This window comes from Nicotiana sylvestris, chromosome 3 (genome assembly GCF_000393655.2).
Source record: "Nicotiana sylvestris chromosome 3, ASM39365v2, whole genome shotgun sequence".
Classification (NCBI taxonomy): domain Eukaryota; kingdom Viridiplantae; phylum Streptophyta; class Magnoliopsida; order Solanales; family Solanaceae; genus Nicotiana; species Nicotiana sylvestris.
The window spans coordinates 165,410,560-165,482,648 of NC_091059.1; the positions used below are offsets into that span (position 1 = coordinate 165,410,560).

Consider the following 72,089-nt stretch of genomic DNA (forward strand, 5'->3'; position numbering starts at 1 on the left):
ACCTACTGCTATTGATGTTCCTGCTTCAGTTCCACAAACTTCTAAGTGACCAGCTTTAATCATTTGAATGATTTTGTTTTTGTTTTTATTTTGGAAAATTGTAATCAAACCCTTAGCTTCATTTGAGGGTTGATTTTGGAAACGCATGTCCCCGAATCTTTTATGGGGCAATCTGTATAAACAATTTCATAGTTTTATGACTAAGTTCGAACTTAGTCTTAGATTTTTTTACATATTAAGAGTTTTTTCATGTTATTATCTTAAACTTCAGTTTGCTTTATTCTTGCCTTTATTTTTAAGGACTTACAGAATAATTTGCATTTTTGTTTTTCGAAAATGCTTCTATTAACCTCATGACTAATTAATTTAAACATGAGTTTTATAAAAGAGGACCCTTTTATATTTCGACACTTAATGAAGAAGATGTCTCAACTTCATAATGGTGTTGTCATACGATAAAAGAAATAGGAACACACATGTTTCTTTGAAATAACTTTGACAAGTTTTGAATAATACTTTACATGTATTTGAATTACATCTATAACTTTCTCGTAACTGTTTTTCTTGTAACAGATTTTTTCAAAAGAAGAATAATAGACACAGGGTTTTTCCTTATAACCCATTTTAGTACATAGACTTTACCCTAACTATAGTGAGGTTTTTCTTTGGCCTTAGCTCGTGGCTTCATCTCGTGACTTTGTGACTTTTACTCTGCACTTGACTCTTTTAGGCTTGAGTTTTCTTAATATTCTTTGCCTTCTTTATACACATATCTGTGTATATTATGTAGTCCCCCAAGTGTTTGAGTGTTGAAGTATGAAGCCTCGAGCACTTGATAGTTTCTCTTATTTGGTCCTTTTCTTGAAAAGGAAAAACATACGATACTCGGAGATGCAATTTTAGATGAACTGCTTAACCCATATGAATTTCTATTAGAATAATTGTAACCCTAGGCCTGGAATTTTAGGTTTTTCTGTGTGCCTTACAGGTCGTGACTCATCATTTAGTACAGGTTAAATTTTTGCCTATCATCTAAAATCGTTAGTAAAATTTTAACAATTCAAAAATTAAATTTGAAATAGTGATACCTAACCGTGGGTATTCCTTAGAAATAGTATCTCTTCAAATGAATAACATTCCAATGTGAAGGTAGTATTTTGCCATCCATTGTCTCCAGCTCATATGCTCCCTTGCCTGCAATATCACGAACTCTATAGGGTCCTTCCCATGTTGGACTTAATTTACTCGCGTTAGCTGCATTTGTAGATTGAAAAACCTTTTTATGCACGAAGTCCCCCACTTTGAAGAATCTGAGGCGTACTTTTCGATTGTAATATCGTTCTATGACTTGCTTTTGTGCTGCCATTCTTATCAATGCAGCTTCTCTCCTCCCCTCGAGTAAATCTAGATTGACCCGCATCTCCTCGACATTAGATTCTTGTGTCGCCTGTGTGAACCGCATACTCGGTTCCCCTATCTCAACTGGAATTAAAGCCTCAGCTCCATAAACCAATGAAAACTGTGTTTCTCCTGTACTTATTTTTGTAGTTGTGCGATATGCCCATAAAACTCCAAGTAACACTTCAGGCCAGTTACCTTTTGATTCCTCTAATCGTTTCTTAAATTATTGATAATAACCTTGTTCGTTGATTCTGCTTGCCTATTACCCACCAGATGATAAGGTGCTGACGTAATCCTTTTAATTTGCCAACTTTGAAAGAATTTCGTGATTTGAGCTCCAATAAATTGAGGGCCATTATCACACACGATCTCCTTTGGTACACCGAATCAGCATATGATATTCCGCCAAATAAAATCTTTGGCTTCCTTTTCTCGCACCTGTTTAAATGCTCCTGCCTCCACCCATTTAGTAAAATAATCAGTGAGTACGAGTAGAAACTTTACCTGTCCTTTTGCTTGTGGTAATGGACCCACAATATCGATTCCCCATTTCATAAATGGCCATGGCACAATGACCGGGTGTAATATCTCCGTAGGTCTATGCATATTGTTACCGTACCTTTGACATTTATCACATTTGGCCATGAAACTTCCTGCTTATTCTTCCATTTTAGGCCAGTAATAACCTGCCCTAATTAAGGTTCTTACCAATGACCTTCCTCCTGCGTGATTCCCGCAATGTCCCTCGTATATTTCTTTTATTACATACTTCGTTTGCGAAGGTTCGATGCATCTTGATAAGGGACCACCGAACATTTTATGATATAAATTATCTTGCTTTAAGCAGTACCGAGCAGCCTTCTTTCGAAGCGCATGAGCTTTCTTCTTATCATCAGGGACGGTACCATACTACAAAAAGCAACAATCTCGTTCCTCCAATCCCAAGTTAAATTATTAAAATTTACCTAATTCTTATCAGGATCGAACTGAATGAAACAAATGTATAAATGAGGCGTTTGCATCGCTTGCCACATCAGTTACATATGCGAGATTAGCTAGGGCGTCCGCTTCAACATTTTCATCCCTTGGTATTTGTATAACTTTCCAGGTTTGAAATTGCTTTATCAATTCCCGTACCTTTTCTAAGTATTGTTGCATCCTTGCTTCCCTACTTGTATAAGTCCCCAGCATTTGATTAACCACGAGTTGCGAATCACTCTTAATTATAATCTGATTTATGCCAAGCTCTCGTGACAATTCTAGACATGCAATCATAGCATCATACTCCACTTCATTGTTAGCTATGGAGTGACATTTAATATCTTGTCGAATGGTCTCACCCGTAGGTGGTACTAAGACAATCCCTAAACCTGCACCTTTTACATTAGATGAGCCATCAGTGAATAAAGTCCAAGTTCCCGGGTTAGCCCCATTGAATACCTGCAATTCTTTTTCTGCTTCTAATTGCATCCCTTGGCTAAAATCAGCCACGAAATCAGCTAACACTTGTGATTTTATAGCAGTTCTAGGTTGGTATGTAATTTCGTATTCACTTAACTCTATTGCCCACTTAGCTAACCTACCTGATAACTCATGCTTATGTAATATATTACGTAAAGGGTAGGCAGTTACTACGACGATAGGATGACACTGAAAGTAAGGTCTTAACTTTCTAGATGCCATGATTAATGCAAGTGTAAGTTTTTCTAACTGAGGATACCGCGTCTCCACATCTAACAAAGATTTACTAACATAGTAGATAGGGAATTGTTTACCTTGTTTTTCTCGGACCAAAATAGCACTTACCGCAACTTCCGAAACAACAAGGTAAATGAGTAGTCTTTCCCCAGCCTTTGGTTTTGCCAGCAAAGGTGGATTTAATAAGTATGTTTTCAAATTCCTGAGTGCCTGTTGACATTCCTCATTCCATTCGAAAAGATCCTGCTTCTTAAGGGCTGAGAAGAATTTAAAACACTTCTCTGATGATTTATAAATGAATCTTCCCAAGTCTACAATTCTCCCTGTTAATCTTTGAACTTCTTTCTTGTTTGAAAGTATATCAGGGATTTCCTCAATGGCCTTGATTTGTGTAGGATTCACTTCAATACCACGGTTAGAAACAAGAAAACCCAAAAACTTGCCTGATGCAACGCCAAATGCACATTTTTCGGGATTTAACTTCATATTAAATTGCACAAAATTGAAAATGTGTCAGATAAGTGTGATGTGTGATATTTTGAATACTGAGTTTTAACAAGCATATCATCTATATATACCTCCATAGTCTTTCTTAAATGCTCTTGAAATATTTTGGTAACTAACCTCTGATATGTTGCACCTGCATTCTTTAGAGCAAAGGGCATTACTTTATAACAGTAAGTCCCCCTGTCTGTTATGAATGAAGTTTTTTATTCATCTATCGGATCCATTTTAATCTGATTATAACCTGAATATGTATCTAAAAAACTTAATAGTTCGTGACCTATAGTTGCATCAATCAATTGATCTATGTGTGGTAGTGAAAAAGAATCTTTAGGGCAGGCTTTGTTAAGATCTGTGTAATCTACACAAACCCGCCACTTACCGTTCTTCTTTGGAACTACAACAGTGTTAGCTAACCAGTTAGGATATTTTACCTCATGAATGGAACCAATTTTTGGCAATTTTTGGACTTATTCCTGAATCACCTGATTCTTGAAAGTTCCTTGCTTTCTTTTCTTTTGCTTGACGGGAGGGTATGATGGATCTTCATTTAGTTTATGAGTCATCACCTCCGGTGGTATTCCTGTCATCTCAAAATGGGACCAAGCAAAGCAGTCCACGTTAGTTTTCAAAAATTCAATTAACTTACCTCTCATACCTTGGCTAAGATTGACTCCAACATAGACTTTTTTATCAGTCCATTGAGCAAATAACACGACAGGCTCTAATTCCTCTATTATTGTTTTGATATTTTCATTATCTTCTGGTTTTGAATGGTATCAGGCCTTGAATCTACATCTGTTTGCCCTTGTTCAGTTGAGGTTTGTGTTGTGGTGAACTCAACTGCCTTCTGTGATTGCTATTTACCTTCATTTCTCATACTTGTATCTGCAACGGAGTTGATAGCCCTGACTGTATGTTGATGTCCACGAATTTGACAGATTCCCCATGGCGATGGAAATTTAATAACTTGATGCAAGGTTGAAGGAACAACATCCATTTCGTGGATCCATGGTCTTCCAAGAATCATGTTGTAAGCCATCTCCATATCTACCACCTGGAACTTTGTATCTTTAATGACTCCTTCAATGGATGTGGTGAGTGTTACCTCTCCTTTCGTGAGGATACTAGAATTATCAAATCCAGATAGAGTATGCGCCTTTGGTATCACTTTATCTTTAGCTTGCATCTCACGTAATACTCTTAGTAAAATAATGTTCATAGAACTACCTGGATCAATTAAAACTCGTTTCACATTAGTATCATATATAATTAAAGATATCACCAATGCGTCGTTATGAGGGGTTAATATGCCATCTGCATATGCGTCATTGAATGTAATGTTATCTTCCTCTAAAACATGTCGCACTCGTTTCCCTTGGGTAATTGTTACTTTGCAAATTTTGTTAGCTACAGTATATGATATACCATTGACGTCTTCATCCCCACTTATAACGTTGACAATTCTTTTAGGAGAAGGTGGTTTTGGAGGTTCCTGTCTGTTCTTCATATAAGCTTGCTTGCCTTTCTTACTGAACAACTCAATAAGATATCCTTGTTTTAATAAATGATCAGCTTCACTTTGTAAAAATCTGCAATCTGCTGTTTTATGTCCGTGGTCATTATGAAACTCGCACCAATGGTCAGGGTTGCGCCTGTTTGGATTCGATCTCATTTCCTTTGGCCATCGAACCTTATCTCTTATGCTTCTCAAAACAGCTACGAGCTCAGAGGTGCTAACGTTGAAGTTGTAACCGCCGAATCTCGTTTTTAAATTTCTATCATCATCTCGTGACTCATAGTTGTTTTGCTCGTTCCTAAATCTTGATGAAGAGCCCAATTCTCTATTTCTTGATCTGTGATCGTACCTTTGATTATCCTGCTTTGACCGCGAGTCCTTTCCCGCAGGTCCCATGTAAGGCTCGTACCTGTTTTTACCGGATCGTTTTTCGGTATCCACACGTCTCGAACTTACCTTTTCTTCTTTTTGAAATCGTGGAACAATATCTTCCTCAATCCTCAGCTTCGTGCTATACCTGTTATAAACATCATTCCACGTTGTAGCCGGAAATTCTCGAAGGCTTTCCTTGAGTCTCCTTGTAGTTTCCAAGTTTTTTTCATTCAAATTACTTGTGAAAGCTATAGCTGCCCAATTGTCAGGTACATGTGGCAATGTCATTCTTTCACGTTGAAATCTATCAACGAATTCTCTAAGCAGTTTTGAGTCCCCTTGCTTGATTTTGAAAATATCCTCCATTATTTTCTCTACTTTTTGAGCTCCCGAGTGTGCTTTGATGAAAGAATCTGCAAGCTCAGCAAAAGAATTTATAGAATTTTCGGGTAAAAGAGAATACCATGTTAGTGCTCCTTTGGCGAGCGTTTCACCAAATTTTTTGACTAATACTGATTCAATCTCCTGCTTAGTCAAATCGTTGCCTTTTACACCTGTTGCGAATGTAGTTACATGATCTCGTGGGTCTGTTATTCCATCATATTTTGGAATATCAGGCATTTTGAACTTTTTTGGAATTGGGAGTGGAGTAGAACTTGGCTTCCAGGGTTGTTGCGAATATCTATCCATATCTACCCCTTTGATTATGGGCGGTACCCCAGGTATCTGCTCTATGTGCTCACTTTGTTCCTTGAGCTATTTTTGCAATGTTAGTACTAAATTTTGTAAATCTGAATTAACTAAATTAATTGGTTTTCCATCTTGCGATTCACTGGGGGTTCCACCGTTGCCTGAATTAACAAGCCCGGAATGAGGGTTCTCCAAAGTGTTGTTATTTGGAGTAGGTGTGGGTGGTGCAGCAGGTAACTGGCTAACCAAGGCCTGAACAACTTTATTGACCTGTGCGGTAATAAGTTTTTGCAAAGCCTCATCCATAGCTTCAATATTTTTGAATTGAGCCTGTCCATCTGTATGAGATCCGTCAGGAGTGCCTTCACGAGATCGCTGAGGAGAGCCTTGTGGAGAAATAATCAGTGCGTTATTATCCTGAGGGTCTCTCTAAAGTTGTTGGTTTATTTGGTTTTCTTGGTTTCCTTGAATGTTGTCATTGTTGTTCGACATAGTTGATGCAACAAGGAAAGTTAAGCGAAAAGAAAATAGATTATCAGATTCCCGGTAACGGAACCAATTTGTTTAACAAAAAAAATGAAATTTTAGTCAAAACTAGAATTTAGAAGAACACGAGTTACTGATAATCAAAAGAATGTATAAAAGGAAGTAATTTAGGTAGCAAGAGAGTAATCAAGAGAAAAACAAGTAAACCAAAGTTTATACCAATAGTCTTTCGTGTCCTTACAATTGATTAGATATCTCCCTTTTATAGATATCTTGGAGATATACGTTTTACCCAAATCATAATGAGGCTATTATGAGTAATTAAAGACATTGAATGTTACGTTACATAATCATTACATTCAATACAAATTCTCTAACGTATTACACATTTAATGCCCATTAAATGCTGTATCTGCACTCTTTTCTATTGTCAGATTCATTCCTTTTGATTCTCGGACATAAATGACTTAGATAAGTACGGGTGCTGGGTTATTTGTATTCCTGCCTGTGCCTCTTCCTCTGCCATTTGCTCGTATCTATTGCAACTCGTGCTTCTTGGCTAGTTGTAATTCTTTGATTATTTGACCAGTCTACGTGTTTCGACACGTCACCTTACAATTTTTCCCAATACACTCTTAGCTTAGCTACTAACTAAAATATAGTCCCAACTAATATATATAGCTTATAGAGAAATCTCTTAGCTTAGCTACTAACTAAAATATAGTCCCAACTAATATGCATAGCTTATAGAGATATCTCTTACATTGTGCTAAATTTTTGCTAGGTCTGCATGGATTTTTATTTCTTTAGCTAAGCTTTCATCCAAACAAATCCGCAGAAAGAAAAATAAAGCATACCCTCTTTGCATGGGAAATAATAGACGACATTCACGATACCGTGTGTAGGTAGTATTAAAAGCTTCTGTTATTACTTACTACATTCAGCATAAGAAATTCAAATAGAACGAATATCAATAATGTCTAAGGCCTCACGAATCGAGACTATAAGCCAAGAAACAACATTAATCGACGGTACACGACATAAAATACACATTTGTTTTTTTTTTTTTTTTATAAATACTTTTGAAGCTCATGCTTCTCTTATTAGATGAAATACATATGTGGTTTTCTTGAGTTTGGAAGCTCATGCTTCTCTGATTATACTAGTAGTTCATTTCAGCAAATCAGAAATATTCGATAAATACAAATTATTAAGCGAGTCGTTTGTTAGTTTTTTCATATTTTTTTCTTCAATCCTTAAGCCTTCTTAAACATAACCTTAAATGGGACATCACTTAAAGCCAAACGTCTAATCCCATCCTGAATGAAGATGCCAACATCTTTGCAAATGACCTTGCAGAAATTGCATACCGTAGGACAATAGACAAGCTTATAATCACGTTCAAATTTCTCAATCTTGAACCAGTTGCTTATAGTTTCCCTACCAGGGTTTTCTTCATATCCACCAATTGTAATAAAGTATTTCCCTGTCGTTTCATCAAAGTCATCTAGCTTCCACAGGGTTGTCTGAACACAGATTGAGGTTGCAGAGAACTTGATGTTTAAATCAGTTGATTCGCGAATCACGCCTTTTTCTTGGATTAACGGGTGTAAAGGTCAAAGGAAGGCCATTTTTGATCTCATGATGTTCTTGGACAACAACATCAAGTGGACAAGATTCATTGCCAGTACTATCTAGGGTCAGTCCACCACCTCGACCACGGACCACCGGCAAGATGTAGTAATCGACGCCTGTCCGGAGTTTCTTTCCAGCAATGTCGACTACTGCTGGAGGAGCTTCGGCAGCTGAGGAGAGGAAAGAGTTAAAAGAGATGGTAAAGATGAGGAAGGGGAGGAAAAGTTGATTGGTCTTCATTTTGAGCTGTATTTGGTATGTGGAGTTAATGTTGTTGTTTTTTTTTTTTTTATGTATTTAATTAATATATTAAATACTTAAAAGAGGGTGAATGAGAATGGAGGGAAATGAAATTTTTGAGTGAAATTTTAAGTTTTCCCCCTTGGTAAATGGACATTGTCCCATATTGGAAGAGGAAGAGGTTTTTTATGGGTATATAAGCAATTGCTCTTCTTCTAACTCTTAAAGAGTTGAGAAGAAGGCAAGCCTCGTACCGTTATTGTTGTCGTTGCTTGCTTGGCTCAGCTTCGGCTTCGAATTTGGTCAAATGATTGATTGATTAACTTTTTGGACCAAATTTATTTGTTAATAGTAAAATATTAACAGAAATGTTATTAAATATTTATTTTAATATCAGAATATTAATATTAAATATTAATATTAAATCCAATCCGTTTTTCTGTTTTGGTAACAGAAAATTAATTATCCTCTTCAATTTTCCCTCTTTATTGTTGAGTAAATAGCCATTTATGTAATGACATTTATGCTGTGGCCGTTTTGCAGAAACAACCATTCTGAAGAGTTGCACATCTTTAGATTTCAGCCCAACTTTGGCTATAAATACAACACTATTTTGTTCAGAATTTGACTACGATTTTCTGAGTTTCTCCTCCTTCTGCATACTTTTAGCATCAGACAATGCAATAGTAAGTGTGATTTGCTACTGAATTTTGTGTTCGCTGAAACACTGGGGTTTGAAGTACCACTACACCAGTGTGTAACTCATTCTATCATGGGAGGAAATAACCCATAACCTTGGGTACTAGGGGGATTAAATTCCTTAAGGAAACACTGTGAATTCAGTGGGTTCGAATTGATTTTCTGTTATTTCATTGTTCTCTTATGTTTATGTTTATTTCTGTTTATGTTCATTTATTTTTCCAGAATTATTTTACAAATATAGTTTACTAACAAGCTTAAGGAATTTAACTATTTTTTGTATTTGTACTCATTGTTTCTGGAGAGTAAAACCTTTGTGGTTTTGTACTCTATTAGAGATTAAAATCTACGTGATTTTAACGTTTGTGCCATTCTTTTACAGAAATGACTAATGATAACGGAAACCAAGTTGTTCCGATGGTGACTGCCAATGCCTCAACGAGCCGAACAACACCGACAGCATTGGCACCGGCGGAGAAACCCGAAAAATTTTCTGGGATTGATTTCAAGCGCTGGCAGCAAAAGATGTTCTTCTATTTAATTACTCTAAGTCTCCAGAAGTTCATCAAGGAAGATGTTCCTGTGCTGTCCGATGAAACTCCAGAAACTGAACGCTTTCTCGTGATTGAGGTGTGGAAGTATTCAGATTTTTTGTGCAATAATTATATTCTAAGCGGGCTGGAGGATGCTTTGTATAACGTCTACAGTGGCGTGGAAACATCAAAAGAACTGTGGATTGCGTTTGAAAAGAAATACAAAACCGAAGATGCCGGGTTGAAAAAGTTTGTTGCTGCAAAGTTTTTGGACTACAAAATGGTAGATAGCAAGTCTGTTATTACCCAAGTCCAGGAATTGCAAGTGATTATTCACGATCTCCTTGCTGAAGGTATAAATCAAATTAATATTGATGTTGAAAGTAGTAATCTTAGTATTTTTACTAACAGAAATTTCATTGAAGGTCTTGTCATCAATGAAGCATTCCAAGTAGCAGCAATGGTTGAGAAGTTGCCTCATTTGTGGAAGGACTTCAAAAACTACTTGAAACATAAACGCAAGGAGATGTCCCTTGAAGATATCATTGTTCGGTTGAGAATCAAAGAGGACAACAAAGCTGCTGAAAAGAGAGGCCATGGAAACTCAACAATGATGGGAGCAAATATTGTTGAAGAGAACAAAAAAAGGAAGAAGGCTTCTAAACCGAAATACAATCCAAACAAGAAGCGGTTCAGTAGAAACTACTACAATTGTGGAAAAATCGGACACAAATCTACGGAGTGTCATGCTCCGAAAAACGACAAGAAGAAGGGTCAAGCAAACATGGTTGAAAAGCATGATGATGTTGATGACTTATGTGTCATGCTTTCCGAATGCAACTTGGTGGGCAATCCTAAAGAGTGGTGGATTGATTCTGGAGCCACTCGCCATGTTTGTGCTGTTAAAGAAGCTTTTGCTACTTATGCTCCTGTTGAACCTGATGAGAAGATTTCTATGGGAAATGCTTCAAAGGCCAAAATTGAAGGATGTGGGAAGATATTTCTCAAAATTACTTCCAGTAAAGTGGTGACTTTGAACAACGTCCTTCATGTTCCCGAGATTAGGAAGAATTTAGTCTCTACTGGACTTCTTGTTAAGAATGGTTTTAAATGTATTTTTGTTTCCGATAAGGTTGTAATAAGTAAGAATGAAATGTTTGTAGGAAAAGGTTACCTCATTGAAGCCCTTTTCAAGCTGAATGCAATGGTTGTTGAAAATAATAATAAAATTTCAGCTTCGTCTTACTTACTTGAGTCAAATGAATTATGGCATATACGTTTGGGTCATATTAATTATAAAACCTTGCGGAAAATGATTAATTTGGAAGTATTGCCTAAGTTTGAATGTGACAAATTAAAATGTCAAGTATGTGTGGAATCTAAGTATGTAAGCATCCTTATAAGCCAGTTGAAAGGAATTCAAATCCTTTAGACTTAATTCACACAGATATTTGTGACATGAAGTCAATACCATCTCGCGGTGGAAAGAAATATTTCATAACTTTTATTGACGATAGTACTCGATATTGCTATGTTTACTTACTTAATAGTAAAGATGAAGCAATAGACGCATTCAAGCAATATAAAAATAAAGTTGAAACGCAACTTAACAAGAAAATCAAAATAATAAGAAGTGATAGGGGTGGTGAATATGAATCTCCTTTTGAACAAATATGTTTAGAATATGGAATTATTCATCAAACAATGGCCCCTTACACGCCCCAATCCAATGAGATTGCAGAAAGAAAAAATCATTAATTAAAGGAGATGATGAATGCATTATTGATAAGTTCTGGTTTGCCACAGAACTTGTGGGGTGAAGCCGTTCTTACGGCTAGCCGAATACTAAATCGAGTACCCCATAGCAAAACACAATCCATTCCTTATGAAAAATGGAAAGGAAGGAAGCCTAACTTGAATTATTTTAAAGTGTAGGGGTGTTTGGCAAAAGTGCAAGTTCCTAAACCCAAAAGGGTAAAAATAGGACCGAAAACCGTTGATTGTGTTTTCATAGGAAATGCGACTAATAGTAAAGCATATAGATTTCTGGTTCATAAATCAGAAAATCCCAACATTCATAATAATATGGTTATAGAATCAGATAATGCTGAGTTCTTTGAAAATATATATCCATATAAAAAGGAATATGAGTCGATTGGTGAAGGATCTAAATGACCTCGGGAAGAAACAAAAGAAAGTATACTTAACCAGGAGGATCCAAGACGTAGTAAACGTCAAAGAACGTCTAATTTATTTGGACTAGATTTTGTGACTTTCTTATTGGAAAATGAGCCTCAAACATTTAAAGAAGTTATGTCTTCTTCAGAATCATTGTTATAGAAAGAGGCAGTCAATAATGAAATAGAATCCATATTGAACAACCATACATAGGAATTGGTTGATCTTCCTCCTGGAAATAAACCGTTGGGTTCTAATTGGATCTTTAAGAGGAAAATGAAAGATGATGGCACTATTGACAAATATAAGGAAAGACTTGTGGTCAAAGGGTATAGACAACGAGAAGGTCTTGACTATTTTGATACATACTCTCTAGTTACAAGAATTACGTCCATACGAACATTAGTAGCGTTAGCTACAGTTTATGGTCTTGAAATTCATCAAATGGAGGTAAAGACGGCCTTCTTAAATGGAGAGTTGGAGGAAGAAATCTACATGGAACAACCTGAAGGGTTTGTGGTTCCAGATAAAGAAAAGAAGGTCTGTAGACTTGTTAAGTCCCTTTATGGATTAAAACAAGCATCCAAATAATGGCATGCGAAATTTGACCAAACAATGTTGTCAAATGGATTTAAGATAAATGAATGTGTGTACATTAAAAATGTTCCAAATCACATAGTCATTGTTTGCTTATATGTGGATGATATGCTCATAATGAGTAATGACATTGCCAACATAAATGCTACTAAGCGTATGCTAACTAACAAGTTTGATATGAAAGAGTTGGGAATTGCTGATTTAATTCTAGGAATTAAGATCCATAAGTCTTCTCAAGGTCTGGCATTGTCACAATCTCATTATATTAAGATAGTACTTGAAAAATTCAAGCACTTGGGCTTTAAAGTTGCAAAGACTCCAATTGACGTGAATCTTGTATTAGCAAAGAACAAAGGCCAAAGCATATCACAATTGGATTATGCTCATGTGTTGGGTTGCTTAATGTACATCATGAATTGTACACGACCAGATATAGCTTGTGCTATAAGTAAATTGAGTCGATATACGAGCAATCCATGCCAATCTCATTGGATGTCAATGAAACGAGTTTTGGGATATTTAGAACATACCTAGGGATTTGCTTTGCACTACAGTAAATATCCTGCAGTGATAGAGGGATACTGTGATGCAAATTGGATCATCGGTTCAACTAATTCTAAGTCCACAAGTGGATATGTATTCACTGTTGGTGGAGGAACGGTATCTTGGAAGTCATCCAAACAAACTTGTATTGCCCGCTCTACAATGGAGGCTGAGTTCATAGCCTTGGATAAAGCCGGTGAAGAAGCTGAATGGCTCCAGAATTTCTTGGAAGATATTCCATTTTGTCCCAAACCATTGGCACCAATATGCATACACTACGATAGTCAAACGGCAATTGAAAGGGCTGGGAGCGTTATGTATAACGGTAAATCTCGTCATATACGACGAAGACACCGTTAGACAATTACTCTCTAGAGGAATTATCAAGATTGACTATGTAAAGTCAAGTGATAATGTGTCAGATCCACTTACAAAAGGCCTAACTAGAGAGGTAGTTGAGAAATCATCAAGGAGAATGGGACTGTGGCCGAGAACAAGTCATAGTGGCGGTAACTCTACCTAGAAGACTGGAGATCCCAAGATCTAGGTTCAAGGAGATCAAACAAAGTCATTAATGATGGTTCAACATTGTCAACTAAACTTTTGGTCCATTCTCGTGATGAGGCAATGTTCAGTATCAAGGATAAAACATTAAGGCTTTGTAAGGCCAGTTCTCTACGCGCTTATGAAACCAGGCGATGATCATGGCTGAAATGAACACAAAAATGAGAACCAAAGACAGATAAGGGTTGGTTGTGTGACTTGTGGTTGTCTAGGTATACACCAAAATTAGACGGTTCAAAGATATCAAATCTACCGATTGATCGAGTATATCCGACATAAGTTCACTACGAAAAGTTCAAACAGAACCTACTTATCCAGATACAATTAATCCTTACTTGCGAATCACATAGTTTTTCATGCATACTTCCGTGATGTAGCCATTCCCCATTCATGTTGGGGATTGTTGGGGTTTTTACGTATTTAATTAATATATTAAATACTTAAAAGATGGTAAATGGAAAATGGAGGGAAATAAAAAATTTGAGTGAAATTTTAAGTTTTCCCCCTTGGTAAATGAATATTGTCCCATATTTGAAGAGGAAGAGGTTTTTATGGGTATATAAGCAAATTCTCTTCTTCTAGCTCTTAAAGAGTTGAGAAGAAGGCAAGCTTCGCGCCATTGTTGTCGTCGTCGCTCGGCTCGGCTTCGGCTTTGGTCAAATGATCGATTGATTGATTAACTTTTTGGGCCAAATTTATTTGTTAATAGTAAAATATTAACAGAAATGTTATTAAATATTTGTTTTAATAATAGAATATCAATATTAAATATTAATATTAAATCCAATCCGTTTTTCTATTTTGGTTACAAAAAATTAACTACCCTCTTCAATTTTTCCTCTTTATTGTTGAGTAAATAGCCATTTATGTAATGTCATTTATGTTGTGGCCGTTTTACAGAAACAACCATTTTGAAGAGTTGCACCTCTTTAGATTCAGCCAACTTTGTCTATAAATACAACACTATTCTGCTTAGAATTTGACTACGATTTTCTGAGTTTCTCCTCCTTCTGCTTACTTTTAGCATCAGACAAAGCAGTAGTAAGTGTGATTTGCTATCAAACTTTGTGTTCGCTGAAACACTGGGGTTTGAAGTACCACTACACCAGTGTGTAATTCGTTCTATCATGGGAGAAAATAATCCATAACCTTGGGTACTAGGAGGGGATTAAATTCCTTAAGGAAACACTGTGAATTCAGTGGGTTCGAATTGGTTTTCTGTTATTTTGTTGTTCATTTATGTTTATGTTCATTTCTGTTTATGTTCATTTATATTTCCAGAATTATTTTACAAATACAGTTGACTAACAAATATAATGTTGCAAATGGATTGAAGGCTTTTGTTTTTTTTATAGGTGCGGGAATTCAAGAAATGCACATGGCCATGGGATTAAATAATTGTGAAGGCTGGGAGATCTGATCTCAAAGAAAAATCGTTTTCTTCTTTGTTTGGTGCTTGACTTTAACATAATTCAATTATCTAATTCAAGATCAATCTTTAACTTACTACTTTCTGACAAATTGATAAGATACTGAGAAAATGATGAGCATGTATAACGCATTAAACCATGCGCTTTAGTCGCTTGAACTCCCTCCGGTCCATTTTAATTTATTTTTTGGTTGTTTTTACACATATTAAGGAATTCATCTTTTAACATCAATTAACAATGATATTGACTATATTAACCTTAATTTGTTCATCGAAAAATACAACAAATACTCCTAGGCTCTTTCTTTCAACGAAAACTTTGAAAAAAAATTAATTCATTTTTGATATATGAAAAACTCAAATATTACGGATCACAAAAAAGAGAGACAAAAAATCAATTAAAGTGGAGAAAAAGGGAGTACGTCCTTTGCTTTACGGCATGTTACAAGTTTATGATTGGCAAATCGTTCAAGTACTTTATCCTCTAGCTTCATTTTACTAATAATATGTATATGATATTCTTTTTCCGTCAAAGTTACAACATTCAAAAGATCAAACTTTATATGGTCAACATTATTTATTGGAGTTACATGTTGATCCCTAGTCTGCGCACATGTGTACATATTCTACTTATTGATAATATTTTATTAAGGTTACGTCATACATTAGCTAGACATGAAGATTAAATGTGGTTAGCCTAGACAAGATGATCTGGATGCACCTTACATGATGTGTCAATCAACATCTCTAAACTTGTGATTAGGGGCTGCTGTGGACTCTAATCTTCCTTTTCCAGCTAACCCAAATTTTTTTGAAAACACACAAACACGCACAAAAAAAAAACAATGATCAGAATCTACTCCTGCCAAGATTATAACATAAAAGGAGAACTTACTATTCCAGAGGATACTAATCCAAAAATGCAATGTGCAAAAGAAAATTATAACAACACAAGTGCAATAGATGCATTTGATAGTCAAAGATAATTAACCGAGGGGCACTTCTGGCATTGTGTTTATCTACCACAAATTAATCAGTGTCTTCCATAGTTAAAAGAACTAGGACCGGAACCTTTGCTTTGAACTTTTTGTCCTTGATCCCAATCATCCCACCTAAATCCAGGGCAGAAAATCTAATAGCTGCCAAAAGACTACATTTCTACGGTAATAGTAAAAAGATTCGAATTTGATTGCTTTAAAATTGTATCTAATACCCTGTATATACTGTATACCCTAAAATCGGATAACAATTGAATTTATACGTGATAGTAGGCTATATAGTTGATATTTACACCTTAATATGACCATACTTTGTTGTTGTTTTATAGATAAATTGCTAACAAAATGTTCTAAATAGTGTTCTTTTGTTTAGCAGGGAATATTATGTGAGAGGAAGCAACATGGAGTGTTTTGAAGGCGATAATGTGAAGAAAAACGCTCACTCGAGAAGTACCCAAACACAAAGAAGCATAAATGGCATGGGCAAGAAGGCCACCGCGACCGCGGTGAATCACGGTAGATTAACAACATAAGGCAGAAAGGTCAGCATTCACCGCGGTCGACACGATTGGCCGCGACCGCGGTGCACTGTTCACGCTGATGGAAAGTTTGAGGATCAAAGTGTAAAATCGGGAAAACTTTTGTAAAACCCTTATATGCTTTAGAAACTCGCCCAAGATTAAGAAAAGCTGATTTTAGACCACTTTTGGAGGCAAGAACAAGAGTGAGAAGATCAACCAAAACATTAGAATTTTTCTATCTCATTTTAATTCTCGCAATTTTACATTATGAACAATTTAGTAGTTTTCTCTTATTTTGTTATGAGTAGCTAAATACTTATCTAGGGTTGATGGAACCAATTGTTGGTTGAAGTTTTGACTCAAGTTGTTATAATCGAGCCGGATTTATGATATGATTGTTCAACTACATTTTGTATGGTGATTAATTGAATGGGCCCTTGATTAATCGTGTCTAATTACCTTATATTGCTTGAGAAAGAATATTAGGTTAGATAGCTAATGAACAACACCACTTTTGGGTAATTAAAGAGATTCATTACTTGAACTTAAAAGTGGGTTTAGAGATAACAAAACTTTGGTGGGATAATTTAGAGTTGCATAACTATTGTCAGCTAGAGTAGTTCGAGAGAATCCTCTAGTAAATTATTGTAGTTGATTGATAGATAATTACGATAACTCATAACTCTTAATCCTCATAGAGTATTACGACGAGATTATAGCGGAAGAGTCAAGACCTAAACTAGCAATTGGGGAAATCACTGCCCTAGACCTTCTTACCATTGAATTATCTTTGTTTTAGCTTACTGTTGCTTTTAATAGTAGTTGAAGTAGTTAAACAAAAACCCAATCTTTATCGATCAAAAATCTTGCATCTAAAGATTGATTAAGTTGATAATAACATTGCCGTAGAGTGTAATAGATAGGTTAGTTCCCCGAGGATTCGATTCCGGACTTAAAATCGGATTATATTTGTAGCGACCGCTTTGTCCTTTAAAAGACATAGTTGGGCGTTGTCAAATTTTGGCGCCATTGTCAAGGAACTAACGGTGTTGTTTATTACAACTTAGAAGTAGTGTTAAAATTATTAGTTCAAATCAATTTTCAAAGGTGTTAAACAATTTTCATTGAAATTCTAACGTTTGAACTCTTGTGGAATTCAAGTGTATGATTAGAAATTCTTCGAGGAATGGAGAACTGCTTGAAGGACTTTCAGACTCCGAGAAAACATTCAGGGCACTGAAACGTGCCAATAAGAGGATCCAACAATCACAATAACTACACCAGTTTGAAATTGACATGGGTGACGTAGAGAACGTCAATGGAAACATCAGGGATGAGCCAGCTGACCCAAATGTCAGAGTGGTGGCACCTCTTGTGCCAGAAGCTGCACTTTATGATTGGGCTCAATCCACAGCTGACAACCTGGCAACTGGCATAACTGTGCCCGCAATTCAAGCGGAGACATTCTAGATCACCAACAACATGCTGCATCTGCTATAGAATAAAGGATTGTTCTCCGGGTCACACATTGAAGACCCTCAACAACATTTGAAAAACTTTCTGTCAATTTGTGTGACTCAAAGGTAGCCAAATATGACCCCAGAAGCTATCAAGCTATTATTGTTCCCGTTCTCTTTGATTGGGGAAGCTCGGACTTGGATGAATTCGCTACCAATCAATTCCATTGTCACTTGGGAGGAATTAGTAAAGCAGTTCCTGAATAAGTTCTACCCACCCAACAAGACTGCAAGGCAGGTTGATGAAATATTATAGTACAAGCAGCAACCGACTGAGACCTTGAAAGAAACTTGGGAAAGATTTAAAGGGATGCTGGTGAAATGTCCTCACCATGGCATTCCAGACCAGATGCTTGGCCAGAGATTCTACATGGGGTTAGCTGACAATCTAAAGGCCAATGTGGATGCTTCAACTGGAGGTTTATTTTTGAGTAAGACATTCACCGAGTGCAAAGTCCTTCTTGACAAGATGTCCCAGAATTCGGGGTGGATGACTAGAGGTACAACACTGGCACCCATAGTGAATTCAGTTCCTCTTGACCCAAATAATTCGCATGCAAAGAACATGGCCACACTCATGAATCAGATGTGTATTTTGACAAAGAAGATAGATGAGATGGGTACCAAATAGGTGCATATTATTGACACGACAAATGGAGGACTATGTACACCTTGTGTTAATCAGTCTTATGTGTGTTCATGGAGCGGAGAAGGTGAAAATCAAGGGGCAAGGGAAGATATGAATTATGTTAACAACTTTGGGGGCCAGAGACAAGGAGGACAGCAGTGGAGACCGGCACCAAATCAGCAATACAGACCCAACATGCCTTAGCCTGGGGGCATGCAAGCTCAAGGCCAAATAGTGCCATACCACCAGAGACAACAGGGCTACCCATAGCAGAACCAACAACAGTTGACATATCATCCACCTTCTCAGCAACAAGATAACAACATGGTAGAAATCAGGGGGATGCTCCAGTAACTCATTAGGACAAATGGTAAGATGCAAGAAAAGTTGCCAGTACATGATTCAGCTATAAAGAATATTGACACTCAGTTGGGGCAGTTGTCTATGGGTTTAAACAACCGCCCCCAGGGAACATTGCCAGCGGACACAAATATTAACCCCAAGGAGCAAAACCTGAATTAGCTGATGGCAGTAAGTCTCCAGAATGGGAGAGATTTAGGCAAAGAGCAGGAGGTTGCATAAGCCAGCAAAGAGACTACACCAACCACTCCAATTCCACTAGAGGTAGATGAATCATCAAATCTGACTGAACTGGTGGTTGAACAGGGTCAAGATGAAAAGGGTAAGGCTAAGGTAAAGGAACAAGCTGCAGAACAGGTGGTGCCTCTTGTGCCACAGAACCCCAACAGAGAGAAGCCAGCAAGCAGTGTACAAAGGGTGATACCTGCACCATTCCCTCAGAGACTGGTAAAACAAAGGAAGGAAGATCAATACAAGAAATTCATGGACATGCTGCATCAAATTCAGTTGAATATTCCTTTGATGGATGTCTTAAAGGAGATGCCAGGTTATGCGAAGATGATGAAATACCTAATGTCACGAAATTTTGATTTTCAGGACCTATCCACAGTGACTCTGACGCATACCTGCAGTGCAGTAGTGACCAGACCAATGGCTCAAAAGATGTCCGACCCAGGTAGCTTCACTATTCCATGCATGATTGGGAGTTATGCCTTTGCAAAGGCATTATGTGATTTGGGAGCCAGCATAAATTTGATGCCTCTAGCTGTATACACCAAACTGGGAATTGGCAGAGCTAGACCGACTTCGATGCTGCTGCAGTTGGCTGACTGCACGGTAAGAAGGACTACTGGGATTCTTGATGATGTGTTGGTGCAAGTGGGGAAGTTCGTGTTCCCTGTAGACTTTGTTATTTTGGACTGTCAGGTAGATGAGGAGATACCTATCATTTTAGGTAGGCCATTTTTGGCCACTGGGAGAGCACTGATCGATTGTGAGACTGGGGAATTAAAAATGAGACTGAACGATGAAGAAGATATATTCAATGTTCAACAATCTATGAGGAGACCCATTGAATATGCTAATTGCTCTCTAGTGGAGGTAGTGGATGTGATCCTGCAAGAAGATGATGTGACCCTGACTGCTAAAGATCCATTGGAGACATGTTTGACAAATTTAAAAGATATGGATGGTGAAGGATTAGCTGAGTGGGTCATGGCACTTGAAGGCCACGGATTCTGGAAAAGGGAACCTTAGTTCGAGTCCCTTGAGTTAGAAAAAAAGGCTACACCTCTAGCAAAGCCATCAGTAGAGGAACCACCCAAGCTGGAGCTGAAGTCGCTCCCAGCTCACCTCAGGTACGTTTTCTTAGGCCCTGATTCTATTTTGCCTGTTATTATATCATCTGGTTTGTTAGATGTGTAGGTAGAACAACTCTTACATGTACTGCAGGAAAGTAAGACTGCCATTGGCTGAACCATGGCAAACATAAAGGGTATCAGCCCAGCCTTCTGTATGCACAAGATTCTTTTAGAAGAAGGGCACAAACCTTCCAGAGAATATTAACGAATGCTGAACCCGAACATGAAAGAGGTAGTAAAGAAGGAAGTGATCAAATGGTTACATGCTGGAATCATCTTCCCCATATCTGATAGCAATTGGGTCAGCCTTGTCCAATGTGTGCCGAAAAAGGGGGGAATGACTGTTGTGCAAAATGAGAACAATGAGTTGATCTCAACTCGTACAGTCACAGGATGGCGGATTTGCATGGATTACCGAAAATTGAACACAACCACCCAGAAGGACCACTTCCCCTTGCCTTTCATTGACCAAATATTGGACATGTTGGCCGGGCGATCGCACTTCTGTTTCTTGGATGGATATTCGGGGTACAATCAGATATCAATAGCCCCCGAAGATAGAGATAAAACATCCTTCACTTGTCCGTATGTCATCTTCGCCTTTCGGAGAATGCCTTTTGGGCTTTGCAATGCACCAGCGACATTTCAACGTTGCATGTTAGCCATTTTCATAGACATGGTGGAGGATATTATGGAGGTCTTTATGGATGATTTCTCTGTGGTGGGAGATTCATTCGAGGACTGTCTTTACAACTTAAGAAGTGTTCTCAAAAGATGTGTGGAGACAAATTTAGTGTTGAACTGGGAGAAGTGCTATTTTATGGTACATGAAGGGATAGTCCTAGGGCATCGAGTGTCCAATAAAGGAATTGAGGTCGACCATGGTAAGGTTGACATGATTGAAAAACTACCATCGCCCACTTCAGTCAAGGTGGTGAGAAGTTTCCTTGGGCACGCCGGGTTCTACAGGCGATTCATAAAAGATTTCTCTAAAATTGCTAACCCATTATGCAAACTCCTTGAAAAGTATCACCCCTTTGTGTTTTCTAATGATTTCAGGTTGGCATTTGAGGAGCTGAAAAAGAGATTAGTGACTGCACCCATCATTGTTGCACCCAACTGGGAGCAACCATTTGAGCTCATGTGTGATGCAAGTGACTATGCCATATGAGCAGTCTTGGGGCAACGAAAGGGTAAACTGATGCACCCGATTTATTATGCAAGCAGAACGCTAAGCGGTGCATAACTCAATTACACTGTGACGGAAAAGGAGATGTTGGTTGTTGTTTTTGCATTTCTCGAGACAAATTCAGGTCATACTTGATTGGCTCGAAAGTTATTGTTTACACTGACCATGCAACAGTTAGGTACCTGATAGAAAAGAAGGAGTCAAAGCTAGGCTTGATTCGCTGGGTTCTTCTGTTACAAGAATTCGATCTGGAAATACGTGACCGAAAAGGGACAGAGAACTAAGTAGCTGACCACCTCTCAAGGTTGGAAGGAGCTGAAAAGAAGGTAGAGGTTGAGGATATAACAGAGACATTCCCAGATGAACAATTACTGGCAATGACCATGGAGGAGACACCTTGGTATGCTGATATTGCTAATTATTTAGCAAGTGGTGTTGTACCTTATGAACTCTCCTAAATTCATAAGAAAAAGTTCTTTCGTGATTATCGGTATTATTATTGGGATGAACCTCTATTGTTTAAAATATGTGTAGATAACATGATCCGGTGGTGTATCCCCGAGAAAGATCAACATTCTGTTTTATAGGCTTGCCATGCTTCACCATATGGTGGACACTTTGGAGGAATTCGGACAGCAGCTAAGGTGTTGGAGTCAGGCTTGTACTGGCCTACTCTGTTCAAGGATGCCCATGCTTGGGTTAAAAACTACGATGATTGCCAAAGGACTGGCAACATATCTCATAGACACGAGAAGCCAATGACCACAATTCAAGTGGTGGAGATTTTTGACATGTGGGGGATTGACTTCATGGGGCCATTCGTCATCTCGTATGGTAACAAGTACATATTGGTAGCAGCTGACTATGTCTCCAAGTGGGTCAAAGCAGTGGCTCTTCCGACCAATGATGCTAAAGGGGTACTAGACTTTCTAAAGAAGAACATTTTCACATGTTTTGGTACCCCAAGAACTATATTCAGTGATGGAGGAACCCATTTTTGAAATAGAGCTTTCGCACGGCTGTTGGAAAAATATGGAGTTCGTCATAAAGTGACCACCCCGTACCACCCACAATCGAGGGGGCAAGTTGAAATGCCCAACAGAGAGATTAAAAGTGTCCTCACAAAAACAGTGAATGCAACAAGGACTGACTGGGCAAAGAAATTGGATGATACATTGTGGGCGTACCACACAACCTTGAAAACCCCAATTGGTATGTCACCGTACAAGTTGGTGTTTGGCAAGGCATGCCACCTCCCAGTTGAGCTAGAGCATAAGGCACTTTGGGCATTGCGACAGTTAAACTTAGACATGGAGACAGCAGGTACTAACAGAATCACTGGGTTACATGAACTTGAGGAATTCAGGTTCCAGGCCTTTGAGAGTGCTGGATTATACAAAGAAAGGATGGAATTAATGCATGATAAGCACATCTTGGATCGAAACTTCAAACACACAGATATAGTGTTGTTATACAACTCAAGATTGAGATTGTTCCCAGGTAAGTTAAAGTCACGATGGTTAGGACCCTTCAGAGTGATGCAATTGTTCTTAAGTGGAGCTATAGAGATTGAATCAGAAGATGGGACAAATAAGTTCACAGTAAATGGGCAAAGGTTGAAACATTACCTTGGAATGGCTGAAGAAAAAAGGGATAGAGTAGTAATCACTTTGGAAGAGACCCAGTACGTGAATGAGGAGTGATGATCAAATGCTTATGTCATGTCGCGACGTTAAATCAGGCGCTGTGTGGGAGGCAACCCACGAGTGTTATTGTTAGTGTGTTAAAAAAAAACCAGCACCGCAACCGCGGTAAACCGCGGTGGAAGGCAAACATTCTGCCTCGAATGTTTCATCTCACCGTGACCACGGTGGACCGCGGTAAACTGCGGTGAGGCGTAAACTTTCTGCCTCAAGATTTTAAACCCACCGCGGCCGCGGTGGACCACGGTGGGTACCAGGTATTTTTTTTTTTGCGTTTTTCTTTTCTCTTTTCTTCCTCTTTTAATTTCAAAACCCAAACCCCCCTCTTAAACCCAAAATACCCGATCCCCTCCCCCAGATTTTCAATCTCTCCCTCTCTCTGAACCCTAACCACCCAAATACTCTCTTCTTTTTCTTCTTCTTCTTCTTCTTCTTCCCTCATACTAACATCCCCCACCTCCATTCCTCTCACCCATTCTTCAACTACGGTATGTTCCTCACCTCTTCCCTATTTTTTCTTTGGTATTGTGTTGTAATTTATGTAGTTTTATATTGTGTTGGGATGTAATTGTTGGTATATTCGTTTTCTTCTTGTTTTTGCTTTTAAATTTCGTTTTTGAGTTTGATTGGTGAAGGGGCTGTGCATTGCATATTTGAAAAGGTGTTTATTGGTGGGTGATTGAATGAAGTAAGTGTGGGGTGTGTTGGTGTAGTAGTATACTTGATTGGGGAGGAGCTTTGATGTACCCATGAGGGCTATATGTGTTTGGATAGTGCCCTGCTCACAAGGTGTTTGGGAAATTGCCCCAATGGAGATATAAAGAGCTATTGTGACATGGTTATGGTGAAATCTGAGTAACCATCCATAGTCACATATTTTGCGCACTCACTAATAGGTGTTTTGTTGTATGACAGGTACAATGAGGTCTTCCAGGAAGAGACGAAGCATCGGACCCTCCACTAGCGGACCAAGAGGCTCCTCACGAGCTAAGGGCCAAGCCAGTGCACCTCAGTTCGATAGCACTCGGTTTGTATCCAAATCAGCAGAGGATAGGTACAACCAGAAAGCAGCTAAGAAGTTGCAACCTGAGGTGCACATTGATCGAATGGCTTTGGAGGTGGAATGCCCCAATATGTTTAATGAGCTGAGGTGGTGTCAGCTGGACATCTTCTTCGAGGTACCAGAGGAGGCTAATGTTCAACTAGTAAGAAAGTTCTATGCGAACTTGCCAGAACATGAGAATGGGGTTGTGACGGTCCACAACACCCTGGTAAATGCATCCCTCGACACCATCCACAGGGTATACAGGCTGCCAGTGTTTAGGGGTGAATTTGATCCTTATCGTACTTTTAGCGGTACACGAGCCTTGTGGGGAACTCTTATCGATACTATCTATGTGCCGAATGGAGAACACCTATGTATCAAGCACATGATTACTCTCAACTCCCACTGTCTGAATTAGGAGGCTAAGTGTTGGCTCACTATTATCAACAGTCGATTGTTGCCATCCAGCAACACGACAGATATTAATCTACCACGGGCGTTCGCAATCTACTGTTTCATGTCCCATAGTGATTTTGATGTGGCTCGGCTTATCCATGAAGAGATGTTCATTAGATCACCTAAGCTAACCAAGGGCCACTACTTCCCTTCACTGATCACCTGGCTGTGCCGTATTGCTCGAGTCCCTGAAGACCCTCGGGTTGATGGGAGATTGCCACTAAAAGCCCCGTTCCGGGCGAAAAATTGGAATTGGACGAGAGCCGGTGGTGAATGTTGATGACTCTGATGATGATTCAGCTGATGATGATGATGATGATGATGATGATGATGAGGTAGCTGCGATTCCTCCTTCTCCGAGAGTTGATGTGGCAGGCCCATCACAGCCACGCCGGAGCACCCGTATGACAGCTTTGGAGTAGGATATGGCTGGGTTGCATACCTCGGTCACTAATTTGGGTACCCGTGTTGATGCGGTGGCTGAAAGGCAAGTGAAGTTGGAGAAGAAATTCTTGGGCTGGTTGAGAGCGCTGGGACGTGTGTGCAATGTGAACCCAGACACCGTCTCCGATCAGGAGTGAGCCTTCAGAGAAATTCCTTAACCTCACTGTTCTTTAAATTTTTAAGCCATGGGGACATGTCTTCATTTTAAGTGCGGGGTGGGGCATACTTCATTGTATGTTTGTAATTGTAACAATTGACTGTTTGATTTTGTTTGTTTTGTCTTGCTTTGATTGTTTTGATGTTAGAGTAATAGTTCATTAGGAAAGTTAAAATAGTAAGTGACTTGTCCCGACGACGGATCTCTTTCGGCGGGGTTCTTGAGGGACTAAGTTGAAAAAAAAATTGGAATATGGAGACTCTTCCTGATGATGGATCCTTTAGACAATTTTCTTGAGGGAAGTTAGCCTAGAGAAAAGACGAAAAATATTTTTTATTTTATTTTTAGGTAGTGTAGTAACTCCCCCTTGATTTTTCTTTGGGCCACGGTTCTTTTCCAAGGGTTTAGCTTGAACCGGGTATAAGTAGTTTTTATTTATTTTTGTTCTTTTTAGTTTTTAGAGTAGGACTAATGGGATGCGAGCTAAATTCGAAGGAAAACCCTTAGCGTTGATACACCTGAGCACAATAGACACTAGAATATAACACCTAGCTTCATTGGTTGAATCCTGTTAGAGTGCCTCAAAATTGTACGTTTGTATCTAACTTGAACACTCAAAAGAGAATGTCTTGATAAACTAATCCGGAGTGAGTCATGTGCCATGTGTGTGTGAGTTTTACTGTGTTCCATGTTTCATATTTGATGCCTAGAACTTGCCCTGTGTGTTTGCAAAGCGAAATAGTAGTTTTTTTCAGTTTTAGAATTGATATAGGCATTTCTTTGTTTAGCCAGACATATAAAGTAAACCCACCTGAATGCAATACATCTTAGTTAACCCCGTTGAGCCTATAAGCCTATTTCTTTGGCAACCACATTGCGAACCTTACCCAATTGTTTGAATAGCTTGCCGTTTGAACCCTTTTACCTCCCAATAAGCACTTGAATGATAGTGGAAATATGGAAAAGCAAAAGTGTGGGGTGGTGGTTTGGTTTTTGAGTGGAACGACTGAGATAGAGAAAAGGTGTGGAATTTTGAAGCATAAAAGAAAAAGCACCACGAAAAAAAGTAAACAAATAATGGGTTATAAATAATTATAATGGTTGATAAGTGGTGGCTTGTACAAATTGCACCTAATGGATGAGGATGTTTTAAACAAATGAGGTGGAGTGTTTGGTTGGCACAAATATGATCTTTAAGTTTAATGTAATTGTATTAAAAGTGCTTAGGGAGGTTAGTCACTATATCTAAATATATCCTACCAGTCCCTTAGCCTACATTACAACCAAGTAAATTCCTATTGATCTTACACTGAATGGGCTCAATTAGTAAAGTATTACACTACGGGAAAGCCTATGGTGCATCATTGTGGCATGTGAACGTTCTTTCTGAGAGTGAGCAAATTTTGTCTATCTTAGTTCCTACTTGTTATAATTATCATCATATGTGGAACTACTCTCTTGTGTGATGTGAGAGCATGTGATTCACGAAGGAAAGGTAAGTCTTGACTCTTGTATAGAGTGGTTTGAGTAAGTGCTGATGTTGCATGGCATAAAAGGTTTGACTCTTGAGGTAAAGGTTGTTCACTACTAGGTACAATTTTTGTAAAATGTTCATGGAGTGAGTCGTAAGGGAAAAGCTTAGGGAAGGAATTTTGATGGACTGTGGTGGATTGTTCGAGGACTAGCAATGATTTAAGTGTGTGGTATTGATAGTAGGATATATAATTGATATTTACACCTTAATATGACCATACTTTGTTGTTGTTTTATAGATAAATTGCTAACAAAATGCTCTAAATAGTGTTCTTTTGTTTAGCAGGGAATATTATGTGAGAAGAAGCAACATGGAGTGTTTTGGAAGCGATAATGTGAAGAAAAACGCCCACTCGAGAAGTACCCAAACACAAAGAAGCATAAATGGCCTGGGAAAAAAGGCCACCACGACCCCGGTGAATCACGGTAGATTAACAACATAAGGCATAAAGGTCAGCATTCACCGCGGTCGACACGATTGGCAGCGACCGCGGTGCACTGTTCACGCTGATGGAAAGTTTGAGGACCAAAGTGTAAAATCGGGGAAACTTTTGTAAAACCCTTATATGCTTTAGAAACTCGCCCAAGATTAAGAAAAGCCGATTTTAGACCACTTTTGGAGGCAAGAACAAGAGTGAGAAGATCAACCAAACATTAGAGTTTTTCTATATCCTTTTAGTTCTTGCAATTTTACATTATGAACAATTTAGTAGTTTTCTCTTATTTTGTTATGAGTAGATAAATACTTATCTAGGGTTGATGGAACCAACTGTTGGTTGAAGTTTTGACTCTAGTTGTTATAATCGAGCCGGATTTATGATATGATTGTTCAACTACATTTTGTATAGTGATTAATTGAATGAGCCCTTGATTAATTGTGTCTAATTACCTTATATTGCTTGAGAAAGAATATTAGGTTAGATAGCTGTTGAACAACACCACTTTTGGGTAATTGAAGAGATTCATTACTTTAACTTAAAAGTGGGTTTAGAGATAACAAATTTTTGGTGGGATAATTTAGAGTTGCATAACTATTGTCAGCTAGAGTAGTTCGAGAGAATGCTTTAGTAAATTATTGAAGTTGATCAAAAGATAATTACGATAACCCATAACTCTTAATCCTCATAGAGTATTACAGCGAGATTATAGCAGAAGAGTCAAGACCTAAACTAGCAATTAGGGAAATCACTGCCCTAGACCTTCTTACCATTGAATTATCTTTGTTTTAGCTTACTATTGTTTTTAATAGTAATTGAAGTAGTTAAACAAAAACCCAATCTTTATTGATCAAAAATCTTGCATCTAGAGATTGATTGAGTTGATAATAACATTGCCGTAGAGTGTAATAGATAGGTTAGTTCCCTGAAGATTCGATTCTGGATGTAAAACTGGATTATATTTGCAGCGACCGCTTTGTCCTTTAATAGGCATAGTTGGGTGTTATCAATATGCAGTTTTAAGGATACATGATATAACTTGGTACAAATTAAGAAGAATAAATTAATATTAAAATTGACGATAAAAGAATAAATGCAAACCACACAAATTGAATAGCCTTGGCCCTCGAGTTCAGTCACCTTTGAACCAAAAGATGTTTCAACTGAATTATGAACAGAATAAAAAAATAGTGAAAGCTAGAAAATGATAGTATATTGCTTTGTATTCCGTAGAAATGATGAATTTTACCAGTAATCAGACCCCTTTTATATAGTAGTGGAGTCCTGCTCTTGGTACAGTTCTATATGAGGTAAGAAATCTCATGATTAGCTAATTAATCAACCTCTTCTTGATACGTGCTGGGATTTTCGCCGTGATCCTCGCCCGATTGTGGATATTTCAGCTTTCTATTATTTGGATCGGTAGATTTTTCTCGATCTTGCTCGATCTCGAGCTTGATCGGTATTCGGGTCACGAGCTCGACGATCTATCTTTGCACCATGGTTCGATATAACACAAGGTCGAACCTTGACCTATTATATTTCTATCTCGATTAATCATACAAAAGGTAATCCCGGTTTTGACTGTGTACAGATAGTCCTCTCGTTTCTCGGAGAGAAGATGACGAAAAACGATATAAACTTCTGAGTCCCATCTCGATAGGCCATAACATAGGCGACGAACATCACTGATACACCCGAATATGATGTAAGCAACAAATGGACATCGAAATTTCCCGTCGGTCCAGCTACCAAGGTATTAAATGCTTGTCAGTTGCTGGTCGGCCACCATGGGTTCTTAATCATCACCGACAAGCTATAAGCACTGTAACCTTCCAATATTCAAACTTTACGTTCAAAGCTCCTCCTATTCTTGTTTCTTTTCAAAAAATCCCTTTGTTTTGCAACTCTTGCACCCAAATTTCTTGAACTTTCAGCAAACCGCATACCATCCTAATTCCTTTTTTTTCTACAATGGCGAAAACTTCTAAGACTGTACCACAAAAGGAGGCCACCTTTTCAACACGGCCCGCCAGCGAAGGAGCTGCGACGGAATATCCCCTTGAGGATTTCGTTCTGGGAGGGTGCCCTACTATTGCTGATTTTAAGATTGAAAAGACCTACTCGGTACCGGGTCGATGTGAATCGGTCTCGAGGTACATATGCACAATCACCGATGACCTCCTTGCCAAGGTTAAAGAGGATTGCAACTGGGTCGATAAACATGTGGTAGTACCTTCACCTAAGGAATCGATCACTACACACGTGGAGGGTTTCCTAAGTGTTTACACTTACCCCTTCACGCTAGGTCCCTTAGACCCCGTCATTATCGCCTTCTGCAAGAGGTACGACGTGACCCTTGGCCAGGTCAATCCTTCCTTATGGAGAATAGTGATTCTCCTCCGATTCTTTGTAAGCAAAATCGGGGAATGTTCTTTCACCCTCGATCACCTTATGCACCTTTATAGTCCCCGACTCTATCGAGGAGGGTTGATCAATCTTTCTTAATGGGCCAGCAAGGCTCCATTATTGAGCATAGACGAGGCTCGTGATTGAGGTTGGATGGGCCGATTTGTCCGAATAAGGACTTCGGACCTGATCCCTACTAAAGATGTGTCGTTACCTGAGAAATGGAACACGAATCGTGAGTAGTACTTCACCTTGAATGTTCAATTTTGCTGTTTTACTTTCTTTCTTCTTTCCTCATCTATATTTTTGGTGTTACAGTTGTGGCCCAGGTGACGAACGTAGTTCCCAAACACAAGCAATGGGTCAAGGTCCTGGTGTCACATAGACCATACTCCGAGCAACTTGGATGGAGTTATCGAAGGGTCGATGGGAGGCCCATAACCATGGTAGGTTTTCTCCTCTGATTTAATATTGTTTGATATCCTTCTTGCACTACGGAATTCTTATTTGCTATGTTTCTTTTTGTAGGTATCGCTAAAGACATTGCTATGAGGCCACTATCCAGTAATGAGGATGTGCCTTTCGAGCCCCCCGCTCCAAAGCAGGGTGATGAAAAGAAGAGAAAAAGGGCCCCGAGTTCCCCAAACTCGAAAAAGAAGAAATCAAATAAGAGGTCACACAAGCCCAAGGGGAGTTCGTCGCTCTACCCTCGGACTCATTTCATTGACTAAGGGATGGGTCCGAGGAAGAAGAAGAGGAAGACAAATCTAAATTGGTGGCCCGTGTGTGGGCTGGTGTCACGATACAAGAAGTCCTTGAACCGGCGGGCGCTGAAGTTGAAACATCCCGATATGAGGAGGTTGGTGAGAGAGCTCTGGCTGAAACTTCCGAGCCAGAAAGGATTGATCCCATTCTACCCCAAGCTAGGGGGATTGAGAGAGAGACCGGGGGTGATACTCGAGCTACGAAAAGTGCCCTGATAGACGAACTTGGAGCAATCGACATTAGTGGGTCCCCTCAGATTTTGGATGGTATGATTCTTGAGGCCAATATGTTGAGTCTTCAAGGGGCGACTGATATCCACATCTTTTTGGATGGGGTTGAGTCTACTATTTTGGAAGACGTCACCGGGCTCGGTGACCTGCTAGTGCCAAGGAAAGAGCCGTCGTTGGGTGCCACCGAGTCTTCATTGAGCCTAAAACTTGTGGATCGATTCCTGGCCCCAAGTGTTAATCCTGACCAAAGATAGTCAATAACTTTTTCTATCCCGGAGGACACCCGGGTATTCTCTGCCCCCGTCGGTGTAACGACCCGATTAGTCATTTCGAGATCTAGCATGTCGTTCAACAATTTGAGGCCATGAGTAGCTTCACTTCAGGTATTATAACTTGTACGCATGGTCGAAATTGAATTCCGGGAAGTTCAGAGTTCATTTGGATAGAGAATTCTCATTTCGGAAGCTTTAAGTTGAAAGAATTGACTAAGATTGGATTTTTGAGTAAACGACCTCGGAATCGGAATTCGAAGGTTGTAGCAGGTTTGTATGATGATTTTGAACTTTAGCGTACATCCGGATCGGGTTTTGGAAGACCTGGGAATGTTTCGACACCTATTGTGGAAGTTGTAATTTTGGAAGAATTTCATATGTTTGGGTTGAAGTGCATTTTAGTGTTATTAATGTCCGTTTGGGATTCCGAGTGTGGGAATAACTTCGTATGGTGAGTCTAGAGTTGGGAGCGCGATCAGAAGTGAATTCGGAGGTCCGTGGGTCATTCTGGAGTCATTTGGCTAAAGATAGAAATTTGAAGGTTTTTGAGAAGTTTGATCGAAAGTGGACTTTTTGATACCGGGGTCGGAATCCGATTCCGGAAGTTGGAGAGGTCCGTAATGTCAAATATGACTTGTGCACAAAATTTGGGGCCAATCAGACAAGATTGATAGGTTTCGGCATTGAATGAAGAAGTTTGAATTTCTAAAGTTCATCAAGTTTGAATTGGGGTATGGTCCATGATTTTAGCATTGTTTGATGTGATTTGAGGCCTCAAGCAAGTCTGTGTGATGTTATGGGACTGGTTTGTGTGATTGGACGGGGTCCCGGGGGCCTCGGGTGTGTTTTGGGGTGCTTTTGGATCATTTTGGGTTGTGTTATTGCTGCATATTTCTATTTCTAGTTTCCTTCTTCGCGATCGCGAAGGGAGTTCCGTGATCCCAAAGAGAAAGGTGGGAGACTGCTGGATTTGGCCTTCGCGAACGTGAAGTGGAGGTCGCGAACGCGAAGGGGTTGGCTGAGTTTTCTAGGCAAACGCGAATGTGCGATCGCTAACACGTAGAAGGAAAGAGGGGAGCTGGGCCTGAGGTCGTTGGCCTACGCAAACGCGAGGCCTAGTACGCGAACCCGTAGGGTCTGGGAAGCTGACCTTCGCAAACGTGAGCATCGGGCCGCGAACACGATGAATAAATTTAGGGCTGAAGTAGGTTGTGCTTCGCGACCGTGAGGGCATTTCCGCATTCGCGAAGAAGGGTGGACCTGGGATGGGTAGAATGTTTAAAAATAGGGTTTGAGTTCATTTCACCCATTTTCATTCGGCTTGGGAGATTTTTGGAGCTTTTGAAGAGGGAGGTTTGTCATATATCATGAGTTTTGGAGCATTGTGCATCGATTTGAGTCTTCGGAAGGGAGTGGAATGCCGGTTATGGAACTTCAGAGCGAGGTGAGTCTCCTTTCTAACCTTGTAAGAGGGAATTGTCCCCATAGGTGAATTAATTGGATATGTGCTTCTATTTGTGGGGGCTAACTACGTACGAGGTTATGAGAGTCCGTGCGTAACTACTATTATGCTTAAGTCCGGGTAGTCTAGGACCCAAAAGCATGCTTTACTTGCAATATTTGAAATCTTGTTGTCAATTTAAAATGCTTAAAACATATCGAACATGTAAAAATGAATTTCTAAAAGACTAGACATCGTTTCTTGATTTTTAAAAGAGAAATTGCTTTTCCTTGAATAATTGCTCCCTGATAATTTCTTGATTGACTGTTTGTTGTGTTTATTTATATTCTACCGCATTGCATGTATGATTCACAAGCGGGGTAATAGATGCATCTATGGTTCGCGCCATTCGACCCTCTGGCAGTGCATAGTTTAAATATTTGTTGGATCGCGCCGTACGACCTCGGTATGATTTGTGCATGCTTGTATTGTTTGGTTTGAAAATTTATAAAATAATGATATTGCCTCCCTGACTTGAGATATATACATAAATGATGAAAATGAACTTGGAAATTTCTTATTAAGAAAAGAATTGATTACTTGCTTTATATTGAATTACAATCACATTTATGGAAATCCTCAATTCACTACATTATTGGTATATCATTATTGGACCACTAGTAAGTGTCGAAGTCGACCTCTTATCTCTACTTCTTCGAGATTAGATGGGATACTCACTGAGTACACGTTGTTTTCGTACTTATGCAACATTTGCTGAGCATTTTTGTTGCACAGGCACATGTTGGTCTAGTGGCCTAGTTTGGCGCAGCGGCATGGTTGATACGCAGACTTATGTGAGCTGCATTTCTCGAGACGGCCTGCAGCCAGCAGAGTCTCTTTCAGAGTATTGTATTGTACTTTCATTTTTTGTCCAAATTGTATTTTGGACAGTTGTTGTATTACCTTATTCTCTAAAAACTTCTCATGCACTTATGACACCGGGTTCTGGGATGATTAAGGGGTATTCTGTATTTACTTCTAAACATTCTTTTATTTACTTTGTAAAGATTATCTTTTACTAGTTGTATTGAAGGAAAATCTTAGTTTTCAAAAGGATTAAAACAATAATTAAATTAAGTATTTATGATTGGCTTGCCTGGTAGCAGTGTCCGGTGCCATCACGACCCTTAGTGGATTTGGAGTCGTGACAACATGGTATCAAAGCATTAGGTTCTCTTAGGTCTCCCAAGTCATGAGCAAGTCTAGTAGAGTCTTGCGAATCAGTACGGAGACGTCTGTACTTATTTTCGAGCTACAGGGCTGTTAGGAGCACTTCCCTTCTTGATTCCTTATCGTGCGGTTTGATTCCTTTGAGGCTTATGCCCTTGTTTCGTTCTTACTCAATCTTGTGCGACACGTAGTGCTTATAATAAATCGAGAATTGAGAAAATTATAATGGTACTACAGATGTGGTGCAGGATGTTTATCCCTGCATAGTTGATTGGGCTATTGTTGTCACCTTACGGAAGGATATTCTGTCATTTCAGCTCAGTAGCTGCACTTCTGAGAGATTTGAGGCTATGCGCAGATTGCCCATGATTGGTTATCGCACGGTATTGGCGTGACGATAGGATACTTGCCTATGTGTTGGGGGAGTGAATGACTTGAAAGGAGGTCTACCCAGTCCGTGATTCAAAGGTTTGGTATTTCATTTTCGGTAGAGAAAAGCAATTGGCCTATGAATGTCCAAGTTTGGATCGATGGAGTAACGAGACTTGGTGTTTACAAGTGTGGTGGGGTTTTCATTTGTGACGTGGTATCGTCGTCCTCGATTGGATGTGTTAAGTTCTCCGGTATTATGATCTTCTACGATTCGCCTATGGGGCAGGATATTGTGAAATAGTATTACAGAAGCAACTGTCAGAGATCGCAGAGTGTGGTGGTTCAGGATTGAATTGGTGTTTTAAATGTTGACGGCTCGAGAAAGATGATCTTTGGAAAGGTTTAGAATTAGTAGGTATCTATCGGTTCAAGTGCTACAGATATGGATTTTGATTTAAGGCAACGACTTGGCAACGAAGGATGAGGAAGAACATACCAGAAATGTCATGCGGTGGTTAAATTTCTAAGAAAGCCAGGCGTAAGAAGTGGAGGTCGAATAATTGCTTAAAAGGGGGGGGGGGGGGGTTTGGCCAAAGTGGGAGAGTGGAAGAGCAGCACGTGGATTCAGTGGCAGGATACTACACCCATAGAGGAAAGTTTGGAGGGATTTGGGAAATTTAGTGGACGATGATTGGGTCTACGAGCTTAATTTGAAATATTGGCTAGCATACAACGGGATATCGGATATGATGAAAATAAGTTGCTTGATATGAAGAAGGATACAACATGAATTCGAATAGGGAGAAATTGTCGCACATTTAGTTGATGTCCAAAAGGAGTGAATGGACTTGTGCAGCTGGCAGATGAGCACGGGCTCAAGTGGGTATCTCCTATGAGCAGGTCAGCGGTCGCGTGGTTGGCGAAGCTTCTGCGAAGGATTTTACTGGCCATCCGGTAAGAGGTTGAATATGTGAATGTTGATAGATATTCAGAGTGTTCATGAAATGCTAACGGAAGGATTTCGAGGAATCTGGTGGTTTGATTGTGCAAGGTCATGTTGATAAGAGATAAAGAATCTTGGTGGATTCCAGAGTTGTGTAATAGTGGCTTCAAGCTAAGTGGGAGAGTCCCACCGCCTATGGTTGGATTGCATGGTCGTCTATTTGTGAGATTTTTGGTTATTAGCATATTGATGGGTTATTTCAGCTAAGGGAAAAAAACATAAGAGGTAATTTGACCAAGGGAATTGTTAAGGTGTGCTATAGTTGGCTTTATTGAATCATGTTCAAACTTGGGGAAGGATTCTGGATTTATGCCTTGTATAGGTCCGAGTTTCAAGGAAAGTGATTTGGCCGGGTGCTTCGTCGAGAGGGTGTTCATGTGCTAGAAGATTCATGGAGTTGATTATATTCAGGACTAATTTAGAGTGGGTGGATCTCAACAACGGTCCTAGTGGATTCAAAAGTTAAAGTGTGGTGCCTAATAATTTCGAGCCCATAAGTATGGTTAAGAATTGAGCTTTTGCAGCAGATTATGAAAAGAGGCTTGGAATGTTCTATGATACCTTCGGTTTGCAGTGTAACATTTGGGGGAATGATAGAAAATGACTTTGGATTTGTAGAATAATTATCAGAATGGATGTACCAGCTGAGATGTGAATATGCGCATAAGGAAGGTATGAGGTGGTTCGTGGGATATGAGAGACCATGGTTTCGTGTTACAAGGCCACTCGGGATGAATACGGGTTGAGTGCGTTATGTGTGGAATGAAGTTATTAGTATTCTAAGGCAATTAAGGATAAATTGGAAGAGGTTGGGATTGGTTAGCCATGGTTGAATTGGCATACTAGTGGTATTGATCAGTTCCTTCAGCGTGATTAAGTTATGCAAGTGATTTGTGATGGTACGTGTTAGGCTTGTCGGCCGCAATAATTGATTTTATTCGGAAGTATTCTAGTATTATGGCATGTTATGTGTAAGCGGATCCCGGAAGGGCTATAGTGGCTTAGACCACTACTTGAAGATTTGCATATTCTACGGTTATGAGAGTTCACTTGTGCGTTGCTATAGTTCTCCTAAAATTAGTTAAGTGAAAAGTTTCTATATGATGAAGTATTAATCTATTAGTGGTTCCGGAGTTATGATGAAAATCTTGTACAATCGCATATTGGCATGTTAGGTGCAGTGAGTGGTATGAAATTTGAAAGTGAGGATCAAGGTTGCGGTTCGGTGTTGACAAGGATGTCACGAACTCGAATGAGCAGGAAAGGGATTCGAATATTTAGAGTAAGCTGGCATTGTCTTCAGTGTCACCTGAGATCGGTGTTTTGTGAAAAAGGCTTTGCATCTTGGTTATGGATTCTTGATCACTTTTCAGCATTAGTGCGGCTGGTGGTATGTATGTGCAAACTTATTATCTGTTACGAAAAGTCGTGGGAGCGTGCCCCACAGGAAGATTGTATAAGTGTGGCATGTAGTTACTTGATTGATTGAAGAATTAAACCAAGTATGAAGATTGTGGTGATATCGTTAATTTGAGAATTTATGCCTGAAGGGCACTCGGTTTATTGGGTTGTGGACTGTGGAGGTGTCACGACCCAATTTAGGATCGTGACCGACGCTTAGGAGCAAGTGCTCCTAAGTAAGCCTCATCGGTATTTTACAGAAAATCGGACAGAGTTTCCTCTGTTTTTGGACTATCAAATTTTTTTTCCTGTCTCAAAATTAACAATCAACCATCCTAATATCAAACCAAACAATCGAAAACTTATCAATTAACCAAAATAGTCTTCACCATTACTAATCAACCCACTAACAACCAGAAATATTAATTTATCTCCGACTTTGATAATAAAGAACGATACTCAACATAAGACCAATAGCAAAATAATACTCATGACACTAAAAGAATGAATATGGAGCGACTCTAAGAATTCAAAGAAAAGACCATAACATTTGATAAAAATCTCCCCCCACGCAAACGAGTGTGAGGCTCACCAAGAATTCTCAACCTGTGCGCTCTAACTAATGAAATTCTCGCCTGCGTCAACTGTTGTCTCTGTAAAAAAAATTAGCAGGGAATGAGTCGCTAGCTCAGTGAATAATAATACTTAACCACAACCGTTTTTAATTTGGGGACAAGTCAAAAACATGCTAGTATATCAAACAGAAAACAACATAAAAATGCCCTTTCAGAAACAATAAATAATTTTCAGTCTCATCATACTTTTCTTATAGTATAATACAAATACAATTCAGTAATAAGCTCGGTAACCACTGTATAATATCAATATTCATATTTTGGGAGGTTTCAATGAACGGATCATATAATCGGTATAACTGTGGACTTCTTTGGAAGAAGTCATATATAACGGTAGTCCCTACTCGAGGGAAATCGGTAACGGTATACTAGTTCTACCTTTCCACTAGCGAGGGATATAACTATACTCTATAATCGGTAAATACAAGGTGCACCAGGTCTAACGAACCCGCCGTTAGCTACAGGATCCTTCAAAGTCTACTCCCATTTATACCTGTCTCTGTATCCATATATACTCATAGGAATTTCAAAACAATATAGGGCATTTCAGTTCTTATCAAATCATGTAATTTCATTTCGATAACAATAAATTCAAGTAATGGCAAAACATATCTAGTGACAACAAGAATATTTAAAACTACGGTAATCATCTCAAATAACTATTTCAGCATCATATCAAGTAAAAGACTTGTCCCATATGCAACTCAAAATAATTGGTAACATATTCATATGAAAAATCATGTGCAAATCAACACAAATTGCGGTAAGATTAGTACTCACAGTACTCGTGCCGGAATACCAAACGCGTCACCTCGAACACTTCGTTCAATTTCATCAACTACCTACTTGTAACAAAATTCAATCTATGTATTAATTTCGTGAATTACCAACATAATTGGTCCATGCATGTCACCTTTAATTAATTTTCTGTTTTCATACCTCTGAAATATGATTCTCTGCTAAGCAATTTACTAGTACTTAATTAGATAGAAACTATAGTTCTCCATTTGTTCTTATATTTTTATTTGAATCTTGTTTTTTTTTCCACATAATGTTTACAAATACTTAATATCCTTACACTACAGTTTTTGTTATAATTATGGAATATTTATTCATCTAATAAAAATTCGTAACTGCTATATAGAATAAATTAAGTTCCATTTTCTTGTTTTTGCCCTTAGTTAAAGAAACAATAAATGTTCATAGGCTTGGTATAGAACAAATTCGATTTTTACCTTGTTCTTCTCCAGAGAAAGAAATCCAAGGATGCACAGGAAATCCCTTGAATCAAGAATCACGATATTGGTTTTCAACTTTGAATTAACTGATTCTAAAGTTTCCTTCTCTGGTAGAAAGATTTTCTTTTTCCTTAGCCTCTGCTTCAATCCAATATATGTGTTATGTGTTTCCTTCCCCAAAATCCCTTTAGCTTTTGTGTCATTTCCTCCTACTGCCCTATCACTTGGCAGATGGGTTAAGGCCCATTTACATACTATCTCTTTCTTCTTCTTTTTTCCTTTTTTTTGTTTATTTGTCACGACATGGGCTAAGCCCACTTGTATTCTATCTCCTTTTTATTTTGTTTCATTGTTTTCTTGTTTTATTTGTAGTTATTTTATTATTATTATTATTATTATTATTATTATTATTATTTTGCTAATGACCAATATACCCTTATTAAAATATAGAGTATTACATCCTCCCCTCCTTATGAAATTCGGTCCCCGAATTTAACTCAAGCACGTACCTGTAGACTGAAATAAATGGGGGTACTTGACTCGCATAGTATTCTCTATTTCCCAAGTAGCTTCTTCAACTGTATGATTTTGCCATAAGACTTTTACGAACTCAATTTCTTTTGACCGTAGCTTTCTTACTTGCCTATTAACAATAGCCATCGATTCTTCCTCGTAAGATAACTTCTCATCAAGCAGTATAGCAGGTACTTCAATCACCTGAGATGAGTCTGATATACATTTTCTTAGCATTGAGACATGAAACAGTGGATGAATAAAGGATAACTCAGGAGGAAGAGCCAAACGATAAGCCACCGCTCCCATTCGGTCTACTATCTCATATGGTCCTATAAACCTGGGGCTCAACTTGCCTCTTTTCCTAAACCACATTACACCTTTCCTAGGGGAGACTCATAGGAACACTTTGTCCCCAATTGTGAACACTAAATCTCTTATTCTCTTATCAGCATAATACTTTTGTCTACTTTGAGCTGTGAGCAATCCCTGTCTGATCAACTGGACTTTGTCCATAGCTTCTTGTACTAAGTCAGGTCCCAATAAGTTAGTCTCACCAGCTTCAAACCATCCGATAGGAGAACGACATCTTCTACCATACAATGCTTCATACAGTGCCATTTGAATACTGGACTGGAAGCTATTGTTGTAAGCAAATTCAGCGAAAGGTAGATAAGCATTCCAACTACCTCCAAACTCAATAATGCAAGCTCTCAACATATCCTCCAAGATCTGTAGAGTATGTTCAGACTGCCCGTCTGTCTGTGGATGAAATGCAGTACTAAGATCTACTCGTGTACCCAATGCTTCTTGAAAAGATTTCCAAAAACGTAGGGTAAATTGTGATCCTCTATCAGAGATGATGGATATTGGAACTCCGTGAAGTCGGACAATTTCATTCATAAATATCTGTGCATACCTGACTCCACCATATGTAGTCTTCACCGGTAAAAAGTGTGTTGATTTCGTTAGTCGATCTACAATCATCCATACCGAGTCATAACCTCTAAGGGTTCGTGGTATCCCGGTGACAAAATTCATAGTAATTCTTCCCCATTTCCACTCTGGAATCTCAATTTGTTGTAGTAGTCCTGCGGGTCACTGATGCTCAGCCTTGACCTGCTGACAAGTCAAACAACTAGAAACAAAGTTAGCAACATCTTTCTTCATACCTTCCCACCAATAGAATTGCTTCAGGCCATGGTACATTTTTGTAGATCCAGGATGTATAGTGTATTTCGAGTTGTGAGCTTCTTCAAGAATAGCATGTCTCAACCCATCTACGTCTGCTACACATAGCCTGTCACCCATTCGAAGAACACCATCACTTTCAACAATCATATCCTTGATTTTACCAGCTAAGGCCTCATCTCTGTATTTACATAATCGTTCATCCTCATATTGGGTGGCCTTAATGCGCTCAACTAATGAAGACTTAGCCTGAGCACAAGCCAACAATGCCTCTAAATTTTTGACTATAAATCTGATACCTGCATCTTCTAGTATCTGAATTTCTTTGGCCAAAAGTCTCTTTGCAGGAGCTATATGTGCCAAACTCCCCATAGATTTTCTGCTTAATGCATCAGCCACCACATTGGCTTTTCCAGGATGATACAAAATAGAACAATCATAGTCTCTGAGTAGTTCCATCCAACAACGCTGCCGAAGATTTAGATCTCTTTGCTGAAAGATATACTTCAGACTTTTATGGTCAGTATAAATCTCACAAGTTTCGCCATATAGATAATGTCTCCAAATTTTTAGAGCAAATACCACTGCAGCCATCTCCAAATCATGTGTAGGGTAGTTTTGCTCATGCTTTTTCAATTGTCTCGAAGCATAAGCATTAACGCGGCCATTTTGCATGAGAACACATCCTAATCCCACCCTCGAAGCGTCACAAAATATTGTAAATCCTCCAGAACCTAATGGCAATGCTAATATTGGTGCAGTTGTCAGACACGTTTTGAGTTTCTGAAAACTCTGCTCACATTCCTTTGTCCATTGAAACTTTGTATTTTTCTGTGTTAGCTTGGTCAGTGGCGCTGCTATTTTGAAGAAATCCTGCACAAAACACCTGTAATAGTCTGCTAAGCCTAAAAAGTTGCGGATCTCTGTAGGAGAAGTAGGTCTAGGCCATTTCTGCACATCTTCAGTCTTCTTAGGATCTATCATAATTCCATCTTTGGATACAACATTCCCCAAAAATGCTACCGAGTCTAGCCAGAATTCACACTTTGAGAACTTAGCATAAAGCCGATGTTCTTGCAATTTCTGCAACACAGTCCTGAGATGATTCTTGTGTTCTCTTTGGCTACAAGAATATATTAGGATATCATTAATAAATACTATTACAAATCTATCTAGAAACGGCTTGAACACCCTATTCATTAAATCCATGAATATAGCTGGAGCATTTGTCAATCCGAAAGGCATCACAAGGAACTCATAGTGCCCATATCGAGTTCTGAAGGCAGTCTTAGAAATATCTTCGTCTTTGATTCTAAGTTGATGATAACCAGAACGGAGGTTAATCTTTGAAAAGTGGGCAGCTCCTTGTAACTGATCAAACATGTCATCTATACGAGGCAAAGGATATTTATTGCGTATTGTTATCTTGTTCAACTACATGTAATCAATGGACAATCTCAGAGATCCGTCTTTCTTCTTTACGAACAGTACTGGTGCACTCCATGGTGATACGCTAGGTCTAATAAAACCCTTATCTAACAAATCTTGTAACTATTGCTTTAGCTCCCTTAACTATGATGGTGCCATTCGATATGGGGGTATCGATATGGGTTGTGTTTCAGGTAGCAAATCAATACCAAAGTCTATTTCTTGTATTGGAGGCAATCCTGGTAAATCCTCAGGAAATATATCAGAAAATTCTCTCACTACTGGTACATTTTCTATACTAACTGTTTCCTTTCTTGTATCATTTACAATAGCTAAGAGACCCAAGCAACCTTTCTTCAGAAGTCGTTGAGCCTTCATAAAAGATACAATTTTGCAAGTCTCTAGAACCTGACTCCCTCTTATAATAAAACTGGGTTCATTTGGTATCTCAAACTTAACTATCTTTGCATGACAATCGACTATAGCATAACAAGAAGATAACCAATCCTCCCATCAGCATGTCAAAGTCAATCATATCAAATAGAATAAGGTCAGCTAGAGTATCTCTACCCTCAACCCGAACCTGACAAGCACGATACACGTATTCAACTAATAGAGACTCTCCAACAGGAGTAGCAACTAGAAAAGGATCATTCAATAGCTTGGGTTGTCTACTAAATCTCAAAGCAAAATATGAGGACACATAGGAGTGAGTAGATCCTGGATCAATCAACGCAAGTGCATCAAATGAATAGACATAAAGAATACATGTAACCACTGCATTCGAGGCCTGAGCATCTTGTCTAGTAAATGCAAAAACTCTCGCCTGACCTTTACCAGAATTTCCTTGTCCTTGATTCACAGTAGCACGATTTCCAGCACCTCGACCTCTATCTCCTGTACCTATAGCACCTGAAGTATTACGAGTAGTCTGAGTCGGTGCAACTGACTGAATAGAAGCCTGGTTGAAATTTCTCGGAGGCTGAGGGCAATCCCTCAAGTGATGTCCCAACTGGCCACACCGAAAGCACTCTCTAGTTAGAACATGACATTGGCCCAAATGTGATCTACCACATGTCTGGCAAACTGGAGTAGTGGCATATATCTGCCCAGAATTATGATGTCCAGCAAATGATGGTCCCCTATTACCTTGTCTGTAATGTGGTCTGTATATGGACTGTGAAGACATGTGTGTCCCTATCTGAGAACCCTGTTGTTGTTGTTGTTGTTGTCCCTGATTTCCTGCTCTTCTATTTTCACTAAAACCACCACTAAAATCCCCTCCTATCTTGGCCTTCTTATGTAAATCACTAGCTGCACGCTCCTCACGTCCCTTGTTTTCAATCTTTCTAGCAAGGTCGACTACATCAAAGTAGGATAAAGTCTTCATCAATGGGGCTACTATAGTGTATAGACGGCCAACCAATCCATCAACAAACCTCTGAACTCGAGCTTCTTTGGTAGGCACTAAGTGAGGAGCATATATAGCCAGCTTACAGAACTTAGTGTTATGTGTTGACACATCCATATCTGGAGTCTGAACCAGTCTCTCAAAGTCTCTAGCATATTGTTGCATTAGACTGTTTGGAAGAAAATGATTCTTGAACAACTTAGTGAACTCGTCCCATGTCAGTGGTGGTGCTCCTGCTGGCCTTCCTAGCAATACCGTTTCATACAATGTGTTGGCCATATCCTCTAGTTTGTATGCTGCGAGCTCCACGGTTCTCTCACTAGAACATCTAAGAGCACGTAATGCCTTAAGTGTCCCATCTAAGAAACTTTGAGGATCTGCTGAATTATCGGAACCTGTGAATTTTGGTGACTTTAATTTTAGAAACTCTTTTAGGGATACTTCCTTATTCCCAAAAGTCCGAGTCCGTGCAGGTGCTTGTGTTTGTAAAGTAGCCTGAGAAGCTGAAGTTCCTCCCTGGGTAGGCACCAATGCCTCTAACACATTCAATAACCTTGCCACTGCATATGTAGGTAAGGCAACAGTAGGTACAATAGTTGGCACTGGTGGTAGAGCGTTCTGAACTCCCTGCTCTTTCACTTGATTTGGCATAACAGCTTGGGTTTGACCCATGTTCCCAACTTGAGGTTGAGGAGTAGTATGTCTTCTAGTTTGATGAACCCCAACTTGACCACCACCCCGGGTAGCACCACATCCAGTACCACGTCCAGCAGATGAGGGTGTGCGTGTCCTAGCCATCTGCGAAAGAAATATTCTAAAGTCAATCTCAAATTATCTCAACGCACGATCAAAGAATGAAAGAAGGGAAAACATTCCAAGATATTCAGTAGCCTCAAGATCGTAAGTATGGGCACCAACATACCCATGAACAAGAATCTACTAAACATTGCTCCATGCCTCGGGACTTAAAGCCTAAGCTCTGATACCAACTTTGTCACGGCCCAATTTAGGATCGTGACCGGCGCTTAGGAGCAAGTGCTCCTAAGTAAGCCTCATCGATATTTTACAGAAAATTGGACAGAGTTTTCCCTATTTTTGGACTATCAAATATTTTTTTTTCTATCTCAAAAGCAACAACCAACCATCCTAATATGAAACCAAATAATCGATAACTTATCAATTAACCAAAATAGTCTTCACCATTACTAATCAATCCACTAACAAACAGAAATACTAATTTATCTCCGACTTTGATAATAAAGAACGATACTCGATATAAGACCAATAGCAAAATAATACTCATGAAACTAAAAGAATGACTATGGAGAGACTCTAAGAATTCAAAGAAAAGACCATAACAATTGATAAAAATCTCCGCCCACGCGAACGAGTGCAAGGCTCACCAAGAATTCTCAACCTGTATGCTCTAATTAACGAAATTCTTGCCTGCGTCAACTATTGTCTCTATAAAAACAATTAGCGAGGAATGAGTCGCTAGTTCATTGAGAAATAACACTTACCACAACCATTTTTAATTTGGGGACAAGTCAGAAAACATGCTAGTATATCAAACAGAAAACAACATAAAAATGCCCTTTCAGAAACAATAAATAATTTTCAGTCTCATCATAATTTTCTTGTAGTATAATACAAATACAATTCAGTAATAAGCTCGGTAACCACTGTATAATATCAATATTCATATTTTGGGAGATTTCAATGAACAGATCATGTAATCGGTATAACTGTGGACTTCTTTGCAAGAAGTCATATATAATGATACTCCTTACTCGAGGGAAATCGGTAACGGTATGCTATTTCTACCTTTCCACTAGCGAGGACTATAATTGTACTCTGCAATCAGTAAATACGAGGTGCACCAGGTCTAACGAACCCGTCGTTAGCTACGGGATCCTTCAAAGTCTACTCTCATTTATACTTGTCTCTGTATCCATATATACTCATAGGAATTTCAAAACAATATAGGGCATTTCAGTTCTTATCAAATCATGTAATTTCATTTCGATAACAATAAATTCAAGTAATGGCAGAACATATCTAGTGACAACAAGAATATTTAAAACAACGGTAATCATCTCTAATAACTATTTCATCATCATATCGAGTAAAAAACTTGTCCCACATGCAACTCAAAATAATCGGTAACATATTCATATTAAAAATCATGTGCAAATCATGCAATTTATGAAAACACAAATTGCGGTAAGATTACTACTCACAGTACTCGTGCCGGAATACCAAACGCGTCACCTCGAGCATTTCGTTCAATTTCTTCAACTACCTACTTGTAACAAAATTCAATCTATGTATTAATTTCGTGAATTACCAACATAATTGGTCCATGCCTATCACCTTTAATTAATTTTCTGTTTTCATACCACTGAAATATGATTCTCTGCTAAGCAATTTACTAGTGCTTAATTAGATAGAAACTATAGTTCTACATTTGTTCTTATATTTTTATTTGAATCTTATTTTTTTTCACATAATATTTACAAATACTTAATATCCTTACACTACAGTGTTTGTTATAATCATGGAATATTATTCATCTAATAAGAATTCTTAACTGCTATACAGAATAAATTAAGTTCCCTTTTCTTGTCTTTGCCTTTAGTTAAAGAAACAATAACTGTTCATAGGCTTGGTATAGATCAAATTCGATTTTTACCTTGTTCTTCTCCAGAGAAAGAAATCCAAGGATGCACAGAGAAATCCCTTGAATCAAGAATCACGATATTGGGTTTCAACTTTGAATTAACTGATTCTAAAGTTTCCTTCTCTGGTACAAAGATTTTCTTTTCCCTTAGTTTATGCTTCAATCCAATATATGTGTTGTGTGTTTCCTTCCCCAAAATCCCTTTAGCTTTTGTGTTATTTCCTCCTACTGCCCTATCACTTGGCAGATGGGTTAAGGCCCATTTACATATTATCTCTTTCTTTTTTTTTTCCTTTTTTTTATTTGTCACGACATGGGCTAAGCCCACTTGTATTCTATCTCCTTTTTATTTTGTTTCATTGTTTGCTTGTTTTATTTGCAGTTATTTTATTATTATTATTATTATTATTATTATTATTATTATTATTATTATTATTATTATTATTATTATTATTATTATTATTATTATTATTATTATTATTTTGCTTATGACCAATACACCCTTACTAAAACATAGAGTATTATAGAAGAATTTCTCCAGTTATGATGGTTGTTCTTGTGTATTATGGGAAAAGGGATATTTATGGACCCAAGAAAGATTATTGGCCTAGTTCGGTACTGTCACACCTCCTTTTTGTGCGTCCACCCTGAAGGGTAGATGCGCGAGGGAGTTTTTCCAATTTAAGTGACAATATTCGAAACGGGATTATTTATTTAATTCAGAGTATCTTGAAATGGGATTATATTCGAACTTACTTGTTTGACCAAATACAGACTGGATCTTTACTATAGCACCTCGACCTCTATTTCCTGTACCTATAGCACCTGAAGTATTACGAGTAGTCTGAGTCGGTGCAGCTGACTGAATAGAAGCCTGGTTGAAATTTCTCGGAGGCTGAGGGCAATCCCTCAAGTGATGTCCCAACTGGCCACACCAAAAGCACTCTCTAGTTAGAACATGACATTGGCCCAAATGTGATCTACCACATGTCTGGCAAACTGGAGTAGTGGCATATATCTGCCCAGAATTACGATGTCCAGCAAATGATGGTCCCCTATTACCTTGTCTGTAATGTGGTCTGTATATGGACTGTGAAGACATGTGTGTCCCTATCTGAGAACCCTGTTGTTGTTGTTGTTGTTGTTGTCCCTGATTTCCTGCTCTTCTATTTTCACTAAAACCACCACTAAAATCCCCTCCTATCTTGGCCTTCTTATGTAAATCACTAGCTGCACGCTCCTCACGTCCCTTGTTTTCAATCTTTCTAGCAAGGTCGACTACATCAAAGTAGGATAAAGTCTTCATCAATGGGGCTACTATAGTGTATAGACGGCCAACCAATCCATCAACAAACCTCTGAACTCGAGCTTCTTTGGTAGGCACTAAGTGAGGAGCATATATAGCCAGCTTACAGAACTTAGTGTTATGTGTTGACACATCCATATCTGGAGTCTGAACCAGTCTCTCAAAGTCTCTAGCATATTGTTGCATTAGACTGTTTGGAAGAAAATGATTCTTGAACAACTTAGTGAACTCGTCCCATGTCAGTGGTGGTGCTCCTGCTGGCCTTCCTAGCAATACCGTTTCATACAATGTGTTGGCCATATCCTCTAGTTTATATGCTGCGAGCTCCACGGTTCTCTCACTAGAACATCTAAGAGCACGTAATGCCTTAAGTGTCCCATCTAAGAAACTTTGAGGATCTGCTGAATTATCGGAACCTGTGAATTTTGGTGACTTTAATTTTAGAAACTCTTTTAGGGATACTTCCTTATTCCCAAAAGTCCGAGTCCGTGCAGGTGCTTGTGTTTGTAAAGTAGCCTGAGAAGCTGAAGTTCCTCCCTGGGTAGGCACCAATGCCTCTAACACATTCAATAACCTTGCCACTGCATATGTAGGTAAGGCAACAGTAGGTACAATAGTTGGCACTGGTGGTAGAGCGTTCTGAACTCCCTGCTCTTTCACTTGATTTGGCATAACAGCTTGGGTTTGACCCATGTTCCCAACTTGAGGTTGAGGAGTAGTATGTCTTCTAGTTTGATGAACCCCAACTTGACCACCACCCCGGGTAGCACCACATCCAGCACCACGTCCAGCAGATGAGGGTGTGCGTGTCCTAGCCATCTGCGAAAGAAATATTCTAAAGTCAATCTCAAATTATCTCAACGCACGATCAAAGAATGAAAGAAGGGAAAACATTCCAAGATATTCAGTAGCCTCAAGATCGTAAGTATGGGCACCAACATACCCATGAACAAGAATCTACTAAACATTGCTCCATGCCTCGGGACTTAAAGCCTAAGCTCTGATACCAACTTTGTCACGGCCCAATTTAGGATCGTGACCGGCGCTTAGGAGCAAGTGCTCCTAAGTAAGCCTCATCGATATTTTACAGAAAATTGGACAGAGTTTTCCCTATTTTTGGACTATCAAATATTTTTTTTTCTATCTCAAAAGCAACAACCAACCATCCTAATATGAAACCAAATAATCGATAACTTATCAACTAACCAAAATAGTCTTCACCATTACTAATCAATCCACTAACAAACAGAAATACTAATTTATCTCCGACTTTGATAATAAAGAACGATACTCGATATAAGACCAATAGCAAAATAATACTCATGAAACTAAAAGAATGACTATGGAGAGACTCTAAGAATTCAAAGAAAAGACCATAACAATTGATAAAAATCTCCGCCCACGCGAACGAGTGCAAGGCTCACCAAGAATTCTCAACATGTATGCTCTAATTAACGAAATTTTTGCCTGCGTCAACTATTGTCTCTATAAAAACAATTAGCGAGGAATGAGTCGCTAGTTCATTGAGAAATAACACTTACCACAACCATTTTTAATTTGGGGACAAGTTAGAAAACATGCTAGTATATCAAACAGAAAACAACATAAAAATGCCCTTTCAGAAACAATAAATAATTTTCAGTCTCATCATACTTTTCTTGTAGTATAATACAAATACAATTCAATAATAAGCTCGGTAACCACTGTATAATATCAATATTCATATTTTGGGAGATTTCAATGAACAAATCATGTAATCGGTATAACTGTGGACTTCTTTGCAAGAAGTCATATATAATGATACTCCTTACTCGAGGGAAATCGGTAACGGTATGCTATTTCTACCTTTCCACTAGCGAGGACTATAACTGTACTCTGCAATCAGTAAATACGAGGTGCACCAGGTCTAACGAACCCGTCGTTAGCTACGGGATCCTTCAAAGTCTACTCTCATTTATACTTGTCTCTGTATCCATATATACTCATAGGAATTTCAAAACAATATAGGGCATTTCAGTTCTTATCAAATCATGTAATTTCATTTCGATAACAATAAATTCAAGTAATGGCAGAACATATCTAGTGACAACAAGAATATTTAAAACAACGGTAGTCATCTCTATAACTATTTCATCATCATATCGAGTAAAAAACTTGTCCCACATGCAACTCAAAATAATCGGTAACATATTCATATTAAAAATCATGTGCAAATCATGCAATTTATGAAAACACAAATTGCGGTAAGATTACTACTCACAGTACTCGTGCCGGAATACCAAACGCGTCACCTCGAGCATTTCGTTCAATTTCTTCAACTACCTACTTATAACAAAATTCAATCTATGTATTAATTTCGTGAATTACCAACATAATTGGTCCATGCCTATCACCTTTAATTAATTTTCTGTTTTAATACCACTGAAATATGATTCTCTACTAAGCAATTTACTAGTGCTTAATTAGATAGAAACTATAGTTCTACATTTGTTCTTATATTTTTATTTGAATCTTATTTTTTTCCACATAATGTTTACAAATACTTAATATCCTTACACTACAGTGTTTGTTATAATCATGGAATATTTATTCATCTAATAAGAATTCTTAACTGCTATACAGAATAAATTAAGTTCCCTTTTCTTGTCTTTGCCCTTAGTTAAAGAAACAATAACTGTTCATAGGCTTGGTATAGATCAAATTCGATTTTTACCTTGTTCTTCTACAGAGAAAGAAATCCAAGGATGCACAGAGAAATCCCTTGAATCAAGAATCACGATATTGGGTTTCAACTTTGAATTAACTGATTATAAAGTTTCCTTCTCTGGTACAAAGATTTTCTTTTCCCTTAGTTTATGCTTCAATCCAATATATGTGTTGTGTGTTTCCTTCCCCAAAATCCCTTTAGCTTTTGTGTTATTTCCTCCTACTGCCCTATCACTTGGCAGATGGGTTAAGGCCCATTTACATATTATCTCTTTCTTTTATTTTTTCCTTTTTTTTATTTGTCACGACATGGGCTAAGCCCACTTGTATTCTATCTCCTTTTTATTTTGTTTCATTGTTTGCTTGTTTTATTTGCAGTTATTTTCTTATTATTATTATTATTATTATTATTATTATTATTATTATTATTATTATTATTATTATTATTATTATTATTATTATTATTATTATTTTGCTTATGACCAATACACCCTTACTAAAACATAGAGTATTATAGAAGAATTTCTCCAGTTATGATGGTTGTTCTTGTGTATTATGGGAAAAGGGATATTTATGGACCCAAGAAAGATTATTGGCCTAGTTCGGTACTATCACACCTCCTTTTTGTGCGCCCACCCTGAAGGGTAGATGCGCGAGGGAGTTTTTCCAATTTAAGTGACAATATTCGAAACAGGATTATTTATTTAATTCAGAGTATCTTGGGAAAGGTTTGGCTTTTGGTGTCCCAAGTCACCGGTTTATCTTGAATCCCAAATCGAGGAAATTTTCGACTTTTCCAAATGAAGTCTGCGAACCAGAAATTCTAAGTAAGGAATTCTGTTGACCCGAGGGAAGGTGTTAGGCACCCTCGAATCCCGTGGTTCTAGCACGGTCGCTTAAATTGTTATAATGGTTAAATATCTTATTTAAATACATGTTGTGACTTATGTGCTTTTATTAAATTTAAACTGCTTTTATTATTATCATTTATTTTTATAGAATTGCAACGTCGTGAAAATGCATCTCGAACCACGTCACAATCAATGCACCCGTAGTTGTTTGACACATTTCGACTCCGTTGAGATTTGGATTTGGGTCACATCAATGTGCACCCGAATTTAAGAATGTAATTTCAATTGAGTCGCGCCTAAAGAGTCTAACGCGTTATTATCTTTGGGGGAGGCAGTGAAATTCACTAAACATTCCGTCCCGAATTCTAAGTATTTATTATGGTTAATTATCGAGGGCCCCGCAATTTGCATTTTTATTTGGCGAGGCTCGCCTCATTATTTCAGAAGGAATATCTTAAAGTGACTACATTTCTATTATGTTCGTCTCTGTCACACCTCCTTTTTGCGCGCCCGCCCCCGGAGGGTTAAATGCGCGAGGGAGTTTTTCCAATTTAAGTGACAATATTCGAAATGGGATTATTTATTTGATTCAGAGTCGCCACTTGGGAAAGGTTAGGTTTTTGGTGTCCCAAGTCACCGGTTTATCTTAAATCCCAAATCGAGGAAATTTTCGACTTTTCCAAATGAAGTCTGCGAACCAGAAATTCTAAGTAAGGAATTCTGTTGACCCGAGGGAAGGTGTTAGGCACCCTCGAATCCCGTGGTTCTAGCACGGTCGCTTAAATTGTTATAATGGCTAAATATCTGATTTAAGTACATGTTATGACTTACGTGCTTTTATTAAGTTTAAAACCGCTTTTATTATTATCTTTTATTTTTATAGAATTGCAACGTCATGAAAATGCATCTTGAACCACGTCACAATCAATGCACCCGTAGTTGTCAACACATTTCGACTTCGTTGAGATTTGGATTTGGGTCACATCAATGTGCACCCGAATTTGAGAATATGATTTAATTAAGCCGCGCCTAAAGAGCCTAACGCGTTATTATTTTTGAGAAAAAACCATGAAATTCACTAAATGGCCTAGCCTGAATTCTAAATATTATGATTAGTTGTTGAGGGCCCCGCAATTTGCATTTTTATTTAGCGAGGCTCGTCTCATTATTTTAGAAGAGGATATCCTAAAGTGACTACATTTCTATTATTTTTATCTCTAAAAATAAAAGAAAGATGATACCGAACTTACTTGTTTGAACAAATACAGACTGGATCTTTACTATGTTTGCCGAACCTAAATTTGTTTAATTACCTGATTGATTGTTTATGAGGTGAGAGTTACCTCATGCTTTGTCTTCATCGAGTGAATACGCTTATTGATTTGCTAAGTGAGATTGCAAGCAAACTAACAACATATACTGACTTATATTTAACGACCTCCAAGTTTTATTTTTAACGCTAGCCTATTTGGACTTGATAAATGAAATCGGCTGTTTATTAGGAAAACTACTACTAATTGAACTAAAAAAACGCCTATTAGTTTTCCTCAAAAGTTATCGCATTATTTCGAAACAATGAATCTATACCGAAACCCGACATCGAACCTATATCGGAACAAATAATCTGACAGGAGAGCTGGCATTCATAGCCAGACTCTTAATGTGACTGCATGAGAGTTTGTTTGGGATACATTTATCCCAGACCAAATACCACAGATTTGTCAATTCAGTGGTCTAGGCAAAATACATACAGGTGCTTGCCATGGTTCTATGTTATACTGTCATAACTAAATCAAGCAAAATGTTACACTAAACTGAATGTATACTAAATCAAACATACTGTCTATGTTATACTGTCATCACTATTAAACAATGCTATCTAATAGTTCATCTCAAATAGAATGTATGTTAATTTATACAAAGCAGTTGTAGTTGGCACGAGCTTAAACAAATGCAGGCCGACTACCATTCAACCTATGGCCATGTTTTGAACATGGGTATTGTGAAGGAATCAACATTCATTTCTTTTATTTCTGCTTCAAGGCTTCAAACTTTCAACAACAAATAGTTTCAGAAATGTGTACCTGGAAGTCTTTTGACAATTGAAGAAAAGGGAAGTCAGCAGAGCAACAATGACAACAAGTGCAGCAGCAGTAACAGCAGGTAACAAAAATCTCAATGCAAGATGCAGTTATAGCCAATGGGAAGAGGCAACAAAAATGACAGCAACAAGCAGAGGAGTGGGCTCAGAATTCAAATGGTCCAATTCCAAAAGAAAGCAAACCAATAAGAACCAAACAATAGAAACCTAGCTGATACTTGAGAGGAAATTAGCACTTATTTGAAACAGGTTAAACAAACTGGGAATCGAACAATCAGCAAGAAGAAGAAAACAGTTTCTGCTTTCTGCATATCCCCCTCTATCTCCTTTTTTTCCAAAACCCAAATATCAATCTTCAGTTTTGAGATTATACTGAAGTTATTAAAAGAAATCTTTTCCAGTTCCCTCTATCTCCTTTCCTAACATCAGGTGGTATTCTTTTTCTCTCCTCCTTTTTTTCTGTGTCTATTAATCTCTTTCCTTCTGTGTTCACCCTTTTCTTTTGTTTTCTTAACAATTTCTTTCTCTCCTCTCTCTATGCCCTCTCTATTATCAGATGCCTCTCCTCTCTTATCTCCCGGTCCTCTTTTATCTCTGCATGTCCCCCCCCCCTTTTATAAGCCTAAAGTCATAATTTTAACAGCCTGTTTAGACCCAAAAGAACACCCCTCCCATGTGGTCTCTTCTTTTCAGTTCCACTTAGTTATTTAAGTATTAACCCCCATCAACATTCCCTGGCAGACTTATTCTTTAAAAAGGTTTAGTACTTCTTAAACTAAAGCAAAGTATGGGCAGCAGAATATATCTGACAGCATATGCTGTCAAACTATTTTAAAATCAAAAGCCCCTTTATGCATGAACCAGGCTGTGCACAACGCACATGCTGTGCACAAGTGCACATGCCATCAATTCAGATTGCAGCTAACAATCTACCCTTTTATTTTCAGATTCAAATATAGCAACTATAAGTGACCCTACTTGTTTCTTACTTTGATTCAGACAAAGTTGCAGCAAGCAACAGGTTCAATCGTTAACATTTGAACTACTAAAATTAATTGACGACATTCGTCGACTCGACTATATTAGTTATAACACATACAGTCATAACCAAAAATCAGACATTTAACAGTATCACACAAGGGGTTCATATTGCAATGTTAACACAGAAGGGCCCTAGGAGCTAAATGAACGAGCCAATTCAATACTCACTTGATTGCACAGCTTACACATGCCATTATCAGTGAACAAGTAGAAGAAAGAAAATAATCAAACACAAAGGCTCGGGCAGGGTGGACAGGACACAGTTAATAAAAACTCAAAACAAACAGATTTCAACAATCATGAACAGGTTTTAAAACAAATCACACGGACTAAAACAAGTAAAGAAAAGCAAACTCACCTTAAAACCCAAAAAATCAGAAAATCTTGACTTGGATTCGAACACACCTTTCTTAAAGCTGAACGGACTTTAATCGAAGTGTTTCTCAGATGAGAAACACTTCGATTAAGGTCCATTAGGCCTTAATTTCTTTGGTTTGAACGGATATGGACCAGTGATGAAGAACCACGAAGTTCCAAAAATCAGATATGGGATTCATGCTTCACTGCTGAGATTCGGACCAAACCATGAATGGTTTGGTCACGAGGGGGGTCTGGGGAGTGTCTGGTATGAATTTAGGGCAGATTGGGGTAGATCGAGTTTTGACTCGAATCTTCAAATGAAGATTCGAGAAGGTGGGATAGGATTCGAGTTAAGTAGTTAACAGATTAATGTTCAGGATGGCAAGGGGATTCTAGGGTGTTAAGGTGAAGGTCACCGGCGTTCATGTCGCCGGGTTTCTGGTGAAGGGAGATGGGGGCGGCTAGGGTTTGAAGGGGAAGGGTTTGGTGAAGACGAAGGCTGGGGTGTTGGATAGGGGGGCAGGGTATGGTAAAGGGTTTATATAGTTAGTGGGTAGGTGGATCCTGGCCGTTGGATGAGGTGTGACGAAGGGTCAGGATCCTTCGACTAAGGGGGAACGATGTCGTTTCAAGGGTAAAGGGTTTGGTTTGGTCCGGGGGAGACGGGTCGGGTTCCTTAGTGGGTTATGGGGAATCGATCTTGACCGTTGATCAATTTGAGATCAACGGCCCAGATCAACCTGGATTAACACGACGTCGTTTGGACGCTCTGGGTGTTTAGTTGGTGTGGACCGGGCAGGCCTGGTTTTGGGCTGAGTTTGTTTGGGCCAATTTATTTAAAATTGGCCCAAGTCCAAAAAGAAGAAGATTTTTTTTTATTTTTTTTATTTCTTTTTCTTCTTTATTTTAAAAACAACCTAAGAAAAAAATCAAATAAAAATTAAATACACACTTAAATACGATTATTTGCACACACATTAAAATATTTCAAAACAGGTAAAATCAAACAAAACAAAATCACGGACAAAGATGCCTGTTTATGATTTTCTATTTAACAACCGTGTTGCGGTTCAGATTACGTATGACACGTACATTTTTTGTATTTTGTTTTAATAAGGTAAAAATGGGCAAAAATCACAAATAATTAACAGAGTGCCATGTAAAAATCCAAAAATTGTACAGCAGGACCCATTGTTATTATTTTTTATTTCTTTTGGAGCGATTGTCGCGCGAAACAAAAATCACGTGCTCACAGCTGCCCGTCTTTGTTCGGAAACACGAAGAGTTTTCGTGCAAAGATAAAGTGAGCGTGTATGAGCGATTTTTGCCTATGGACTACTCCGTATGAAGCATGTTTTTTTTTTGAAAAATCTGACCGAATCTTGCTTCAAAGATTTCCTACATATCCTGGGCTAAACAGGAATCAGGTCAATGTAGTTCGAGAAGCTTTGGTAGCTGGGACTACCATGGGATTGCAATGCTTGCTGTTACTGCTGCTGCTGTTGTCACTGCTGCGTCACTGACCGCCTTATTACAACCAAAGGAAAATTGGAACTGAACTAACTACTTATATGCATGTCAACTGCGAGTTACAAGATTCCTATCTATGATTCTTTTGCGACTTGATCTTGGGTCTTAGCTGATTGTGCTTGGAGACTTTGATCCGAATATTGATACTTGCGAGTTGCGACGACTTGTTTAATCTCTGAGATACTGAGTGAGACGCGATTGGCAGGGTTCAGGACCTTAATCAAATGTTGGAGTCCATCTGCCTTCCATTTACTCTGATATCTCGGGACATCTTCTCTTTTTTTTTTCTTTTCTTCTTTGATTCCGAGCTGGGACTCATCTCGTGTGTCATTTCGATCCATGTGGTTCGAGGTTAGACCTGAGGGAGAAAACAAACGAACGAAATTTTCTGCCCCAGTTTCACTAGGAAAATTTCGTTAATTATTCGCCAGGAAGTTCACAAAATTGATGAAGGAAGATAAAAATGCTTAGTTCAGGACTAGAGCCCTAATAACGACTAGCTGGGGAAAGGTTCAGTTTAGGGTTTAAAACCCTAATGCCGAACAAAGGAAGAATTCAGTTTAGGATTTAAAACCCTAATGCTGACTAAAGGAAAAATTCAGTTTAGGGTTTAAAACCCTAATGCTAATTGCATGGAAAAGCTCAGTTTAGGGTTTAAAACCCTAATGCTGGCTGAATGGAAAATGTTCAGTTTAGGGTTTAAAACCCTAATGCTGATTACATGGAAAAAGCTCAGTTTAGGGTTTAAAACCCTAATGCTGGCTGAAGGAAAAATTCAGTTTAGGGTTTAAAACCCTAATGCTGATTGCATGGAAAAGCTCAGTTTAGGGTTTAAAACCCTAATGCTGGCTGAAAGGAAAAAGTTCAGTTTAGGGTTTAAAACCCTAATGCTGACTAAAAGGAAAATTCAGTTTAGGGTTTAAAACCCTAATGCTGATTGCATGGAAAAGCTCAGTTTAGGGTTTAAAACCCTAATGCTGGCTGAAAGGAAAAGTTCAGTTTAGGGTTTAAAACCCTAATGCTGACTGCATGGAAAAGCTCAGTTTAGGGTTTAAAACCCTAATGCTGGCTGAATGGAAAAAAGTTCAGTTTAGGGTTTAAAACCCTAATGCTGACTAAAGGAAAAATTCAGTTTAGGGTTTAAAACTCTAATGCTGATCGCATGGAAAAGCTCAGTTTAGGGTTTAAAACCCTAATGCTGGCTGAATGGAAAAAAGTTCAGTTTAGGGTTTAAAACCCTAATGCTGACTGGAAGGAAAAGCTCAGTTTGGGGTTTAAAACCCTAATGCTGGCTGAATGGGAAAAAGTTCAGTTTAGGGTTTAAAACCCTAATGCTGACTAAAGGAAAAATTCAGTTTAGGGTTTAAAACCCTAATGCTGATTACATGGAAAAGCTCAGTTTAGGGTTTAAAACCCTAATGCTGGCTGAATGGAAAAAAGTTCAGTTTAGGGTTTAAAACCCTAATGCTGACTAAAGGAAAAATTCAGTTTAGGGTTTAAAACCCTAATGCTGATTACATGGAAAAGCTCAGTTTAGGGTTTAAAACCCTAATGCTGGCTGAATGGAAAAAAGTTCAGTTTAGGGTTTAAAACCCTAATGCTGACTAAAGGAAAAATTCAGTTTAGGGTTTAAAACCCTAATGCTGGCTGAATGGAAAAAGTTCAGTTTAGGGTTTAAAACCCTAATGCTGACTAAAAGGAAAATTCAGTTTAGGGTTTAAAACCCTAATGCTGATTACATGGAAAAGCTCAGTTTAGGGTTTAAAACCCTAATGCTGGCTGAATGGAAAAAGTTCAGTTTAGGGTTTAAAACCCTAATGCTGACTAAAGGAAAAATTCAGTTTAGGGTTTAAAACCCTAATTCTGATTACATGGAAAAGCTCAGTTTAGGGTTTAAAACCCTAATGATGGCTGAATGGAAAAGTTCAGTTTAAGGTTTAAAACCCTAATGCTGACTGCATGGAAAAGCTCAGTTTAGGTTTTAAAACCCTAATGCTGGCTGAATGGAAAAAAAGTTCAGTTTAGGGTTCAAAATCATTATGCTGACTAAAGGAAAAATCAGTTTAGGGTTTAAAACCCTAATGCTGATTGCATGAAAAAATTCAGTCTAGGGTTTAAAACCCTAATGCTGATTAAAATGGAAAAAGTTTAGGGTTCAAAACCCTAATGCTGATGGCTGGGGACAAACTTCGAGAACAACCACTGACTTCTCTTTTTTTTTGAATTTTCTTACTTTAGTACAAGAAATAAAAGGGAGTTTCGTTGAAACTTACCTTTCGAGTGAATTCCTTATTGCCAAAATGTTTCTTGTACCCATGTACCTTCTTCTTTGGGCGACACCTGCCTCTTGCACGGTTGTCTTGGATTAAGCCTGTTTGAACTTTTTCAGACAAAGAACACTTGTTAGTTCGGAAAATGACGGTCGATTTGGTGACCTTGATCGTTCCCGGTTGCCTTGTTGCATCTTCATTTCCGTCGCGAAGTCCCGCTATTGATTCGATTCATATGTCGGAACCCTTTAAACTGCTCAAGCCTGCATTTCCGTATTCTGTAATGATTTGCCTCGTAAGGCTCCTTTTCTTTTCTCTTTTTTTTGTGTCCCGTTTTAATTAGAGGTGCTCAACGGGGATTTTATTGGAGGTATTCTGTGGGAATTTATACAAAAGGAAGCTCTGTGGGGGAATATTTACAAAGTGGATTCTTTGTATGGATTTTGTACAATGGGGCTTGCTGGGTATTTGTTTCAAAACGAGTTTCCCAGGGTTTGTTGGGGTAAGCTTTGTTGGGGAATACTTACAAAAGGGACTCGCTGGGGATGTGCTGAGGAAATTCCAACGGGGGGAGACTCTGTGGGAGATTGTACCAAAGGAGAGACTCTGTGAGAGATTGTACCAAATGAGAGACTCTGTAGGGATTTGTACAGAGGGAGACTCTGTGGGGATTTGTACAGAGGGAGACTCTGTGGGGATTTGTACAGAGGGAGACTCTGTGGGGATTTATCTGAAAGTGGACTTGCTGGGGAGGAAATTTCTCTTTTCCTCTTTACTTTAAACACCATCACACATCATGATTTATCAGGCTCGGGCAATAGTAGCAATGAAATGAGGCGTTTTCCTTCATGAACGGGATTCCGTGCAAACAAACCTGCCACCTGCCCTTTCCGGTGTATCCTGAACTTGGGGTTAAAACATAAAAGAGATTCGAAAAGAAACAAAGAAAGGAGAAAACAAATTTCAGGAAGGGAGTGTCCTTTTCGGGACGAGAAAGACTTATTTGAGGAAGATAACGCTGGCTTTAAATGACATGACATGCTCTTTGGACTGGACGCCTGACCTTCCATGAACTTGCGTTTCCCTGAACCAGAATGGATCTATGATTCCAAACCGGTGGAACTTTGCCGAGACTTCCTTGGGGTAGAGTCATTCATTTTCGACCAACAGCGCCCTTTGCGGGTTTTCGCTGGCTGACCTCTCTCATTTCTCTTCCTGTTATCGCTTGATAGCACTCTTTGTGAGTTTTTTACTAAAACAAGCTCTCTCATTTTGGTTTCTCTACTCTCGTCGCCTCGTGGTGCCCGAAGGTTTTCACCGACAAGACTCTCTCATTTTATCTCTCTCAATTCAGAGTGTGCTAGTCTCCATTTGTGACGCTTATTAGTTCCCCACCATATTTGGTAACTGATTTGAAGGCTTGTACTTGGTAAAGAGAGGTAGACGATACTAACTTCTCAACTGCTCGACGTGCCCCTGTTTCAATTTCAGGGCGAATGGGATTTTATTGTTGGTGTGACTGAACCTCAGGGAGAGGCTGCCTACGTATCCTTTCGGAATCAAGTCAAACGTAGTTCAGGCCTCAATCAATGTTTTGTTTTGTTTTTTTTTTGTCTTTTTTTTTGTCTTTTTTTTAAGTGGCTCAAAGGTTTGTAGAGAGAATTGGGTAATGTTTGGGGAGTAGTGGGGAATAAAACCTTCGTCATCTTAAATGTGCCAAGACTAACTGGAGTATAATTCAGACATAGTATCTCTTGACTGCATCCGCATTTATTGTTGTGTCGGGGTCATTTCCTTCGATATCACCTAAATACAATGCTCCTCTTGGCAATATCTTCCTTATGATGTATGGGCCTTTCCAATTTGGAGCAAACTTCCCTTTTGCTTCCTCATGATGCGGCAGAATACGCCTCAGTACCAGCTGACCTACTTCGAAATTCATGGGCCGGACTTTCTTGTTATAAGCGCGGGCCATTCTTCGTTGGTACAACTGTCCGTGACAAACCGCGGCCATTCGCTTTTCATCAATCAAAGTCAATTGCTCTAACCGAGTCTTGACCCACTCGCTGTCTTCGATTTCTGCTTCGACAATGGTTCGAAGCGAAGGAATTTCTACCTCTGCCGGTATTACAGCCTCGGTCCCATAAACCAAAAGATAAGGAGTCGCTCCTACTGATGTGCGTACCGTAGGTACGATACCCCAACAATGCAAATGGTAACTGCTCATGCCACTGTCGGGAACTTTGGATCGTTTTCCTCAAAATCTTCTTGATGTTTTTGTTTGCCGCTTCCACAGCACCATTGGCTTTCGGCCGATAAGGAGTAGAATTCCTATGCGTTATCTTGAACTGCTCGCATACATCTCCCATCAAGTGACTGTTCAAGTTTGCTGCATTATCTGTAATGATAGTCGCAGGAATACCGAAACGACAGATAAGATTTGAGTGTACAAAATCCACTACAGCTTTTTTAGTGACCGACTTGAGAGTGACAGCTTCTACCCATTTTGTGAAGTAATCGATGGCGACCAGTATAAACCTGTGTCCATTCGAAGCCTTTGGTTCGATTGGTCCAATGACGTCCATGCCCCAGGCGACAAATGGCCAAGGCGCAGACATAGGATGCAGCTCCGTGGGAGGTGCGTGAATCAAATCACCGTGCACCTGACATTGATGACACTTCCGAACGAAGCTAAAGCAATCCTTTTCCATGGTCATCTAGTAATAACCTGCTCGAAGGATTTTCTTTGCTAGGACATAATCGTTCATGTGAGGTCCGCACACACCTGCGTGTACTTCGTGCATGATCTTTCTTGCCTCCTCGATATCGACACATCTTAGAAGATTGAGGTCCGGGGTCCTTTTATACAACAATTCACCGCTCAGAAAGAAACCACTTGCGTGTCGCCTAATGGTCCTCTTTTGATCTCCAGTAGCGTGCTTGGGGTATTCTTGTGTCTTCAGGAACCTCTTGATGTCATAGTACCAAGGCTGCGTATTTGACCCTGCCTCGATTACATTGCAGTAACCGTGTCTTTCCTTGATTTGGATTTCCAAAGGATCGACGTGGGCATTGCCCGGGTAGGGTAGCATTGAAGCCAAAGTAGCGAGTGCATCTGCCAGTTCATTGTGACACCTCGGGATATACCTGAACTCTATTGATGTAAAGCGCTTGCTGAGGTCCTCCACATGTTGTCGGTATGGGATAAGTTTGATATCCCGAGTTTCCCATTCACCTTGGACTTGTCGGATGATCAGGTCAGAATCTCCCATAATCAGTAAGTCTTCGACATCCTGATCGATTGCCATATGCATGCCCATGATGCAAGCTTCATACTCAGCTGTATTATTTGTGCAAAAGAAACGAAGTCTAGCTGTGGCGGGATAATGCTGACCAGAAGGCGAGATCAAAATTGCCCCAATCCCTACACCCTTGGCGTTCACGGCTCCGTCAAAGAACATCTTCCAAACATGAGCTTCCTCCGAGATCACTTCTACGGTGTTTACTTCTTCATCTGGAAAGTAGGTATCCAATGGCTGGTATTCCTCATCGACCGGATTTTCGGCCAAATGATCTGCTAACGCCTGGGCTTTCATTGCCGTGCGAGTGACATAAACTATGTCGAATTCCGTAAGCAAGATTTGCCATTTAGCCAGTCTCCCAGTAGGCATTGGTTTCTGAAATATATACTTCAAAGGATCCAACCTGCTTATGAGGAACGTAGTGTGGGCTTGGAGATAATGTCTCAGCTTTTGAGCAACCCATGTGAGAGCGCAACATGTCCTTTCCAACAGTGTGTATTTGGCCTCGTAGCCGGTGAATTTCTTGCTCAAGTAGTAGATTGCTTGCTCCTTCTTTCCGGTTACGTCGTGTTGCCCGAGGACGCAGCCGAAAGAGTTCTCCAAGACTGTTAGATACAAGAAAAGTGGCCTTCCCGGTTCTGGAGGGACCAAGACCGGGGGATTCGAAAGGTATTCTTTGACTTTATCAAAGGCTTCTTGACACTCAGTTGTCCATTTAATCGCCGCATCTTTCCTTAACAGCTTGAATATGGGCTCACACGTGCTTGTCAGCTGGGCAATAAACCGACTGATGTAGTTCAACCTGCCCAAAAGACTCATCACGTCTTTCTTTGTTCTTGGGGGAGGCAGATCTCTGATGGATTTTATCTTAGTTGGATCTAGCTCGATACCTCTCCTGCTTACGATGAAGCCCAAAAGTTTGCCCGACGGAACTCCGAAAGCACATTTGGCTGGGTTTAGCTTCAAGTCATACTTCCTTAGCCTCTCGAAGAATTTCCTCAAGTCTTGGATGTGATTATCCTGCGTCCTGGACTTGACTATCACGTCATCCACGTACACCTCTATTTCCTGATGCATCATGTCATGGAAAATGGCAGTCATGGCCCTCATGTAAGTAGCCCCAGCATTCTTCAAACCAAATGGCATGACCCGGTAACAGTAGGTGCCCCAAGGCGTGGTGAAGGCAGTTTTCTCGGCGTCCTCTTCATCCATCAATACCTGATGATACCCAGCATAACAATCTACAAAAGACTGTATCTCGTGTTTGGCGCAATTATCAACGAGGATGTGGATGTTGGGCAGCGGGAAATTATCTTTAGGACTTGCTCTGTTCAAATCTCGGTAATCTACACATACTCGAGTTTTCCCGTCCTTTTTTGGTACTGGAACCACATTCGCCAACCATGTTGTATATTGGACTACCCGAATCACTCCTGTTTTCAGTTGTTTGGTGATCTCCTCTTTAATCTTGTCACTGACCTCAGTTTTGAACTTTCATTGCTTTTGTTGAACTGGGGGACAATTAGGATGAATCGGCAATTTATGAACCACTAGATCAACACCTAGCCCCGGCATGTCATCATATGACCAAGCAAACACGTCTTTAAATTCAAAAAGAAGTTGAATTATCGCCTCTCGCGTTTTCTTGTCCGTGTGAATGCTTATCTTGGTCTCCCGGATTTCTTCCGGGGTTCCTAAATTTACCGGTTCAGTGTCATTTAGATTTGGCTTAGGTTTATTCTCGAAATATTCCAACTCTCGGTTTATCTTCCCTAAAAGCCTCTTCCGCATCATATTCTGGTTCTGGGTTCATTAATTCGTAGTTAAATAACTCATTGTGATCTGGGCGTGAAGTCCGCAAGCATGTCATATTTAAAGCCGCATTATTATGACTGAAAAGAAAGATAAAAAGGAAAAATAACAAAAATTAGAACAAAAGAAAGAATGGGAAAGCAATGACGATTTTTTTTTCTTTGGAAAGTTGGAAGACAACAATGTTTACAACTTAGGAATTCAAAACAACAATTGAAAGGAAGAAAACGCTAAAGTCATGTCCTGGAGATAACTTGTGACACAGGAAAGGTGGCAGGACAGGTCTACCCGGACTTCCGTCTAGTCGAGAATGGCGTAGCCTCCCAGTTTTGAAGTTTGGCGTTCGGCCCCATGTATAGCATCTCCGCAGTGCTTGTGCCTTCACCTGGTTGAACCATGTGGACCTCGTAGAGCATCTCTCTCATCGCCCCACATATCTCCTCGATTTCCTCAGCTGTGAAAACCTCATCATCTTCTTCTTCGACGTACCTTGGCCTGATGAAGGTTGCATATAAATCCGGCAGTGGTTGAGGTAACTTCCAACCCTCATTTTTCCTTTTCTTTGCCCACTCTTCATCTGCTGGAGTAGGTTTGAAACCTAGTCCAAAAGGTTTCTTGATGACTGGCAAAGTAATGGGTTCTGTTATTCCCTGAAGGGTTCGTCCAAGTACCTTCCCTGGCCTAAATCCATGCCGGATCATCTCTTTGGCCACCATGACCGAGGCGTTAGACAAGAAAGGCTGGGGGCAAGGTATTCCCTCTTTGTGTTGCTCTGTCAGTACAATCTCGAAAGCTTGATAGACCGTATGTTCGCTCCCTTCTCTCGGTTCAAGATACGGGATGGACGGGTCTCGATAAATGGCATGTTCGTCTTCCCCATGGACCACGATCTCTCGATCTTCGTACTCGAACTTCACCATCTGGTGAAGAGTGGAAGGCACGGCTCCTGCCGCATGGATCCAAGGTCTGCCAAGGAGAAAATTGTAGGATGTGTCCATGTCGATCACCTGGAAGGTTACTCGAAATTCGACTGGTCCTATGACCAACAACAGGTCTATTTCTCCCATGGTATCTCTCTTGATGCCGTCGAAAGCTCTTACGCAGACATTGTTGGGTCGGATTCTTCCGGTCCCAATTTCCATCCTTTGTAGCGTGGAAAGCGGGCAAATGTCAACACTTGATCCCCCATCCAACATTACCCGCTTGACATAGTAGTCCTCGCATTTAACTGTTAAATGCAAAGCCTTGTTGTGTGCTGCTCCTTCCGGGGGTAAATCATTCTTGCTGAAAGAGATTTGGTTGACGGCGAAGAATCTTTCTGTCATCCGCTCTAGTTGTTCCACCAAGGTTTCAACTGGTACATATGCTTCATTCAGGGTTTTCAGTAGGATCTTTTGATGTTCGGCCGACCTCATTAACAATGACAGCATGGACACTTGCTCGGGGTACTTGCGCAGTTGATCTATCACTTTGTAATCCAGCATTTTCATTTGTTGGAAGAACACTTCCGCTTCTTCAACACTTATGGGTTTCTTTGGCGGAAAGCGCCTTTGTGTGGCGTCGTTCAGTTCTTGGGTATTTGAATACCTTCCAATGAAAGTATTTTCTGGAAGTTCTCCCATGACCTCTTTACCTTTGTACATTACCAAAGTCTTTTGATAGTTCCACGGCACTGTGGATGGGTTGGTCATTGGCTTTTGTGGCACGCGTCCGATAACCGCTGGCTCATTCAGTCGAGGTGGTTGAATCGTCCCCCGGACCACATAGGCCCCTTTCGGTACGTACATAGGTTTTGTCTTTTTGATTCCGAAGTTCTGCGTCTTCTCAGCTTGACCTCGTGGTACGTAAAGAACTTCATCCTTTACCCGTACTACTTTCTTCTCTACCTTCTTTTCAGGCACTTTCTTTATAGCTTTGACCTCTTCCCCCTTTTCTGGTTTCTGGTCCATTTCGGGCCTCTTCCCCGTGTCGACAATGGCAATTATGGCTTTCAGTGCAGGGTCAAACTCTTTGTCTTCACAAATCATTCCGATCAACGGCCCATTATTGTGAGTGGGTAATGGATTGTTAGTTACATTCGGGATCTCCTCGTCCCTTAGCACTATTTTCCCTTGCTCTATCAAGTTTTCGACCACTCTTTTCAACGACCAGCAGTCATTTGTGTCATGTCCCTCGGCTCCTGAATGGTAGGCGCATCTGACTCCAGCTTTGTAAGAAGGTGACGTCGGGTTTTGCCTTGTTTGAGGGATTGGTTGCAAGAAACCCAATTGTACTAGCTTCGGGAACAAAGTAGAGTATTGTTCACCGATGGGCGTGAAAGTTCGCCGTCGAGGTGGCTCCTGAGGGCGGAAGTTATTCTGCGGGGGTTGTGGGTTATAGCGGTTGCGGTAAGGAGGCTGATTTCTGGGAGGTGGAGCTGGGCCACGGTTGGCTTGTTGTGGTGGATGGGCATAAGGCTGGGCATTCATGACCATATAAGGTTGATGAGCATATGCCAAATTTGAGTGGGGGTAGTAGTGTTGTGGGGCTCTTTCCGGAAAATGCGGCCTGGGATGACGATACTCCCTCGCTTCCGAGGCTGCCATAGTCGTTTCTTCCTTCTTCTTCCCCCTTGTCGTTCCTCCGGACCCGCTTTGGACGGCCTGGGAGGTCGCCCTTATGGCTGCTTGACTCAGAATCCTACCTGTTTTCAGCCCATTTTCTACCATCTCTCCTATCTTGATCGCTTCCGCGAATGGCTTACCCATGGCTGACATCATGTTTTGGAAATAGTCAGACTCTTGAGCCTGGAGAAAGGTAGTGACCATTTCCACTTCGTCCATGGGAGGCTTTACTCTCGACGCCTGTTCGCGCCACTTAATAGCATATTCTCTGAAGCTTTCCGAAGGCTTCTTCTTCAAATTCGACAGAGAGTTTCGGTCTGGCGCAATGTCGATGTTATACTGGAATTGTTTTACAAAATCTCTGGCGAGATCATCCCATATATGCCATCGGGACATTTCCTGATCCATATACCATTCCGAAGCTATCCCTACTAGACTTTCCCCAAAATATGCCATTAGCAGTTCTTCTTTTCCGCCGGCTCCCCGCAATTGGTTGCAGTATTTCTTAAGATGTGCAATGGGGTCACCGTGCCCATCGTATTTCTCGAACTTTGGGGTCTTGAAACCCGTTGGCAGGTGCACGTGAGGGAACATGCACAGGTCGGCGTAAGAGACGCTCTTTTGTCCGCTCAATCCTTGCATATTCTTCAAACTTTGTTCAAGGCTTCTCATTCTCTTGGCAATCTCATTTTGTTCTGCAGTTCTGGGGTTCTGATCCTGCCCAGGTGCGGGCTCGCACTGAGGCGGTAGAGGGTTAGTACTGGTAGCGAACCTAGTTGGTTCCATTGAGAACGATGGTGCTTGGAATGTAAAAGAGGATGAGTCAAAGCTTGGCTTGTACGTGGCGGGCTGTGCCGTGATCGGGCAAGGCGATGCAGTAAAGATGTTCATGCTTGCATCGGTGGCTGACATTCGGGGATGAGGCTCAGAAGGCGATCCAGCAGAGAAGGCTGAGGTGGCTGGGTACCCGAATGGGGTAGCAGGATAATTTATGGGGACATTAGAAGTCCCACTTGACCTGGAGAATAATTCAGGGAATCCGGGGACGACACTTGGCGGCTCTTTCCCATTATTCCAATCGTCCAGCATTTCCAACATGCGGAGCCGTAGGATTCTATTTTCCTCCGCAGTTGCGGATTCAGGTGTGAGGACGGCTGAGATCGAGCTCTCCTCGGAAACAGGGATTGTTTGCAATGGAATTTCTGAAGACATTTCCACACTTCCTTTTGACCTGGTGAAGTAAGTGTGAGTACTGCTTCTGGTCCTAACAACAGGTAGTTGAACACTTCTCCTTGACCTCGTGAAGTATGAGTGCGAGGCCAGACTTTCACCAAACCAACTGTCTTTTCAAAAACCCTGGAAATACTCAATGACAAACGCACGGTTTATTTGTAGCAAATAAACAGATAGTTAATCTCACGTTGGGCATGATGCACCTATACAGTTAAGTGGATTACTATATGTTTGCTACGAGAGCATGCGTCATTCCGGTATTTTTCCTCTTATTAGTTTTTCCCCCCTTTTTTTGTTTTTCTTTTATTATTTTTTTTTATTATATATTTTTTATCTTGCAGTAAAAGAAATGCGACCGGATCCGATGAGGATTGCCTACGTATCACGATGCCTACGTGAATCAGATCATTACGTAGTTCGAAAAACACAAATGAGCGTAAAAGAAGCAACCTCTTTATTGTTGAAATGGTCTATTACAAACTACATTTTGCAAAAGAAAGAGCAAACTTTGAAAATAAACCTAGACTCAAAATAGACTAAAAATCACCCTGATGGAAAAACAGGCAGAAGATGCTAAGATACAGGCTTGACTTATGAGTGCATTATGGTTTTGAAAATTGGTGTCCGCGGGGCATCGTTCGGCCTCGCCGCGGTCCTAGGCGTGAGATCCCTCTCAAGTTGCTCCAACTCATGCATAGTCTGCTTGACATAACCCATCACTTCCGAAAGGACGGTAATGTTGGACATGTTCTCGCATCGTAGACATCGTCTGGTGATGGCATGGGCAATGGCCTTGATCCTATCTCTGGCTTGCTTCTTCTCTATGAGTAGGCATTTTATCTGATCACTACATATCTTGAATACTTGAGTATCCTGTATATGCTGGTGCTTCAGTCGCCGTACTTCCAACTTCATTTGGGCTATTGAGTCGTACCAGTATCTGCTCTCAATTTGGAAACCCTTGGCCTGATTAGCTGCTTTGATCTCAAGTGTAGCCATCTCTTTCTTTATTTTAGCAATAGTTTTCTCGTGGTCGCCTTCCAATTGATTCAAGTATCGGCGATGCTTATCTGCTCTTGTATCCCACTGTGCCCTGAGCTCTGCTATGACGTTTTCAGACTTCTCCAAACCATCTCGCCATTCCCTGATTTCACTTTTTAGCCTTTTTATCATCTACTCGTCTGATTGACGCCTTGGCTGTTTATTTGCATCCACCCTTATCTGTTTGATCTGGGCTCTGAGCACTTCGTTTTCCTGAATTAACCTGTTCCGCTCTCCCAGATTGGTAGCATATTGCACGTTGTGCTCATATTTCAAACTTTCCACTTGTTGCTTTAACCTGCTGATTTCGGCGCAATAGCCTCTTTCCTTTGCTAACCAATCCCACTGCCTTTGCGATGATTCGGTGAAATTCCGGATGTGGGGTCTCTTAGCTGGCCTTTCATGCTCAAGTTCCCTTCTATACCATGCAAGGTAACCTGGCGCCGTCTCTCCTTTGGCTCGATCCCGCACGCAAGTATCTGATTTCAAATATTGACACTCACTCCAGATTTGGCGAATCTTTGCTTCTGGGAATTGTCCGTTAGGACTTATCTCAACTGCTTGAGTGCTAAGATCTTCCTCATGAGGTACTGTCTGGCATCTTCCGAACTGTCTCAAAACTCGGCAGGGTGCGTAAGGTTGAATGCTCTTAAGCCCCATCAGTAAAAAATGAGTTTTAGCTGCCGACGTATATAGGATCTCATCAACAGGCAACCATCCTAGCGTCCACTGTATTTGGCTGGCAGTAAGAGCTTGAAAGAACAAGGTCCATGCCAGGACTCCTTTGGGCAAACTGATCTCTTTGGTTCTCGTGTAAGATTCTTCTATGCAAGTCTTTTCCGGGGAACCATGGCTCAAAATCTCGGAATGATGGCAGAGGTGCTCGGTCATCCATATCTGTAGGAGCAAGTTACAACCTTCGAAGAAATTTCCCCCAGCTTTACAAGCTGTAAGAGCTCGAAAGATGTCAGATACCACCATAGGCGCGAGAGTACTGTCACTTTGCGTGAGTAAAGTGCTGACGACCCCGGATATCTTCAAATCAATGTTTCCGTCTTTCCTTGGAAATACCAGAAGGCCCAGGAACATCATCATGAACGCTACCCGTCTGTGCTTGTCCCACTTCTGACGAACTCCTTTGCTGCACAGTTTGTTGATTGGATTATTGAATCCCCCCTCATGACCGTACCTATCATATATGAAGCATGGAGTACAAAATCCGGCTGCCAGATCCGGGTTGTGGACTGTTCTAGGTATCTTCAATGAATCTAGGAACCGATGTACCGTGACGACTCTTGGGGCGACCAAGTATTTTTCCCTCAAGGGAAGTTCAGTATTCCCGATGTATCCGGCCATTTCTTCCAAAGTCGGGGTGAGTTCAAAATCAGAGAAATGGAAAACATTGTGCGCCGGGTCCCAATAGGTAACCAAAGCTCTTATGATATCTCCCCGAGGCTGGATTTCCAACAAACCCACAAGACCTTTCAGATATTTCTTAACCTCGTTTTGTCCTTCAACACCTAGATCATTCCACCATAGCCGTAACTTGACAGGGATTTTGGTCATTATTGAAAAATGTTCATTTTGCATCGTGCTCATCCTGCACATTTATTAAGGTGATTTTAACAAAAATGACTTGACTCAAAATATTTTACAGAGGGGATCAAGTTTTGAACACGGCCTTTAAACACTTCGGGGATGAATATTTTAAGGCTATGTGGGTCAACTGGACAAAAATGCTAAACAAGACCCAAAGGTGGCTGTTTATGCAAAGTCAGCCTTCCGGCGTCCCTTTTGGGAACATTCGGCTATTTATGACAAAACAGCGTCACCTGACTTATTTATGACTCTTTAAAAATTTGACACATCTTTTTTTTATTTATTTATTGATTTTGGCTATTTTAGCAAAAATGGGGTTGAACCCGACGAGGGTTGCCTACGTATCTCACACCCGGTGAGAATCAAACCGGCGTAGTTCGGGCATATCATGAATAGAGAAAATCAAATAAACCTAGAGATCAAGAATAAGTATTTTCATTATTTTTGAAAAGAGATAAAGACTAAAGAAAATATTTATTATTATTTTATTTATTTTTTAGGAAATATTTGGACTATTAGTCTGAATTTATAAAAGGGGTACTACAAAAGAAACAACATTTTTTTCGAATTATGAATTTTCCGTTTTTTTTTTTTTTACTTTTAAATAAATACCTTCTCTTTTTTTTTGATTTTGGGAAGTGATAAAAAAAAAAAAAAATTTATATTATTTTTTTTAATAACTTAAACTAAGAAGACAAATTTTGTTTTTATTCTCTTTTTTTTTAGAAAAATTCCGGCGAGCTTTTGACACTACTTGGACATTGGTTTTATTTTTCCAAAACAAGTAATTATCTCCCTACGCTGTTATTTTTCCCTTTTTTTTAGAAACCGGTCAGCATGCGAAACCGAAGCAAATAGATGCGCAAAACAAATAGGATGCAGCAGGATGGTCTTTTCATTTCAGGTTGCCTGTCCTAGACGGGCCCAACCCCTGTGTTGAGCCCCCTAAGTCGAATGCAACATGATGCAGATAAACATTCCTACTAGGGATCCGGCATGAAGTTTCGTTATACTAGGTTTATAACCTGGGCATTTGTTCTAGACTGTGTACCCGAGCGGACAACTCGAGTCGAGGAGGGGGCTACGTACCGGGGACCCGCGAGATCGTCCGGCTTTGTAACTTGTCCGACCTCTTTCTTATTTCAGGTATAGACACTAACAGAATAGGGAGTCTCGACCAGCGAGCTTCTCCCCGGAGGTAAGAAGAGAAGGGTTTCGGCACAGTTTATATACAGTTCAGATAATATCAAAGCGGTAAAAGACAACATTTAGCACGTTATGCAAAAACATGTAATAAAGATCAGATAATAAAGCCAAATATAACAATTATTCTAAGCTCGAATTCTTGAACCCTGAACCAGTGGTTCTGGGTTATTCCCCAGCAGAGTCGCCAGAGCTGTCACACCTCCTTTTTGCGCGCCCGCCCCGAAGGGTTAAATGCGCGAGGGAGTTTTTCCAATTTAAGTGACAATATTCGAAATGGGATTATTTATTTAATTCAGAGTCGCCACTTGGGAAAGGTTTGGCTTTTGGTGTCCCAAGTCACCGGTTTATCTTGAATCCCAAATCGAGGAAATTTTCGACTTTTCCAAATGAAGTCTGCGAACCAAAAATTCTAAGTAAGGAATTCTGTTGACCCGAGGGAAGGTGTTAGGCACCCTCGAATCCCGTGGTTCTAGCACGGTCGCTTAAATTGTTATAATGGCTAAATATCTGATTTAAGTACATGTTATGACTTACGTGCTTTTATTAAGTTTAAAACCGCTTTTATTATTATCATTTATTTTCATAGAATTGCAACGTCATGAAAATGCATCTTGAACCACGTCACAATCAATGCACCCGTAGTTGTCAACACATTTCGACTTCGTTGAGATTTGGATTTGGGTCACATCAATGTGCACCCGAATTTGAGAATATGATTTAATTAAGTCGCGCCTAAAGAGCCTAACGCGTTATTATTTTTGAGAAAAAACCATGAAATTCACTAAATGGCCTAGCCTGAATTCTAAATATTATGATTAGTTGTTAAGGGCCCCGCAATTTGCATTTTTATTTAGCGAGGCTCGTCTCATTATTTTAGAAGAGGATATCCTAAAGTGACTACATTTCTATTATTTTTGTCTCTAAAAATAAAAGAAAGATGATACCGAACTTACTTGTTTGAACAAATACAGACTGGATCTTTACTATGTTTGCCGAACCTAAATTTGTTTAATTACCTGATTGATTGTTTATAAGGTGAGAGTTACCTCATGCTTTGTCTTCATCGAGTGAATACGCTTATTGATTTGCTAAATGAGATTGCAAGCAAACTAACAACATATACTTACTTATATTTAACGACCTCCAAGTTTTATTTTTAACGCTAGCCTATTTGGACTTGATAAATGAAATCGGCTGTTTATTAGGAAAACTACTACTAATTGAACTCAAAAAAACGCCTATTAGTTTTCCTCAAAAGTTATCGCATTATTTCGAAACAATGAATCTATACCGAAACCCGACATCGAACCTATATCGGAACAAATAATCTGACAGGAGAGCTGGCATTCATAGCCAGACTCTTAATGTGACTGCATGAGAGTTTGTTTGGGATACATTTATCCCAGACCAAATACCACAGATTTGTCAATTCAGTGGTCGAGGCAAAATACATACAGGTGCTTGCCATGGTT

The 72,089-nt window shown here is 39.6% G+C and overlaps 3 protein-coding genes and 1 pseudogene across 3 annotated transcripts; 2 read left to right on the forward strand and 2 right to left on the reverse strand.

The window, feature by feature from the left end:
- Positions 1 to 7,926: 7,926 nt before the first annotated feature.
- LOC104244114 (kunitz trypsin inhibitor 5-like) lies at positions 7,927 to 8,562 on the reverse strand (annotated as a pseudogene).
- A 10,215-nt stretch (positions 8,563 to 18,777) lies between these two features.
- Positions 18,778 to 20,369, forward strand: LOC138888297 (uncharacterized). The gene is made up of 2 exons (XM_070170143.1): positions 18,778 to 18,837; positions 19,419 to 20,369. The coding sequence occupies exons 1-2, from the start codon at positions 18,778 to 18,780 to the stop codon at positions 20,367 to 20,369; spliced, it is 1,011 nt and encodes a 336-aa protein (XP_070026244.1).
- Positions 20,370 to 22,753: 2,384 nt separating this feature from the next.
- LOC138888298 (uncharacterized) lies at positions 22,754 to 23,365 on the forward strand. The gene has a single exon (XM_070170144.1). It carries the CDS (start codon positions 22,754 to 22,756, stop codon positions 23,363 to 23,365), a length of 612 nt encoding a protein of 203 aa, XP_070026245.1.
- Positions 23,366 to 37,175: 13,810 nt separating this feature from the next.
- On the reverse strand, positions 37,176 to 39,255 carry LOC138888299 (uncharacterized). Its single transcript, XM_070170145.1, has 2 exons — positions 38,943 to 39,255; positions 37,176 to 37,213 (listed from the first exon to the last, which is right to left on the reverse strand). The coding sequence occupies exons 1-2, from the start codon at positions 39,253 to 39,255 to the stop codon at positions 37,176 to 37,178; spliced, it is 351 nt and encodes a 116-aa protein (XP_070026246.1).
- Positions 39,256 to 72,089: the final 32,834 nt, after the last annotated feature.

Bases quoted from the DNA above. Each gene is read 5' to 3' on its own strand.
- LOC138888298 (XM_070170144.1), top strand. From the start codon at position 22,754: ATGCCCAACAGAGAGATTAAAAGTGTCCTCACAAAAACAGTGAATGCA.
- LOC138888297 (XM_070170143.1), top strand. From the start codon at position 18,778: ATGGAGGACTATGTACACCTTGTGTTAATCAGTCTTATGTGTGTTCAT. The intron at 18,838-19,418 runs GTGAAAATCAAG...GTGGTTGAACAG, and splicing joins GTGTTCATGGAGCGGAGAAG to GGTCAAGATGAAAAGGGTAA.
- LOC138888299 (XM_070170145.1), bottom strand. From the start codon at position 39,255: ATGGGAGCGGTGGCTTATCGTTTGGCTCTTCCTCCTGAGTTATCCTTT. The intron at 37,214-38,942 runs GTACGTGCTTGA...TTTTTTTTACAG, and splicing joins CCATTTATTTCAGTCTACAG to AGACAACAGTTGACGCAGGC.